Source organism: Nyctibius grandis, chromosome 1 (genome assembly GCF_013368605.1).
Source record: "Nyctibius grandis isolate bNycGra1 chromosome 1, bNycGra1.pri, whole genome shotgun sequence".
NCBI lineage: Eukaryota > Metazoa > Chordata > Aves > Nyctibiiformes > Nyctibiidae > Nyctibius > Nyctibius grandis.
In genome coordinates, this window is record NC_090658.1 from 129,871,035 (window position 1) to 129,942,245 (window position 71,211).

General features: G+C 48.4%; 1 protein-coding gene across 2 annotated transcripts; it reads right to left on the reverse strand.

The window, feature by feature from the left end:
• Positions 1–13,104: 13,104 nt before the first annotated feature.
• Positions 13,105–51,077, reverse strand: BLK (BLK proto-oncogene, Src family tyrosine kinase). 2 transcript variants are annotated; one of them, XM_068410743.1, is made up of 13 exons: positions 50,998–51,077; positions 43,374–43,476; positions 41,186–41,234; positions 35,270–35,363; positions 34,136–34,234; positions 32,812–32,915; positions 25,551–25,700; positions 24,892–25,044; positions 23,805–23,984; positions 23,172–23,248; positions 17,158–17,308; positions 13,695–13,826; positions 13,105–13,313 (listed from the first exon to the last, which is right to left on the reverse strand). In XM_068410743.1, the coding sequence occupies exons 1-13, from the start codon at positions 51,075–51,077 to the stop codon at positions 13,105–13,107; spliced, it is 1,581 nt and encodes a 526-aa protein (XP_068266844.1). The 2 variants fall into 2 exon arrangements, with proteins under 2 accessions (XP_068266844.1, XP_068266920.1); XM_068410819.1 differs by lacking the exon at positions 50,998–51,077 and having other exon boundaries at positions 41,186–41,251; positions 43,391–43,475.
• Positions 51,078–71,211: the final 20,134 nt, after the last annotated feature.

Here is a 71,211-nt window from a genome sequence, read left to right on the forward strand (position 1 = left end):
GGCAGAAATACCTCAACCGATTAAATCACCCTTTTTAAATAGCCTGAGCAGTTAATGTCAGCTCTCCCTGCCAAAGAGTTTCTTGCCTACCCATATCTGTCCAGCAGCGTGACGGCCAACCTCTCTTGCTCTTGACTTGTGCTGAGACAAGGCAGCTCACCAGCCAGACAGATATGTAGACATCCCCTGAAGCAACAAGAGGAGGTGTGAGAGAATAGAAAGAAGCATTGCTGGGAGATCAGACATTGCATTTCACCAAAACGTTGTTGTTTCCTTGCTGAGTGTGGACTAAGTGTTGTGTTAAGACCCTTAGAGGACTGCTTAGTTGCAGTGTACCTGAGGGCTGTAGGTGAGCTTGGAGCTTCACTGGGCTGGAGCTGTTGTAGATGGATATAGGGAACTCTAAAATCTAGCCTCCTCCTTGGTGCCTCTGAGGAAAGACTCGGAGGGACTTGGGGAGCTACCTGAAGACTGTTGGTGAGGAGCACAGGGCATAAGGCTTAGGGGAAAACAACGCTATCTGGAAAGCCACAGGGCAGTGAGGTGTTTTTAGGGGCTCAGATGTATCTTGGTGATCCACCAAGGTCCTGCGATATCTCTGAGACATTGTGGTGCTTCCTGGTGCCTCGAATTTTCTTCTCAAGGACATGGGTCAAAGTGGCTGTCCTGCTCATGCACGGCTGAGTTCCCAACAGCTCTGAGGCTCCTGTTCATGTAGGGAGGAGGAAGGAGGTGACTGCCCTGCTGAGCCCTCAGGACCTTGCAGATGTTGCATCCCACGGGAAAGGCTGAAAGAAAAGAAGCAGGAGAAGGTGACACAACCACCTCTGGGCTAGCTGGGGTCAGCAGATGACCAGGGAAGGAGAGGCCCTTCTCTGGCTAAGAACTGGCTTTCTCTTCAGGATGGAGAAATCCTCTTTTCTTTTCCCCCCGCAAGTGTTGGTGAAGGGTGAGCTGGCTGGACTGCAATAGAGGCTGAGACATTATCCTGTGCATAGTGTGTGCAGGTTCAAGTGCACTTCTGCATCTCATCTCCAGGTATTGCAGGGCCTTAATGTTTCCTTGTCCGGGGTAATGGCTTTAAACTGAAAGAGGGGAGATTTAGATTAGATATGAGGAAGAAATTGTTTCCTGTGAGGGTGGTGAGACACTGGAACAGGTTGCCCAGAGAAGCTGTGGCTGCCCCCTCCCTGGCAGTGTTCAAGGCCAGGTTGGATGGGGCTTGGAGCAACCTGGTCTAGTGGAAGGTGTCCCTGCCCGTGGCAGGCCGGTTGTAACTAGATGATCTTTAAGGTCCCTTCCAACCCAAACCATTCTGTGATTCCATGATCCAGGTTCAGGCCATTAGCCCTAACAGGCAAGTGTGGCTGTGAACCAGCGGAAATCCTTTCCACAAGATGTCACAGGGGCCCAGATGACAGTGGGTTTACAATCCATGTGGAAACAGAGTGGATGTTTATATGGATAGCAAGAAAATCCAATGTTATAACAGCAAGACCTTAAATAATGAACCAAGGCTTTGTAAGGGATACAAACTGTTATGTCCGAGGGGAGGAGGTAAATGGGGTCTAGAAGAAATATCCCATGGGAGCTGCTCATCCTGCTGCTGAGGTATCTGGCACCTTCCTTCAATGCAATTGCTCCGCTCCTCAGTGAAGCGTCACCCTGGAGCCAGCAGCTCCGAGAGGGGACTCCGGACTAGAGCATCCTGCACCCAAGCCCGGCTGTTGCATGCTTGTCTGCAAGCACAGCCCTTGCCTGTCCTTCCTGCTCCCAGGCAGAAGTCAAGGTCCCCGCGGCAGGAGAGCCTGACGCAGGCAGCTCCCCGCCGTGACGCTCCCGCGCCCGGGTACAGAACATTCCCAGGGGAGGCGAGGGGTGGGCAGCGGGGCCAGGGCACAGATGCACGCTGACTGTTACCTTGAGCACCGGGGAACGGCTCCGGAGTGAGCGGGGATACGGTTGGCTTGTTTTGCACCCCTACGCCAAGCAAGAGGAGGAGGAGGAGGAGCAGGGCTGCCAGCAGGGATTGCATGGGAGACTGCGTTGGAAACACCCGGCACAGCTGGGCTCTGTCCCGTGGCCTTCACCTCGCTGCTTTGCTAGGGGAAAAAGAAAGGGGGGGACTTGGCTAGGGAGCCCTTTGGTTTCTCCTGCCTTCATGTTTCGGTCTCTTCCCAGGTGGAGGCAAACAGGAGCACAGGGGGTACATTCACTCTCTGGTCCCACAGGCAAGCAGACCAGAAAGGATTGGATCCATCCTATTAAGCCCTCTTCACCTTCAGAAAACGACGGCCACATTCAAAATTACTATTGGGAATGGTCCCTGGTCCATGATAACCCTCAAACCATGCCTGGGACTCATCTGGGCCAGTGTTAGCCAGGCCAAGTGCCTGTGCCAGACTAAGCGGGATGGGCAATTTGGAGCTGAAGGTTCAAAGGGTTCTTTCCGTGTTTCAACGTGAGACAGAGCAACATGGTGTTCCCCAAATACCTTTAGGGTTGCAGGTCATATCTTGGGGCTAGGACGTTACAGGTACATGCTGAAGGTTTACAGTCTTCCACTGTCCTGCTCTTTCTAGACCAAATACATAAGAGAGAAACCAAGACAATGGTTTAGAAGCACCTCTAAGTGCTTCTCTAGCAGCACACACACAAAGCTGTGCACGTAGAGCACACACACACATCAGTGCTCCCACCCCTTCAGCCTTCCCCGACTCCCCAGCCCACCGTAGCTGACACTCAGCCACAAGCTGAGCCTCTCTTAGCAGTTTTGGCTCCGAGCATGCCCCTCCCTCAGGCTCCCAATGATGTGGGAGTGAAAAGAGGGTAGGGGGTTGGGGGGAAGGGTGTAAATTGCTCACTGAGGATGCTATCACGTCAAGCTCACTGTTTACAAGCTGCTGCCAGGTTATTGAAGATCAGAGAGTCGCTGGGTCTAAACACAGCTACTCCTGGAGTGCAGCATGTCGAAGCTGGCTGATACATGTCCACCCGCTGCCCTTGGGTTGACCTTTAAGACCTCGGAGTTATCAGAGGGAAGCGACCATGCGGTGGGGCTGGAGGACCACCTATGGTGCGACGTGAGCTGTGTGGCGATCTTGCACAGCTCAAGGAGAGGAGATCTAGAGATACAGTCTTCACAGGAGGCTCCTGGCCCATGTAGATCCAGGGCTGGGAACCTATATGAGCATCTAAACAGCCGGGATAAATAATTGCCAGTCCATAGATGGCAGAGGTGCTTTTTCCTAGTCTATCCAGTTGGGCCGATTAACCTCCTCTGTGGTGTTGGCCCGTGGAGCGAGGTGGCTCTGTCCACCAGAGGAAAACCTATGCTGGTGATTTCATACAAAATTGGGCTTAGAGGATATATCTGTACTAGTAAATTCAACACAGCCAGCAATATGATCATCTGCAGTGCTAAATTGTTAGCATGCTCCTAGCATCAGCTTGGCCCAGCTCAACTAGTGTAGACCCAAACAATCCCTGGGCATCGATCTGGAGACAGCACTCAACAGGGACCGTTCACAAAATGTATTTTGGACATGTCCACATTGTTCTGGAGGCTTAGAGAATTTAATATTGTGGATGTGGCCATACCAGGCCAGCTGGCCTCAGGGTCAGAGGATAGGGCAGGTACTTTTTTTGTTTGCCAGCACAGCTGTAATGAGTGGGCTCAAAAGTTTAAGGTACTGCAGAGTCAACACCACCCAGAACATCTCTAGCAGTGTTTGTCCTGTAGAAGAAAGGCCCTCGAGGTCCTTGGTTGAAGGTGGCAAAGGTAAAGGTCATTAGATGAAGATGGCAAAGGCAAGGTGTGGTAGAGAAGGAAGGTTAGAGCAGACACTTGCTGTAGGGCAGGGTCCAATTTCAAGTGCAGAAGGGCTTCTTGTGATATTAATTTCTTAACTCCTGGACAGGACAGGCCAGTTGCTCTGAAGGTCTCATCTGGATAAGAAAATGTAGGGCAAAGGCTCTGTCATTTACCTGTTCAGAGCAGCTGAACATCCCTCTGCTTGCAAGAGCATGTGCCCCAGTCAAGGCTTATCCCTATGGCTTGTAGGTGCTCTATGCTCTGCCTTTGTTCTTCACAAGGGGGATATACCCTTAGCCATGGGCACTGCCCCGTATAGCTCCTTCCTAATAGATCCCTATGGGTGAGCTGAGGTCCTGGTTGAGACCCCTAGCTTGTGGGTCAGGGTACAGCAACAGGCCATGCACGTAGGGCTCAGTTGGAAGAAGGTCTGTTGTTGCTCACATCACATTGCTAGTCCTTAGCAGAGGGTAACCTGGAGGCCAGGCCAGATCTTTCTTGCAAGGGTTTCTTCCCAAATAAAATGTGTGAGCTCAGCTCTGGGCTGGGTTCCTACATGCCACTCTCCACTTGGAAATACACCGAAATTCCTGATCTGGAGTCGTTCCTCTGTTATTTAACAGAGTCCCCAGGCAGACACTCAAACTCCAGGAAAACTCCGAAAGCTGACTGCAGTCCCTTGTTAATGTCACACAGAGAGGGATGGAGGGATGTGAGCATCAAATGCCAGTGGTAGCAGATAGGTCCAGACTAGGTGTCCTCACTCCCAGACAGCAATATGGCTATAGCTCCCATTTCTGGGTAAGTGAGTCCACATGAACTGCCTGAAACCTACATGCACTGAACCTTCCTCAGAGTGTGACTCTCCTTATCATCACACTTATTGCATTTCTCCTTCGAAGACTTCACTGTCAGCTGGTAATTGTATGTCACCTTCCTGTTACTGCCTGCTGGCCCTTGATGGAGAAGTGATGACCACCACAATGCCTAAATCCAGAAGAAATAATGTTTCAGGCCCTTATGAGGCCAAAAGAAAGGCATATTGTTAATACCCGAGTTGAGTATCAACATGAGAGCTAAGCAAGGTATCCCATCCTGAAGCCCGCATTGTCCAGGCTTGGCTGCCAAAATGACTCAGCACCTTGACTTGTTCCCAGGGATCTCCGTTTTGCACCTCACCATGAAAAATTTCCTCAAAAGAGTGGCATCTTTGGGAAGGAAAAGCCAGAATGAAAGCTGCAAGACAAGACCAGAGACTGAAATAAAACAGTTGCTCTCCAAGGCTTTGTAAGGGATTTTGTTGTAGGTAGGCCACGGGGTCACATAGTGGTTCAAGGTACAGAGAGAAGACTTGGAGAAGCATTTTTTTTCCCTACTGTCTCAGTATTTTTGAGATTTTGGGAATGTTTTCATGGTTCTCCTGAGACCCAGTAAGTTTTCCATCCAAATGAGGTGTTTTGGGAAATGTGGGTGAATGAATTGTATTCAGTGTGGGGGTCCTTGCAGTTGGATTATTTGTTGTCTAATAAGATGCATCCTCCAATCTGAAGTTTTTCTGCCTCCAGGGCATTCATAACATCTCTTTCAGCTCCTGTAATAAGGACTGTGTTCATGCTACAGACTTCCCCTCAGAGAAGACATCCATGGACTCTCTCTTCAGCTGCCCATTTTCTTGAAGTTCACAGGAGCGTAGCACCTCTGCGATCTTCACCCTTCTGGACAGGGAATCAGGGCTACAGCAAGAGACACTTTCCTCCCTCACTGAGTGGTCAGAACCCAGGTGATATGGGGTTCAGCAGTGCTGCCAGAAGGACAAAGGTTCAGAGGAACCATGTCCCCAAAGCCCTGCTCTCTAGACCCAGATGATGATGTTCTCCTAGTCCAAGACAGCTTCTCTTAACCTCATCCTTTCCAGCTCTTCCCCTTTGTGTAGGAGATTTGTAGCACAGGATTTTCACCCCAACAGCTGTTCTCCAAGGCACTAACCACTAGGCTGGGCATTTAGCATTCCAAATATCCACCTTTTGCCCCAGGAAGTCCACCAAACCCCTAGCTTTTGTGGTATGAATCTCTCCTATGCCTCTTTTGTGGCTGTTTGTCGATCCCAAGTCTACCTGACAGCTTCAATTCAAGTGAGCATATTTTCTCTGTGAAAAAACTTGGTTTTGTCCAGATATTTTCAGGTGGCATGTAGTGATAAGGAAAGGCTTGAGTGTTACAGCAGTTTTTGTTGGCTTCTTCCTAATCATAGAGATACTTCTATTCTTGAAGAATATCCTCTCTCAAGCAGTGCCACCACAGGGATTTTCATTCACAGATGCCCAGTGCAAAGGTCATTCTTTCCCCCTATTGAAGTGCAGGTGATTTCATTTTTTTCTGCCGTCACTCTGTTGCCCACATTGTCTCATGCACTGATGTTCCAGTTCAGGGTTGAGTTCAGTCTGAAGGAGACGCCCTGACTGGTACATCAGGGAGTCAAGGATGCTCTTCCTCCTTGGGACCAAATTTTGGTGCGTATGTTGCAAGAGGGACAAGCTTTGTGACTGTTACTGCTGCACCATGCCAGGGGTATTTCTCTGGGCTGGGATCAAGACCCTGATTCCCTTTATGAGCTGTGCCCTTTCCTGGTGGACCAGATATCACACCCCTGAGCATCCCCAGCCCAGGGCAGGGGACTGGCCACAGAAAAACTCCCATCAGCCTGCCATGGCTGCCTTTCTGCTATCTCCACCCTGTGGCTTCAGCCTGCTCTGGAAAAAAAGGAAAAAAAGATAAGAAGGCCAGGAAGAGGGATCAGGTGAGGACGAGTTAAATATAGATTTGAAAGGCTGAGGGAACTCTCTTGCTATCACATAGCCAATTATGACCAGTATGACCAGTAAAACATCTGGCTTGGGTACAATGAGGGTGACATCTGGCATTCAGAGGATGGTGGTGGGAACTGGAGGCTCCAGGGAGATGCTCCTTCCTCCTGCTTTGCTGGCCCAGAACTGGAGCTCAGCTTTAAGGCAGAGAGGGTGAGCTGGCTGCAAGTCCTTTGCTTATGACTGCGAAGATGGCAAGCACAGGTTCCCTCACCTCCAAGGGGAGTCAGAGCTGGATCCTCTGACACCAGCTCCCAGGATCATGAGCAGATCAGGGAAGCTGGCTGTCCCTTCTCTCAGATGCTGAATAAGCTGCTAATTTTAACTGGGAGTGACCTTGAACAGATTGGTGGGGAAGGAAACTCTGGAGAAAGGAGGTCTGGAAGCAACCTAGACAAAGAGCACCCATGGCAGGTCACAGCAAAGCCTGTCTCCAGCAGTGGGCAATTGCAGATGCCATGGACAGAACAGGGAAAACATGTGTCAAAAGCCCTGGGAGAGCAGAACAAGAAAATCAGGAATTTAGAGACTTTCCGAGCCAGGGATGGTGTTGTAACACCTGACTCAAATCATTGAGGGGTGGGCAATTGCTCAGAAGCAGCTCCAGCCCTCCTGCCTGCAACTCAGCAGGACTGAAGGGAATCTTTGACACATCCCACAAACCTCTCTGGAGCAGCTATGGGCCCTGACTGTATAGAGAAAATGCTCCCCTTGAGCCTCGTTATCCATGGAGGGCTTTTCTGGCTGCTGGCAGAGATGGGATGTTGCACTGAGCAGCCGGTGGGGATGGAGGGGCCTTTCCTTGGGCAGATTTGCTGGGGACTCTGTTTCCGCTTCACATCAGTAACGTACATCTGCTCTTCGCCACGCACACAACCTGGCTGTGACACATGGCCCCAACCCCTCCTTCGGTTAGGCGGTGCTCAGGGATGGCCAACCACACTTTTCAGACCCAACCTGGATCTTCACCAGCCCTTGAGGATGCTCTGAACCAAGACTTCTTCCTGGAGAAGCAAGCCAGATGAAGTCTCTCTTGTCTGTAAGCACTTGGCTAGGTAGCTGCCTGGTCAGAGAGAGGGCCGTTCTGGAAAAAAAGTGGCCATTGCTCCCTTTGGTGGAGCAGCTTGGAGACCAGAGCTCAGCCTGGCAGGACATTGATGCCCTTGTTTGCCCTGCAGTATTTGCCAGGGGATATTTGCTCTGCCATGTGGGTGAAGGTAAACCAGAGCAAGGCTCTCCACCACCTCCCTTCCTTGGAGGCCCTGCCTCATTTTTTGGTGGCAGTGTGGCAAGCTCCAGGCACCCTGTCCTGCACGGATTGGGTGGGGACATGTGGATCCTCAGGGTGCCAGGCTCTTTATCACCCCGGGAAAGGTCCTGAGCTCATGGCACATGCCGGCGTGCACTGTTGGAGAGGCTGTGCCTGCCAATGCCGCTCCGCTCAGGACCAAACAAAAGCCTAGCAAGGGGTGGCATTGGCAAAGGCTTGTTTCCCAGGTCATGACTTCGGTACATCGCTGCTTTGCTTTTGCTTTACACCAGCCTCCCAAACCCACCTCACAGCTCTAGTGTCCAGCTGCAGCCTGTTAAAGTAGATGCAAACCTGTCTCTGCTGGGCACCTTCCTTGCCAAAAAGGGTACCAGCTCCCCCATTAGCCAGAGATCTGGAAATGTAACGGACTTTTCTTCTTCACCCCTGCGCTGGCTGAGTCCTGCACACATAGGGTTGCGGTATGAGCCAGACTCAGACAGTTTAGGGTGTTAACACAGCATGAGGAGGTTCAGGTTGGACATTAGGAAGCATTTCTTCTCAGAAAGGGTCATTAAACACTGCAACGGGCTGCCCAGGGCGGTTGTGGAGTCACCATCTCTGGAGGTGTTTAAGAAAAGGCTGGACATGACACTTAGTGCCATGGTCTAGTTGACATGGTGGTGTCAAGACAATGGTTGGACTTGATGATCCCAGAGGTCTCTTCCAACCTGATTGATTCTGTGATTCTGTGGGGAGAAAGAAGTGGATAGGGGAGCCTTCCTTGAGAAGCCCTACATCTTTATCCCCTGGGTATGACCATGAGCTCCCTCCTCTTCCTTCTCCCACCTCTGCTCTTCCATCTTGGCTAATCTTGGCTAATCTTGTCCTGCTCTGATTTTAGCCCAGCTTCCTAAAGACTTTCAGGAATGCCTATAGCGTATGCTCTGCTTAATCTTTTGTTGGACACGAGAAAATCCACATTGCTATGAATGCCTGGGTTATGGGAAAAGCATCATCTGTAGCTCACACCTCAGTACACATCAGAGAAGCCACCTGATTTCCTCTGCTTTGTTGAGTTGTCACAGTGCACTGCTATTGCCCAGAGAAGGTTTTACGCTGCAGCTACAGACTTATTTCCACATCTGCTAGGTGGAGGACTGAGAAATACCACAGAAACCTTCCCTCCAGCGCCTCAAACCACTTGAAAACAGGGTGTTAGTGCAGATGAACTCAACACCAACAGAAGATCAGACATTACCTGCACAGAGGAACTTTCAGACAGAGGATGGGGATGAAGTGACAGGACCGAGGCTGCATGGGAAAGTAGTACCAAAGACCGATAACAGACATCTGGGTCTTTATGAGAATTGGAAAGACCATCGCAGTGGTCTTTGGAAAGATCACCTGGCACCTGAGGAAGAAATGAAAGGACTTTCTGGGTTGTTGTGCAAGATACATATTATTAGGTACCCCTTTTAATCTTTGTCTGGGCCATTCAGAGTGTTCATACTCTGTCTACAGCAGGAATTGCCTCTTATCTTGTAAAACACCTTGCACAGCCTGATGCTTGCATAAAATAAACAACATGCCCTTCACACGGTCCTTGTAACTGAGCTGTTTGTGCGAGTGATGGGGTCCCTGCTGCAGATCACTCAAGAATCATAAACGGAAAGGGAGAGCCTGGATTGCTTTTATCACCTTTCTCCCTGCTCTGAGACTGTCCTGTGAGCCTCTGGCTGGAGCTCACCCATGGTGAAGAGACATCCCTTAGGCTGCCAGGTAGGTATGGGGGTGAAGTGGCCCTTGCAGAGCTTGCTGGGGTCATCTGAGACATCCTGGTCCCCTGGAGTACAGTTGCCTCCTGGGCTGGAGGTCATGGGAGACAGCATCCCACTTCTCCCCTCGATTTTTGACTGAGGTCCCTGATGTACATGTCCAGGATGCAGACTGGCTGCAGTCCTTTTCTCTCCAATTGAATCACCTCTGCTGTGGTGGAGCTGTGGGGTCCATTTCACAGTGGTTTGGGTGGCTGTTGAGTAAAACCATGGCTGCTTATGGGGAGAGACCCAAGTTGGTGGCACAGCCCCTAGACCCACTTCCCTAAGCAAAGCAAGAGTTGCCAGTGGCTTCTGCAATGGCTTCGTGGTGGAAGCACATGTGACTGTGGAGCCAGCTGAGTGCCTGCCGCGTCCATTGATCACAGGCGTGGCAGGGTACAAAATTCAACAAATGTTTGTGCAGCATGAATAAAAAAGGTTATAGTGTCCAGTGCAGAGGAGGCACAGCTTACAGTCTCTTTGTTGTGTTCACCATGGGCTCAGCCACGTGTTGCTATTGGCGATAAAAATATCCACTTCCTTTCTAAACTGAGCTACAATACTTGACTCTTTGGCCTTGGGTGATAATGCAATGCACAAGCGCGTAGCAGAAACCCTGTAACTCTTCTTCCTGGTTTGTTCCAGCACAAATGATCCACAGTTTTCAGTTCAATAAAGTATTTACAGCCAAGGCGTCATATATCTTTAATCTGTATTTATTTGCAGGGTGTCATCTCATTAATAGAAATCTCCTAGTTCTGCATGGATTCCTCGTAAATGTGAAAGACCAAGCTGGAGTTCAAGCAGGGGGAAAGACTGTTTCTTCAACTCCGGTGAAATTATTGAACAAATGACTAATAAATACTTCTTGTTTAAAACTGGCTTTCTATAGTTGTAGCACATACACCTTGTCCCTTGGAACCATGAAACAAGTGGACCAAGCTTGTTCCATCTTAAAGTAGTGCTAGGACCTATTAGCACTGCGTTCATGGGGCCCAGGAACCAGGTTGTGAAGATGGAGATGAATGGATGAGGGTTGCTGATGATTTGATGAAGAGATCTGTCTAACCATGTCCAGGCCCTGGCCACATGGCTGCTCCCCAGCTGTTCATGCTGAATTGGAGGGTGGCTTCTGATGGCTTACAGAAATGCTTGGGAGGAAACTTCATCTTTTTCCACAAGGAGTGAAGCTGCCCACAGGTCTGCTGTGGAAAGCAGTTGCAGATCAGATGTGTTATGGGTGGCATAAGATCTCTGAGACACCAGAGGTTGATTCATGTCCAGGTTTGGACACTTTGGGGATGTCCAGGGGGAATCCCACCTCCTGAATACAGGTGTCTGATGCTCTTTTCCACATCCCGAGGTTTCCCATCCAGCTCCAGCTGCTAGAGGAGTGCATGTCTCCCATAGACCCCTATCCACCAGCCCAGTGAAAACATCCTGGACACCCTAGGGTGTCTCCACTAGATCTAGGATTTCTGAGGCTCTATCATCTCAACCAGTTCCCTGCCTCCTGTGGCTGGGACACCTATTTTCTGTTATTAAAGCCTCCTTCCCTCCTGAGGATGCAGGACATTTCCAAGCTGTGCAAACCAGCCATCTCCAGAGACTTCGGCCTTATGTAAATACTAAACCAGTCCCCACATGTTCTTTCTCCCAGTTGTGGGTCTGCAAAGGAAGGATGAACAGCATTCGAAGACGACCAAAGTGCTGTTCATGTTGACACAAGCAATGTTGCCCTGTCAGGAACACCTGGGAAGTGATGCTGGCATCACAGTGGGGGATTTTGTCTCATCACAGGCGACAGACAGGGGCATCATGGCACTGAAGATTGAGGCCTTGGACTGAATGTAGTTGCCGATAGCCCAGTTGTCCCTACAGATTTGTTATGAATTTTCCCACTCCTTTTCCCCTCTAGGGTCTCTTGTAGCAGTGGCATGCACAGCTAACTCTGTGTCACATGTTGGTGATGGTCAAGTATTTTTTCTGGCACACAGGGGACATCTCTGCTGTTTCTTTCTGTAGAATCCTTGTTACACCATGAAAAGCACCCTTTACGGAAGGACTCAAAATCTGGTTCATGAAGTAGAAAACAGCAGACCAAACACTCTGGAGAAATGCTGCTCAGCATCATAACCTAAAGGGGAGACCACCTGGGTCACAGCCTGGTGCTCACTTCTGTGGTCCCAACACCCCTTTAGTGTGCCACCTGTGCCTCGTTTCTCCATCTTCCACTCCCCAACCCAGAGCAACTGCTGATGGGAGAACACCCTGCAGCCTAATGTGGACATCCCCACCTGAGCTGTGGGTCAGAGATGCACCACAGAGCAGGGAAAGGGCATCTGGACCCTCCTGGTGCTGGGCATGGAGCAGGACCTTCCATGGGGCTGGCATGATGCACTGACTCTGCATCAAGAGCTTCTGCAGTGAAAGGCTCAGCAAAGCAGGGAGGGTATTTTGTATTTTTGAGATATTTTAATATATACATTTTTAATTCCCCTCACCAGGTGGGTGTCAGGAGCCACCCAGATCCGCGGGGCAGGAGGGACATCTCGTGGCCACACCACGAACATCTCTCCTGCCTCCGGGCTCCAGGGCCGCAAGCTCCGGCGGTCGGTGGGCTGCACCCCGGGCATCCCCCCTTCCCTCCCGGGTACCACCCCAGCATCACCCCGAGCTGCCCGGGGAGCCCCATGGCCTCTCCCCTTCTCCTGCATGGGCTGGAGGTGCACACGGGGAGCACAGGGGCCCGTTCTTGCTCTGACACCCAAATAAAGAAACGTGAAATGGTCATATCCAGTTCTTTATTATTGACTTGGGGCAGGGGGGTGGCACCACCTGGAGAGATTGCTCCAGAGCTTGGGGGCTTGGCGTGGCCCAAGGACATGCAGACAGGACACGTTCCCACCCTTGCCTTTGGCATGAAGGGGGTTGTAGTATTGCCGGCAGCGGCATCCGAAGGGGAGGAGAGATTGTGCACCCCCCATACCACCACCCCAGCCATGGTCATCTCTTCCCAGGGCTGCAGTTGCAGGGCTGAGGGGTTTTTCTTTCTCCGTGTGGGTCACAAAGGAGTCTGCTGTCCTTTGTGGCAGAGGCGGTGTCTGCAAAGTGGGTACAGACCTCTAAGGCAGATGGGGAAGGAGCTGTGCCAGCTCTCAGCCACCTCTTTATTATCCATGATAACCACAGAGCTGGCAGCATCCACCTCCCTCATGTCCCTCCTTGTTCACTATCTCCAAATGCATCGTGGTGGCACACAGGAGAAAGGGAAAGGCTTGAAACGAGCCATCGCCGGGCTGTGTGGGATGGTGGCTTTCCTCCAGACCTGTCCTCAGGTGCTGGTGGCACCATGGCTTACTGCAGAGGCTCTGGCTCATACTGCTTCTCCGTGGCAGTGTAAAAGTCCTCGAGGACTGATTGCAGGTACTCAAAGGTCGGGCGTTCCTCAGGCTTGTTTCGCCAGCATTTCAGGATGACGTTGTAGAGTTCACCAGGGCACATGTCTGGGCAGGGCATGCGGTAGCCCCGCTCCAGGTTGCGAATCACCTCGGGGTTGGTCATCCCTGGAGGGAAACACAGCTCAACAGGAGATATTCATCACCCTGGGGGTGAAACTCAGTGCTCCCCATAGCTCACATCCAGGTAGGGCTGGAGGGGCATAAGGGACCACAATGCTGGGCCATATCTGGCCACCAAGCCTTCTTCAGGGTTGTGCTCCCCACTCCATCCCTCTGCCCCTTCGCCAATTCCCCTCTGTAAGTTTTTCCTAGCACAGGGGTAACTGAGGCTCATGGGAGCCTAGAGGAGGAAACCCAGCATGAAGAAACAGGGCTGTGTGTCTAGGCACATGTGTGCACACTTGCACATGTGTCTCCAAAGCATAAAGCAGCACTAGATGCTTTGAAGTTGATGTGCTCTCATGCCATGTTCGCAGCACGCCGTACCTGGGTAAGGGATCCTGCCGTAGGTTATGATTTCTGTCAGGAGGATCCCGAAGGACCACACGTCAGATTTGATGGTGAAAACTCCAAAGTTAATGGCCTCCGGCGCTGTCCATTTGATGGGGAATTTGGCACCTGTCCAGAGGAAGCAAAGGGAAATAGCACGTGGAGGTACAGCGACTCCCTCTGCTCCCACAGGCATGGGCAAGGGGTTCCCCAAAAACTGCATCAGGGGCCTGCGATGGGACTTACTGATGGTACTGTGGAGTTATGGAGACAAGGCCAGAGGAAGGTAATCGCTACCTACCTCCTGCTTTTATAAAAAGGTCATTTCTACCTGGCACCTCTTTGCCTTTCTTCGTTCTTTTTCCAGTGCAATCAATCAAGGCCATTTTGTCTTAAAAGACTTTTTCATCTGTATATGCTTATAAACATCCATAGATACTGATATATGGAGGCCAAATTATCAAAAAACTTCATGCCTTAGGTAACCGATAATATGCATATTAAAAAAACTTTAGAGAAGAGAAGGCTCCAGGGAGACCTTCTAGCAGCCTTCCAGTACCTGGAGGGCCTACAGGAAAGCAGGAGAGGGGCTTTTTACAAGGGCATGGAGTGACAGGACGAGGGGGAATGGTTTTAAACTGAAAGAGGGGAGATATAGATGAGATCTTAGGAAGAAATTCTTTCCTGTGAGGGTGGTGAGACACTGGTCCAGGTTGCCCAGAGAAGCTGTGGCTGCCCCCTCCCTGGCAGTGTTCAAGGCCAGGTTGGATGGGGCTTGGAGCAACCTGGTCTGGTGGAAGGTGTCCCTGCCCGTGGCAGGGGGGTTGGAACTAGATGGTCTTTAAGGTCCCTTCCAACCCAAACCAGTCTGTGATTCCGTGGTTCTATGATAAACTATTTTACTGATGAAGTTAGTAGTCTTTTTACACCTTTGCACCTCTTGTGTGTTTAGCAATGGGATCTCAGGGATGGAGCCAGGAATGGTAGCATGGGCCAGCGCCGTGCACACCACGGGTGCGATTCTGGGAGCGAGCAGTTCCTGTCACAGCCCTTGGGCATCAAGAAGCTCTCGTGAGAGACCCATTGCTCTTTATGTAGCAACCTGCCATGGGAAATCAGTCGGTTTCTGTAGACCAAACTATCTGTCTGTGCTATTTAAAATCAATGTCTCAAGTAGCTTTATTAGAGGACGACAAAGGTAGGATTTTATTCTGTATAAAATCACTCACTGGAAGGGGCTGTTTTTAGCAAAAGTGCATCAACGGTACAGCAAATATAAATTCTCCAGTTCTTAAAGCTGCATATGTATATTAAAACAAAAAAAAATTCCCATTTTATTTTGTCCACCAAGATCTTGTTTCACACGCTGAGGACAGCAGTGACTATAAGATTGCAATTTCAGTTTAGCTAAGGCCAAAAAAAAAAAACCAAAAACCCCAAAACACCTTGATAAGTAGGAACTGAATGTGTTAAAGACTGCAGAGGAAACTACATTTTTATTTGTATATATCCTTTCACGACTGAAAGCCCAACTGCAGTGTATAAAATAAGTGTCTTTGTTCTTGCACATCATATTCTGACCGGGTAGACTGTCGAGGCTCGGAAATGCAGCCTATGAAGTGAAAATTTCAGAATCACAGAACCACAGAATCAACCAGGTTGGAAGAGACCTCTGGGATCATCGAGTCCAACCGTTGCCCTGACACCACCATGTCAACTAGACCATGGCACTAAGTGCCATGTCCAGTCTTTTCTTAAACACCTCCAGAGATGGTGACTCCACCACCTCCCTGGGCAGCCCCTTCCAATGGCTAATGACCCTTGCTCAGAAGAAATGCTTCCTAATGTCCAACCTGAACCTCCTCTGGCAAAGCTTGAGGCTATGTCTTCTTGTCCTATCGCTAGTTGCCTTAGAGAAGAGGCCGACTCCCACTTCACTGCAACCTCAAACTTGTCAAACTAAATAGAAGGGCAGTTGTTATTTCAGATTAAAGCTAGCTGGAAAAGTGCTGATAAGAACTATTTTCCACTGAAAATGTAGCTCCTTCGGGTATATTAACAGATTTGTACTGATTTCACCAAAACTTCTCTTAAGGATAAAAACTGCCTTAAAAAATTGTGGTGATCTCACAGCACCGCTTCAGGACATTTCACAAATTACATTTGCGAGCTTTTACTACTTTGAAATAGTTTTACATGTTGAAATGAGTATAATTTGTATCATAAAGTATTTTGGGACAGCAAATTGAAAGAAGGGTTTCCTACCTTATAACAACAACAACAACAAATCTATTCAATTTCCTTTCCCCAGAGTATTTTTATGGGGAATTTTAGCTTCATCCCAACTCCAGAAGCAGACAGATTTCCAAAATTTGAAAATCTTCTGGTAGGTGGCACTCATGCCAGACCTTATTGTTTTATTTCACAGAATCAGTCAGGCTGGAAGAGACCTCCGGGATCATCGAGTCCAACCATTGCCCTGACACCACCATGTCAACTAGACCATCCATCCTTTCTGCTTGTTTCCCTGGTGCTCTATAAATACTCTTTGAAATCTGAGTGACATGATCTCGTAATTGACCTCAAAGTACAGAGAAAAAACTGCCACCAGAGGAATTTGACTTAACCCTGTCAAATGGCCATAGACAGACCTTGGCATCAACCAAACCAGTTGTCACCTCTCATGGCCATGCTCTCCTGTCCAACACCAGTTCAGATACTCAGCCTCAGCAAGGGACTTAGCTTTCCAGGTGGAATCATAAGGAGATTTAACATTAATGTGGGGGATGTTGGGTTTTGTATGGGTTTTTTGGGGGTTTTTTGTTTTGTTTTAGATGCTCAAGGTACTCTGTTCCCATAAGAAACCCCTAGCAAGTTGCAAACCCTGTCCCATATTTTGGAAGTTGCCTCTCTATTATTGAAGGAACCTGATCTGATCTGGGCTTGGTCTGCCTGGGACAACTGGAAACTGCCTTTAGGTTCAGACTCGTGGCTCCAGCTCCCCTCTGCAGTCCCGTGGCGTGCGGTGACTGAATTACACTGCTATTTCCTTCCCTTTGGACTGACTCACTGTGAACACGTAGGCGCAGGCAGCAGGTTTCATTAGTAGAGGTCAAATTTCCCCAGTAACACAACCTGAGATTCAGCAGGACCCCCACACACAGTGCCAAAAGAATTTCTTCCCATTTCCCTCTGTAAACCTCACTTACTCTTTATTGTCTCCAAGTCCTGCTGTCTCTCCTGGGTACCCCATTTTTGGCTCTCTTGCTTGCTCTGCCCTGCTGCCTGGGTGCTGACAACGGCAGCAATGGTGGCTCTGGTCTCACGCCATCGGCAGTGGTGTCCCGTGACTGGTCCCAGCCCCGCCCTTGGACACCCCGTATCTTGGCACGTCTGTGTGGCAGGAGGATTGGAGATAATGGAAATGTGTTGGTGAGGCAATGCTGGGAATGACACCCACCTTCCTGTGCCAAGTATTCGTTCTCGATGATCCTGGCCAGGCCAAAATCAGCAATTTTGCAGCAGAGCGTCTCTGAGACGAGGATGTTGGCGGCTCTCAAGTCGCGGTGGATGGAGTTCATTCGCTCGATGTACGCCATTCCCTCTGCCACCTAGGAGAGGAGGAAGAGTCCATCAGTCACCTCCACAAGACAATAAGCTAGCTTGCCTGCATCTTACACAACTTTATAAATGCGCACCATGCATATAGGGTTGCTCACATGCCTCCATGTGCATGGACATGCATACATGCTCCATGAATGGATGGATGGATGGACAGATCAACAGACAGATAAACAGGTAGACAGATACAAATGTGCATAAATAGATACTGCCCATGTACGTGTGCGTATGTGCAGCTCTACCAGCAGGCATCCAGCCTCCAAAAGCTTTAAGCAGCCAAGTCAAGCAGAACTGAAGCATCACTCTCTGTTTTGCTCAGAAGTTATAGCTGTGGGTCGTGTCTGCAGCGAGATGAAGAAAGTTGAAGCAAACCTGAAGCCACATCACTGGATTCCCAGTTTCTGCCACAAGACTCTCCTTTCTAGTTGGGAATTTAATCACAAACACTCCAGATTTAAAAAGTGAATTAAAAAAATTAAAAAACCTCAAAGAACTTGTCCGTCCCTCAGTCACAGTAGCAAAGTCCAAATCTAGGACAACCAGATGTTCTTCAGCAACCACCTCTGTTCTCCCTCACTGGTCTGCTTTGGGATGGGAAGGAGACCTCTGGAGATCCCTCCATGATAAAACTGAGACTGATGTTTTCTTTTCCTGTTGCTGGATCCAGACTAGGACCCAGGACACAACATAGTTCCCTTCTGATACCTACAAGATACATTAGAGCAGAAGACCCAGATATCCATAGAAATAAGACTGGGATAAAGAGTATATCCCTGGACAAATCCCTTGTCCTTGGCACACGATGCTTTCTTCAACCACCTCCAAAATTTACTTTGGGAGGTTCTTGCTCCCAAGATCATCTTTCACTGATTAGCTCCTTGGAGCAAGGAGCAGTGCCTGGTGTGTAATGAGCCCCTGTAAATGATGGCAGCCATCTTTTATTGCTGAGTGCTGGGGGACATAGAAAAAAAGAGATTGCAAAGTTGCTCTATCAATCAGTCGAGTCTCAGATTTAGGTTAGGCATTTCTCAGGAGGGAGTGGATGCACGCAACCCCTGCTAACCCCTGGTAGTACCTATTAAAGCTTTTATGCGCTTGTGGGTGAGGGCAGAGCAATTTTCCACTCCATACAGATTCATATCAGCATCTCGACTTACATGTGGTTTTAAACAGGATACTAACACATACTTTCCAATGCTGCGTTTCTAACCTGTGTCAACACCCCTTCAGCGCAAGTGCTGTTTGCTGCAGTGGAAAATGGAAGAACTGATGTAATTTCCTGTCCTGATGTTAATGAGATAGTACCCAGCGATGGGCTCGTTCCAGCCCAGCGTGCTTTCGAGCATGTACCCTCGAGACTGACCACAGGATCAAGTGCATCAGCTCAGAGTTTTCTAATTTTAACTCCGACGGATGCTACTGGATCCAAAATTGCGCTCAAGAGGTTTGTGTGTCTGTTGGGCCGTGATGTCATCCCAACACCGCAGATGAACAGATTGCAAAATAGCTTGAGAGACTGCCCTTTTCCTCCTCCCCAGAGCTACCCAGTGAGTGTTTGAATCCCTGCCCTGGGGAGGTGGTGCCAGGGCGGGAGTGGGAGTGATGAAAACTGTCTTTCCGATTGACGCCCATGTCTTGAAGGATGGGTAAACTCCTTCCTACCTCACGTGCTGCAGGTGGCTTCTGTGGGGTATTACATTGCTGGGGTGTGTGGGCTTGGGCTGTGTTTGACTACCCTGGTCCTGGAAGCAGTGTGCGGTACAGGACTCTGCAAAGAGCATGGAGGAATGCGAGAAGGATGTGCAGGGTGGGTGAGTGCTTCCAGGTGCCCATGGAGAGGTGGCACCCACGTACACTTGCGCAACCCCAGTGATGGTGCCCACTGTGGGGACCGTTTGACCATTGTAGTGGATGGGCTTTTGGCCAGCTCAGGCCGTGCCATGTGATTGTATTCAAGACTTTGACCCTGAACTCAGAGAGGAGGTTTGGGTGCATGAGTTGCCCTGGGATGGGTTTCTCCCAAGGGTTCCTGCAGCCAGTGTGTTGTCAGACATATACCACCCTCACACCTGGGACAGACAAGATCACTGACCTCTTCCCAGATGCTTCCACATATCTGCCTGGAAATGCTTCGTTATTCCACATGCTCAATGCAAAAAAAAATGTTGTTTTAAATAAATGCATGAATACTCACAGCTTCTGCTGGCCCTGCCTCAAAGCTGGGTATAATGTTGACCAAGCTTTGCTCTGGGTCACCCCTGTGACTATAGCTGAGTGCAGATTGCTCTGGCTACGGCACTATCCTCTTGCATAGAAAAGCATCAAGCCAATTTCTGGAGTAATGCTCCCACCAAACCCAAGGGCTCTGTAATATGGATGAATTTGGACCATTTTGGTTATCGTCAGGAATTTAAAACAAACCACAGGTTATACCTTTCAAGAGACAGAATGAAAGAATGAAAAAGGGAGGGAAGGAAGTGGGGAGGTAAAGAGAGAAGGAGGAAAGGAAGGAAGAAATTAAAGATACTACACAGGGAGGACGCGGTTGGCCCCATAACCTCTCACACACAACAAAGATAAAGCTGCAGATACAGATGATTTATCAGTATTGAAGAGGGAAGCACTGAAACATGTTCAAAATAAAAATTACAGATGGGGACAGTGTTTTAAAGTACTTAAATATTTTCCTCCTGGTTAAAGCAAGAAGGAAAATCTTTCGCTATCATATAATATTTGCTCAAATAGCTAGCAGAATCGCAACCCTGAACTTCAGGAGGGCCAACTTTGGCCTTTTCAAGCAATTGCTGGGGGAAATCCCATGGGACAGGGTACTAGAAGGTAAGGGGGCCCAAGATAGTTGGTTAGCATTCAAGGACTGCTTCTTCCGAGCTCAAGATCAGAGCATCCCAACAGGTAGGAAGTCAAGGAAGGGTACCAGGAGACCTGCATGGTTGAACAGGGAACTGCTGGGCAAACTCAAGTGGAAGAAGAGGGTGTACAGATCGTGGAAGGAGGGGCTGGCCACTTGGGAGGAATATAAGTCTGTTGTCAGAGGATGTAGGGAGGCAACTAGGAAAGCTAAGGCCTCCTTGGAATTAAACCTTGCAAGAGAGGTCAAGGACAACAGAAAGGGCTTCTTCAAATACATTGCAGGTAAAGCCAACACTAGAGGCAATGTAGGCCCACTGATGAATGAGGTGGGGGTCCTGGAGACAGAGGATAAAAAGAAGGCGGAGTTACTGAATGCCTTCTTTGTCTCTGTCTATACTGTTGGAGGCTGTCCTGAGGAGCCCCGGACCCCTGAGGCCTCAGAAGAAGTCAGGATAGAGGAGGAATCTGTCTTGATAGATGAGGGCTGGGTCAGGGACCAATTAAGCAACCTGGACGTCCATAAATCCATGGGCCCTGATGGGATGCACCCGCGGGTGCTGAGGGAGCTGGCGGAAGTCATTGCTAGGCCACTCTCCATCATCTTTGCTAAGTCGTGGGCAACGGGAGAGGTGCCTGAGGACTGGAGGAAAGCGAATGTCACTCCAGTCTTCAAAAAGGGCAGGAAGGAGGACCCGGGTAACTATAGACCGGTCAGCCTCACCTCCATCCCCGGAAAGGTGATGGAGCAACTTGTTCTTGGTGCTGTCTCTAGGCACATCAAGGATAGGGGGATCATTAGGGGCACTCAGCATGGCTTCACCAAGGGGAAGTCTTGCTCAACCAACTTGATAGCCTTTTATGAGGATGTTACCCGGTGGATAGATGATGGTAAAGCTGTGGATGTGGTCTATCTTGATTTCAGTAAAGCGTTTGACACAGTCTCCCACAGCATCCTCGCAGCTAAACGGGGGAAGTGTGGTCTGGATGATCGGGTAGTGAGGTGGATTGTAAACTGGCTGAAGGAAAGAAGCCAGAGAGTAGTGGTCAGCGGGACAGAGTCCAGTTGGAGGTCTGTGTCTAGCGGAGTTCCGCAAGGGTCGGTTCTGGGACCAGTTCTATTCAATATATTCATTAATGACTTGGATGAGGGAATAGAGTGCGCTGTCAGCAAGTTCGCTGATGACACCAAACTGGGAGGAGTGGCTGATGTGCCGGAAGGCTGCGCAGCCATTCAGAGGGACCTAGACAGGCTGGAGAGTTGGGCGGGGAGAAATTTAATGAAATATAACAAGGGCAAGTGTAGAGTCCTGCATCTGGGCAAGAACAACCCCATGTACCAGTACAAGTTGGGGGCAGACCTGTTGGAGAGCAGCGTAGGGGAAAGGGACCTGGGGGTCCTAGTGGACAACAGGATGACCAGGAGCCAGCAGTGTGCCCTTGTGGCCAAGAAGGCCAATGGCATCCTGGGGTGGATTAGAAGGGGTGTGGTTAGCAGGTCAAGAGAGGTTCTCCTCCCCCTCTACTCTGCCCTGGTGAGGCCGCATCTGGAGTATTGTGTCCAGTTCTGGGCCCCTCAGTTCAGGAAGGACAGGGAACTGCTAGAGAGAGTCCAGTGCAGAGCCACGAAGATGATTAAGGGAGTGGAACATCTCCCTTATGAGGAGAGGCTGAGGGAGCTGGGTCTCTTTAGCTTAGAGAAGAGGAGACTGAGGGGTGACCTCATTAATGTTTATAAATATGTAAAGGGCAAGTGTCAAGAGGATGAAGCCAGGCTCTTCTCAGTGACATCCCTTGACAGGACAAGGGGCAATGGGTGCAAGCTGGAACACAGGAGGTTCCACATAAATATGAGGAAAAACTTCTTTACTGTAAGGGTGACTGAACACTGGAACAGGCTGCCCAGAGAGGTTGTGGAGTCTCCTTCTCTGGAGACATTCAAAACCCGCCTGGATGCGTTCCTGTGTGATATGGTCTAGGCAATCCTGCCCCGGCAGGGGGATTGGACTAGATGATCTTTCGAGGTCCCTTCCAATCCCTAACATTCTGTGATTCTGTGTGATTCTGTGATTCTGTGAAATATTAAGATTCTCCAGTTTTTAATACATTATAAAACATCTCTGTGGCCAGCCTTTACACGGTGTTTGCTCAGGCTCACTTTGACCCAGAGAGGCTGAGTGATCTCATGGGTAAATCCCAGACCTGCACATCAATACAGCTGTATTCAGCTGTGGCAATGATGCTTCATGGCTTTTTTCCAATATTTCCAAAATTAGCCTAACTCTGCTCTGGGTGACCCAAACTCTGTCTGTCTAGGACCAAAGTGGAGTGATTTCACCAATCTCATCCTTCATGTACAACTTGTTGCCAAGAGGTTGCCACTCTGGATCTCGGTTTCCCTGACTTTGACCTGTCTGAGTTTAGATGCATTTCTGGACTAAAATGTTATGGTGCAGCTGCAACTGCTAACATTTACAGCCTGGGGATGCTTAGAGGGAAAAAAAACCCTACAAATGCAAAAGCTTGTTCTCAAAAGGAGCAATATTCCCACATTTGATGGTCAGAACATCCTTTGTGCTTAATCATCAGAAGGGAAGAACTGCTGAAAGCCAGCATGTCTCTACACTGAAAGTCTCTTTGTTGAGACTCTTCTGGTAGAAAGACAAACACAATTATTTCCTGCTCAGCAAGCCAGAAAAAAACAAAACAAAAAAAAAAACAAACCCGAAAACCAAAAAACAAGCCCCAGTTCTCTAGCACTGCGCTAAGTTTCCCAGAGGCTGACCTAAGGACAGCAGAGCACTGCTGAGCTGACATGCACATGAGCACAAGAGGGCTGAGAGAGAAACCCTAAGAGAGCACACCAGGAGGTGCTGTTTTTCTCCGTGAAGTCGATGCTCTGACAGACTTCAGACTTGCAAGAATTTCACTGAGGCAATAACAAATCACGGGCTTGAGTCCGTTTCCTAGAGGCTGTTCACTAACCTGAGCAGACATATCAATGAGTTTGGGGAGATTCAGTTGGCTTCCTTCCTCCGTCTTCAAGTAATCCAGCAAACACCCTGCAAAAGAGACTGCTGTAACTCTTTTGAATAAGTTTATACCTTTTCTTTCCCTGATGCTTCTCTGAATAATGCAACAAGTCTGCTTGCCTCCTAAAGAAAATTTGGGCAACCACAGTGGGTGTCCCCTGGAGCATCTTTTGTCAGGAAAGTTCCCAAATGCAGCCCATTTTGCCCCTCTATTTTGCAGACACTCTTCGCTCAGAGCCTTATAGAAAAGAGGGTCAAAAGAAAGGACAATTTCACCATGAGGAGAGTAAAAATCTGAAACAACCTTCTAGTAGGAACAGTGGAGATGAGAACTTTAAATACCCTTCAAATGGAGCATCACCATCTTGTGAAGTAGCTTGTGAAATATGAGACCACAAGAGGCAGGATTTCATCACCCAGAAAGTCCGTTCTAGTACTGGAAACAAACTTCTGGATCACTTAGTCCTTCTGCTTACAGATTTGGTATAATGCCCCCCTCCCCACCCTCCTTATGATGAGATTGCCAGCTGGCTTGTTGACCTGATTTAGCAGAAACCCAACAAAAAAGCTCCATGAGGCTCTTTACCATTGGCCATGTACTCTGTCACAATATAGATTGGCTGCTTGGTGACTACTGCATAGAGCCGAACCAGTTTGTTATGCTGGAGCCTCTTCATCAAGTTTGCCTCTGCCAAGAAGGCATCAGGATCCATGCTGCCCTCCTTCATGGTCTTCACAGCCACCTTGATGTTGTTCTTGTAATAGCCTGCAGAGAGATAATGATGCATTGAGGAATTTTGGCCTCTCTATGGGCTTTATCAGGCCATGCAACGAGGAGCAGAAGAGCTTGTGGAACAGCTTTCAGTCTCCCAACAAGAAACAAATGGAAAATCTCACTGCCAGTAAGCTCTCAGAAATGAGCAGGTATGAGAGGAGAAGGGAGAGAGACGGCACAACTGTCAGTCCATGTGGCTTCATCAGGGATCTTCCCTGCTCTGGGTGGTGGATGCCCATGCAATGAGCGCATCCTCATGCAGTCCTCCCAGCCCTGCAAGATTCTTTCTGGGTGAAACCCCCATGGCCTCCCACCATCTGAGTTCTCAAACAATCCAAACACCATCAAGAAAGCCAGGAGTCTGCAGTCAGGACGTTGACTCAGTCTGGTCCTGTCCACAATCTCAATCGTCAAGGCAACAGGCAACCACAAAGAGGACAGCAAAGGAAGCTGAGCTCACCCCACTTCCCCTTCCACTGATTAGCAGTGGGCAGGAAAGCATGAGGGATTCAGATCTGGGTTAGAAAGTGGAACAGGGAAGCCGAAAAAGTGGGATAGTGTCACAGGTACCCTGCTGTGTGTAACTTAGGAACGTACAGCCATGCTCAGGATTCCCAGGAACAACAAAAGCATGTTTCAAGGAGATGAGTATATAGTTACTTCAACATTTCTCACATGCATGTAGCCTGTGAAACACATGCTCAACCACTGATCTGTGCAAACACAACCCCTCTGGTCCTTCCCAGGAGTAAGGCATCTACTGCTGTTTGTGTACCCATAAATATGTGTTCATACTTTAGTATCCTCACTCCCAGACTAGTCTTGTCTTAGAGAAAGAGGGCTTTCCATCTCCTCTGTTTATTTATTTCTTTCCTGGAATGGGGGGAATTATACTTACCCATCCACACTTCCCCAAACTGCCCACTGCCAAGTTTCTTCACAAGCTTCAGAGACTCCCGTGGGATCTCCCATTCGTCCTGTGCCCAGGGTCTCTGGGGAACCAGGGATATACAGGGAGCTGTGAGCCGCTGGCACAGGCCATCCCCCTTCTCTGTGTGAGGACAAAGCACAGGACAGCTCAATGGGATGGGCTGAACTTCCAGCCCCATACTCCTCCATATACACATGCCAGGAAAAATTTAGCCCATGAGAAACCCCCACAACCACTCAAATTTTTCAGCCACAGGGATCAAGGCACCCAGAATGGACCCAATGAAAGGAAGAAGCTCAGAGGGAGCCACAGAGGAGAAAATTCTCCTGCCCAGCAAGCCCAAACCCTGCTTCCCAAGCATCCTGCCTGCATATCTTTTCAGCATTCATCTCTTTCCCTTCCTGGTGGGAGAAACTCCCTGGTTATAGGGCTGTAGGCAGAGCTCACCCTCACAATGCTCTAGGATGAAAGATGGAACGTGAGTGCCCAAGTTCTGCTTGGAGAAGCACACCTGACCCATGAGAGTGGATGGAGTGATGGTGACGGCTAGTAAGCCCATCTTCCCTCTGCCCACATGCCCACCCTCTGCTAGGAGACAAACCCATTACAGAAGGCAATCAGCTTACGGCTGTAATGATGGATTAGCTCTGGCAGGCTGGAGAAAGTCATTCTGGGGGAGATGTAGTACCCCCCGCCATCTAAGGAGCGGATTCTGTAGTGTTTGATGATGTCCCCGTGAGCAGAATCGCTGTCTCTCACGGACAAGGAATAGGCACCTGGAGAATGAGCAGAAGAAGGAACTGTGAGGACAAGCAGCACCCTACTCAGGGACCAGCTACCTCCTCTTTCCTCAGCTGCCTACAGCTGCAGACACCTTCCCCAGCCCTTGCTGATGCCTCCTCAGGGCAAGTCCCACCAGACTGCAAAGCTACAAACTTCCCTCTCTCCAAGGCAAGTGAAGAGGATAAACGTTCATCAGAGCTTAATTGCGCCTGTCAAGGCTTGGTTAACACCTGCCTATGCCGTGGCCAACAGCCCCAAGGAAGCAATATGTCAATCAATAGCGTGTCTCCAGCCAGAGCAATCAGGCACTCCTTAGGTCACGATGGTCTTCGCAGAGCTCCACATCTCCCGTCTGAGCTCTCTTAACCCCACCATCTCATCTGGACAAAACAAGTGACTGCAGTCTCACCAGTTTGTACAAACACGGGACTGGCAAGGAGCTGAACCACCCCACCAGCACAACCAGAATTTCAGTTAGTGGGAGAGACAAGGCCAAGAGATATGTGTCCCTTGTCAGCATTATTCAAGGTCCCCATGTCCCTCTTATCCCCTATAACCCTTGTGCCAAGGTCAGTGGTTCAGTTGGGAGGTACAGAAGGAGGTAGAGAAAGGGGATTCAGGAGAATTGTCTTGTTCAGCCATAAACTTTTGACTGTGGCTAAACCACATCTAGATTCACGTCTAGATTCAGGTGCCTTCTGACCTCAAGGGAGCCACTCAACAATCTACCACCCCAACCTGCTATTCTTTCCCTACAATGGGTTTATAATCTAAACCACGAGGTTACGTTTTGCACACAAAAACATCACTAGATGTTGCTACAGAGCAGCAACTTCCAGTCTATGTCGGTGTTAATTTCAATACAACTTAGCAATGTTTTTTTTTCCCTTTGTCTGGATCATATTTCCGGAGTAAGTTGTTACAAGCCTGCTGGGCTGTAAAAAGCCTAACACGTCACCCGGGTTGATAGGCTGCCTTTTTTAATGTCTGAAAAGGCAAAGCTATATATGTTACAAAGTATGTATCTGTCATGTAGGATCATAAGCAGAAGTGGTGCCTTCCACAGTGACTCCAAAACCCTAATCCTGCATGTGAGGGGAAAGTTTACTAACATATAACACTCACTAGCTGGTGTTTCTCCATCGCAGCACCAGCAGTTCCCTACACTGTGGCTGGAAACCATTTCCATTTTTAAAAAGTAGCAAAAGAAAACCACCTCTGTGGATATTTGCTCTTTTGAAGTGATTATAAGTCTTTACAAGCAGGATTTGGGAAAGTCTAAAATTTTTCTAAGTGCTAGCACTTGTTTTGGGGGGGGACTCCCTTTCTGCAGAGACCAGACTATGAGATATGGTAGCATAATGTTCATGGAAGACCTGCTGGTTTAAATGCAGAGCCAGGGAACTTCAAGACTGGAAGCACACAGCCTTGGCGTGGTGGGCTCTTTCTCAACAGAGGATGCTCTTCTGAAATTCTCCTTCTCCATGAATGTCAAGCAGAAGACAGACTTGGGAAGCCCTTTAGGCTCTATCACTCCTGCAGCTGAACCTCTAAGAAACAGCCCTCCAGCATCTTCAACAGGGCAACAAAAAACTCAAGGGAAGGGCAAAGGAATGGTTCATTTTTTCAGTCCATGTCTCACTTACCAAAGGTCCCTGGCAGGTGCAGAGAGGTGTTACTAGGGCTTGTGTCCACAGTGCTTGGCACAAGTCCTGCTAGAGTGGATTAGCCACATTCACACTCCCTAGTACTTGGCTCCAGACCTCCTCTGGCTCCTTTGTACTACCTTAGTGGCCCTAAATAGCAATTATCATTAACATTATTATTATTATAATCATCATTATCATTATTATCATGACCTTCTATTATTGTTGTTGATGAAGATGATGTTATTTTAATTCCAAAGTGATTGAAATAATGTGGAGGCCAGGCTGCAGCCCATCAGAGTTGGGCTTATATGGCACGAGTCGCAGAGGGTGCTTTGCATGCCCGGGACATGGCTTAGGGTATGTGTAGGATTTTTACAAAGCAAAGCCTGCTAGAGGAAGGAGCCAAACGTAGTGTGAATCCAGTTGCACTGACGACAGACAGCCTTGCAGAAGGGAGCACAGGAATTAATGACTAACATGTGTGCCAGTGGGTGCCTGCGGGCTGAGAGTCAGCAGAGGAGACCTGATCTGTTTGTCAACGTGGTTGCACCCAAAATGCCTGCTCTCCTGCAGGACCTCTTCTCCAGACCCCGCTGACCCTTTAAACCCTCCTGCATCTTTCAAACCAGTGATACGCATCATGCAGCAGTGACAGGGGCTCTGGGCATCCTCCAGGCCAACCTACCAACTGCCTGCTACCAGCATTAATACATATCCTGTCATTAGAGCTAATGACTGTATTTCACCCCAAGTCAGAGTTTAGTTTGCTGGAGTGAGTGTGATAGAGCTCTCCCTGTCATTCACCATGGCCAGTTACTGTCCCCCTGGGAGCTGCAGTGTAAAGGCAAAGTACTAGGGCTGAAAAGCTTCAATTCTCTCTTCTCCCGGTGACAGCAGCAAATGAAAAATTGTTAAGTGGAGCCGAACAGATGGCAGAACTCCTAATCTCCCCCGATGATGGCCAAAAGGAGTTCCTGCTCCTCAGCCACAAGAGACATTCACCTGTCCTACAGTCCTGCATCGCATCCTGAAGCAGACCTGGGCTGACACACAGAGGTCCACCGGCTCAGAGAAGTGTGAGACCAACTGAATCTTGCCCTGGGCAGCTCTGGGTGTCAGACCCTCCTGTTCTGGGTCTGGGATCCTCAGACCATCCTAGAAGGGCTCTCAGGTCCTTTCTGTTCAAACGGTGGCAAGTTTTGTATGGGAAAGAGCAACAGAAGGTGCAAAGGTTGGGATTCAACTTCACATCATATCTAGGGTTGATTCAGTCATCTAAACATGGGTGTCTGGTACCACTTGAGATGCTCTGGGACATCTACATGGGGCTGGTAGATACAGTGCAAAACCATACCTTCTGGTGAAGCACCTGGAGATGACTCTAAGACGTCCAGGGTTTGGTGACCAAATCAAACCCTACTGGGTACAGTGCGAGCTCAGGCAGCTGCCACATGTGATATCTACATTTTGCTGCCTGCATCTCAGACCGAGTCCCACTTTCACATGGCACATGTGGCATCTCCTGTTTCTACAGGTCTCATCAGGCTCCTAATTCCTTCCCAATGGGAAACCCAGGAGCTCAGCTGGATACAGTGGCTGAGCTCTGCAAGGTCCCTCCTGCCAGGAGCACAGACGCAGCAGTCTTGCTATGAGCCAGGAGTTCGTGACTCGGCACAGCTGTGCGGCTGCGTTCCCGCAGGTTTCAGAACTATTATTACTTCGAGGGAAGATTTGTTTATTTCCAGCAGCTTTGGCAAGGCTAGCTCTCTGCTGATGATTTCAATGCCGGTCTGCTTCCCACACTGTCTTGACAAGGACCTGTCTTCCCGGGTTGTTGCTGCAAAAAGTTGGCTGAAAGTGAAGCCCACAGGTTTGCAGAGTTTCCGTGTCTTTAACCATGAGCAAAATGAGACACTGCTTAGGATGGGCTGTGAATAGGTGCTGCTCTTAGGCAGGGTGCAGAATGCATCCAGCCGTGGCTGAGACAACCCAGTATGAGACAACCACCCTCCAGTGCATGCAGCTAAGGGGGCTACTGCCCTTAGCTTGACTCAGCACTCAGCCCTGAAGGTCAAATGTTGCTGATGATGTGCAAAGTGAATGAAAATGTACGTCGTGGAAGAGGAAAACAGGAAGATTCTGTGCGGTCTTATGGGTGGAATTAATTCTATGGCATTGCTCTGGACAACTGGACAAGGTCCTGCATGTGGGTCGGGGCAATCCCAAGCACAAATCCAGGCTGGGTGGAGAATGGATTGAGAGCAGCCCTGAGGAGAAGGACTTGGGGGTGATGGTTGACGAGAAGCTCACCATGAACAGGCAATGTGCGCTGGCAGCCCAGAAGGCCAACCGTGTCCTGGGCTGCATCCCCAGCAGCGTGGCCAGCAGGGCGAGGGAGGGGATTCTGCCCCTCTGCTCCGCTCTCATGAGACCCCCCTGCAGTGCTGCGTCCAGCTCTGGGGTCGCAAAAATAAGAAGGACATGGAGCTGTTGGAACAAGTCCAGAGGAGGCCACGAAGATGCTCAGAGGGCTGGAGCACCTCTCCTATGAAGACAGGCTGGGAAAGTTGGGGTTGTTCAGCCTGGAGAAGAGAAGGCTCCGGGGAGACCTTCTAGCACCTTCCAGTACCTGAAGGGGCTACAGGAAAGCTGGAGAGGGACTTTTCACAAGGGTATGGAGTGACAGGACGAGGGGGAACAGCTTTAAACTGAAAGAGGGGAGATTTAGATTAGATATGAGGAAGAAATTCTTTGCTGTGAGAGTGGTGAGACACTGGTCCAGGTTGCCCAGAGAAGCTGTGGCTGCCCCCTCCCTGGCAGTGTTCAAGGCCAGGTTGCATGGGGCTTGGAGCAGCCTGGTCTAGTGGAAGGTGTCCCTGCCTGTGGCAGGGGGGTTGGAACTAGATGATCTTTAAGGTCCCTTCCAACCCAAACCATTCTGTGATTCTATGATCTGGTGGTGGGTCACAGGGTACTTTACATTAGCAAACTCAGCTTCATGGCACATTTGGAGATGAGGGGCTTTCTCTTTTCCTCTTCTCTTTAGACAGGAGGAAGCTGTGGTTAAGACAGATCAAATGATGTCACCATGGCCATTCAGTCTAAGGTACAGGGTATTCAGGCAGAAGCTGAACACATAAGATGATTCAGATAAGGATGAGATGTTTGAAGGAATAACAGCCATATTTTGAGACAGAATACCAAATATCAGAAAAGGCACAGGTGAGACTCACATTTCAGAGCAGAAGCTGATCTCTGACCATTTGGGACTGACATGGGACTTCCATGGAGTGGAACACACCACATCTGCTAATGCAGAATATCACACACCTCCAGCTAAGTCTGCTTCTAGCCAGCAGAGACAGGACATTAAAGACTGCATCTAGCCTGGTTATTTCTCCTTGAATCTCAGGTCTTCACTACCTCTGTCCAAGCCTTGTGTGACCTAGACCCAACCACACCCCAGAGAATTGCAACGAATGATTTCATCCTGTGTTTGCAGCTCATGACCAGCATAAGTAGGGGGCAACTGTCCTGAGCAAGTGTAGGGAAAGGTCCGATCCCATCCACATGTGTCACCTAGAGATACCACAAAGGCTAGGATCATGTGTGGACAGAGGGCCTCACCCCTTCACACACCTTCAAATACAACGCATGAGTTTCTTCAATGTTTTCTGACCTAAATGTTCCCTAAAAATTCTGAAAACTGCAAATCTGCACGGAAAGCAGCCCTCCTACTTGACATCAACTCAGCAGGGACATGTGGAGGTGAGCCCAGGCATGGGGCAGGGAAGTCAAAGCAGGCTGCTGTAATGCTAACACAGCACCCCTGCCTGATGGATAGAGGAAGAGGGCTACAGGAAGATGAGCATCTTGTTGCCCCACTTAGCACACTAGATATCACACCAGTTCAAGACCAGTGCTCCAGTTTGACCCTATTTGTCAAATCCTGCTGTTGGAGGTGGCTGAAATGGTCAGATCTGCAACACAGCCAGGGCTCAGACTACATCTGTGAGTAAACTACACCATGTCAGAACCTGCTTTCTAGTCCTGGAGTCATGTCCACACCATGAAACTCTCTCAGCCTCCAAAACAAGGTGACTGCACTGGAATTGGCTATTGGGAATGGTGCATGGTTGACACCAGGATAAAACCTGTACAGAGACTGTGCGGATGACCCAGCTGTTGCATTCAGGCTCTGACAGTATTTAATTTACTGATAATGATGTAGCCATGGAGGAAGGGACAGATACTGCCTTGGAGACCTCCTATGTGAATGGGGGAAAACAGAGACAAGAAACGAAGAAGGAGAAGCTACTGTAGGCAAGAGCTAGTTGTAAAATGGAGGATCCAGTTTCTCTGTTCCCACTCTATTTGTTTGGCCAGGGCCTTGTAGAAGCATTTGGGAAGCAAGTCAAGGAAAAGAAGGTCCCATATTACTTCAGATGTATGCTCCAAATCTCTACTGATCTATTAGGAAGACACAAACCACACTTTCCCATGTGGCAAGGAAAGACTCCTGTATCCATTTCACAGGAAAGAAACCAAAGTACAGCAAGAAGTTCAGGAAAGTACTTTCCTGAACTACTGTAAGGACCTGGTCAAGAGCAGAACCATAGGACCACGATGAGCATCATTTCCTCCATGCTGTAAACACACCTGCTAGCCCAGAGGATGCAAGGAGAGAAAAGTAGGAAAGAAACAATATGAAATTCCCATGGGACAACCTAAACTAGTTTCCAGACTGTCTACAAATTAACAGCACAGAACAAAGAAATTGCAATTACATGGTTAGGTATTATGGTTAATAACTATATCCACTGCCCAAGAGAAGTGACCACAATGCTTTGCCCTTTCCATCCTCATTGGGTCATGTCTTCAAAAGCCAGACATGTTCATAGGGAAGGAAAATGGATGAAGTCTAACTTTTCTGCTCCAGTCAGTCTCCTTCCAAAAGTCCTGGTTTGCATTGATCCCCCCTGCTACAGACTATCAGGAAAAACGTGTTTCCTCTTGGAAAATGTTTCACAAAAAGACTTTTTCCAAAATCTTGCAAGTTTCTGCTGCAAGCAGCAGAAATGCTTCTTCAAGAGTGCGTAAAAAAATCTCCATTTGCCAAAAAAGTAACATTTCCTTGGGAAGAAAAGGAAAAGAAACACCCTACACATTGTTTTGGAAAGTCTTTTCTGCTTATCTGTGTTCCTGCATCTCTGCCATGAACTATGGTGACAAGAGCCACCCTTACCACAGCCTGCGCTACACATACAAGTAGCATCATGAGCAAATCTTTGCCCTCCAAATCCCCAGCTCACTTCTACAGCCCCGATGAGCCTAGCAAGTGCTATTTTGCCCAGCCAGATCCAAGAAACACTGACACAGCTGAACATTGCACTTCAGGTCTGAAAGGTCTTCCAAGTTGTGGAAATAATGAGGAGCTACCCTTGTGAGATCTCACCTTTGTTGGTTTCACTTTCTCTGACGAGGAAAGAGCCAACTTTGTTACCAGAAGACAACAGCAGCCGTTCAGCATCTTTTCTGCTCAGAGTTTTAAAATACCACCTGGGAGACAGAACAGGCAAAATCGTTGTTTGAAAAGGAAAAGCTCTAAAAAAAAAGCAAATTCTTTCAGTCAGTTCGGGTTTTTTAGCATTACACTCTGAAACCATGGGTTATTTTTATCAGCAAATAGTTTTTTATCTGCTGGAAAGTGCCAGTAATAGACTGTTTTCAGTAGTTTATCACCAGATTTCCGTCACTTCAGGCTTGTTTCACAGCCTAGCAATTTGGCCAGAGCAGAGAGTAGATGATGTGCACAGTACCCCTTACATGAGAGAGGTGCAGGCTCAGCCAGAGCACAGCCTCTGAGGCACGCAGGGCTCGCCTGGCAAGTGAGTAAGCCCGGAGCAGTGCCCAGGCAGGCTGTGTGTGAAGCAGATACGTGGGCTGGAGGCTGAGCATAAGGTGCCCATAGCCATTTAAATGTACCCTTTGGATACAAAGAGCATTTATGTCTCAACCACATTTCTGTGCACTGTTAAATATTTGCTGAATTCAGCGATGGCTGGGTGCCTCCAAGAGGAGATCGCAAGCAGGGCTGATCATTTATAGCTGAATGCCATAGAGGAGAATAAGTCATGGAAACAATTTCATCTGCTGCTTGTGTAATAAACCCTTTTGGCTCAGGTCTTTCTTACCATCCCCTTTGCAGGGAGCCAAACATGAGGGCTGTGTCTGGGCTAATTAATCAAACAGCGCCAGGCTGTATGTCTGGGCACTGACACTCAGTTTTCTGCCCTGTTAAATTGTTGGCGTGGTCCCTGGCACATCTGAGACCAGGATCAATGCACCCTTCCCGAGTGATCTTCAGTCCCAGTTTGCATATAGACACCGTCTTGGAGGCTGAGGAAGTTTAATACAATGCATGTGGGTGGACTGGCCCAGTGGGGCCAGAGAATGGTCCCTGGCACTGCTGATTTACCAGTCCAAACACAATGTTTGTGTTCTTTCCCCAGAATCTTTGTTCTCCACAGTAGATGCAATCAGTGGTATAGGAGTCTGCCCACTTTCCCCATAGCAACATCATCCTTCCTGCTCCACACATACATGGTGCTTAAAATTTCTCCTGAACTTTTGGGCCTGATTGCTGGGCAAGACGAAAGACCTCTTGCCATCCAGCCCAGCAGTGACTTCTTCCTGTTGTCAAGTAAAGCTGTTCCCGTAGCTTGTTGGGACACTGGGCATTGCATCAGCGTTCACCATTCATAAGCTTGCACACTTACTTTTCCTCTTCCAGACTGTCTACTTGTGCAACGAAGTTACTGGGGATGTAGCCTTTCCTCCCGCTGGTGAGGGATTTTGCCAGCCACCAGTCCCCCTCGCTGCAAAGCAAGCAGAAGAGAAAGCATGAGTGAGTGGAGAAGGTTTCATGACAAGCTCAGGCTGCAGGGATGTCATGGTTTCTGGGGTTTTGAGCACTGCAAATAGGCCATCTCTCTTTATATCCACTCTACAGGTCCCTCTCGATTTTTTAGGACCACCACCAAGTTGAAGGTTGTTGGCCTCTGAGGGACTTCTGGAGGTGACAGTCTCTTTCCGTGAACACAGAGGAAGCATAGAGTGACCACAGACCCAAACCTCTGCTACATGCCCCAAATGAGAGGAAGGAAATCTGGGACACTGTGGGTTTATTTTGTCACTTGCATAGGCTCCTTCTTTCTGCCCCTTCCTTTGCCAGGCACCCCACTGCTTTTGCTCTCCCATCACTGACTCACCCACCAGCCGTGACCAAAAACCACCCCCACCCAGCAGTTTCCCATGGCCCATGGGTCCCAACCCATGGCATCTGGGTGAGAAATGTCACCTCTGGAGGCCATCTCACAGAGAGGTCAAGGATGGAGCAGCCCTACAAGGTCAAAGGACCAGGGGACCCAAGCCCACCTCTGCCCTGTAATGGACTGGGCACATGGACTGTCAGCCTCTTCTCTCATGAGTTTTAGAAGAAGACGAAATGAAACCGTGCACCTCTCTGGCTCGATTATGTCCTTTCCTCTGACTACGCCCAACCCACATCCTTTGCAAAAGCACAATCAGCACAAAATAGGAAACAGGAGCTCGTTTATTGTTGCTATTTATGCTGCTTCTGCGTCCACACACACCGGCAGTGAAGAAGGTCCCAGTAGTATCCAGGCAAGGACACTACCTGACCCCAAAGTATCCGTAACCCAAGGAAAGCATGGAAGCTCACCTTCTCCACCATGCAGAGAGAAGAGGGCACCCAGAGTCACACTCTGGAGCAAAGCTATAACACAGGCTCAGCTCTGGTGAGCTGCAAATTGATGTCTGACCCCAAGGTCCCCCCTTTCCCAGCCTCACCATCCTCATCTTTGAACCCCCTCTGGCAGCAGGTCACTTACTTGGAGAGGACTTGGAGTTTCTCCCCCTTGACCAGCTGTAGGTCACGGTCACTTGAGGCAGGAAAATCATATAGTGCAATCACAACAAAGTTATCTGGAAGAAGAAGCAGCACCATTGAATCCAGCCAATCCCCTGCCAGGGGAGTAATGCACACCCAGGTGTATGGCAGAGGGTTTCACCCCCATGCACACAGGAGCTGTCAACCCCCCCAGCCCCAAAACCCAAGCTTTCCACCAACTCAGCTTTCCTGCCAACCACAACCTGGGCTCGGGGGCTAACGCTGATTCACCAAAGTGTTTCCTGTGTATGTGTTTGTAAAGCACTCCAGACCCCACAATCCACAAAACTCAGTGTGTCAACAAGAAAAAAGGGTTTGTGTGGAATAAGAAGGGTCATAAATAACCTGTCGGTGTTTGTCCTGAGTTTTACATGGTGGTAAATGAAAGCTGCTGTAACAACATTTCCCAAGGTGGCTCTGAGATGTGACTCAAAAAGATGAGGCTTTCTTGGTTGAAAAAGGTATAAAGTCATCTCAGTTTCTGTTATTTGAGCTCATTGCTAGGATTTAACTCTCCCTCCAGATGCTCTCAACTCAGCCTGTGTCTTACCGTCCCTTTTACACACTATTCCTTGCAGATGTGCCACCATGTTTAAGTCACGCTGCTGCTTTCGACCCAGCACCTCTATAGCGCCTGGCTGCTCTGCTCAGCTGAAATTCCCAGGGGAGCAGTGGAGGCTCCAGGATCCCCTTCCCTCTCCCTGGCCTCAATGCACTTTAGATGCTCCAGACCACAAAACCCGTGCTCTGTGTCTCCCATTTCACTTGCAAACCACCTGGACTGAGGCTGTGAGCAAGTCTGCATCCCCATCCCCTATCCTACCATGTTGCTTTTACTCCAGCTGTGTTGGTGGAGCCTAAATTTTGGCATGGCAAAATGAACTTTCACTCTGTGGTGCGTGTGAGCTGGGCTGTGCGTGGCAAAGCTGCCACCTGGTACGTGTGCTGCAAGGCTGCTAACCCAACCCGGGGCAGATCTCTGCGGGCTGGGGCTGAATCGCTACCTTTGCATGCCCAGATTGTGCCAGTGCTGCTCTTGGAGAGGTTGTGCAACAGCTCATAAGTGTTCTGCAGGCTCGCAGCTACTGAAGCAGAAATGAGCAGCTATTTTGGGGCAGATCAAACTTTATAAAGAGGATCAGCACATGCACACAAACGCAAAAATCAAACAAAAGCACAATGGTGAAAAAGAAAAGGAAAAAAAAAAGAAGAAAAAGGAAAAGGAAATGGAAAAGGAAAGGGAAAAGGAAAGGAAAAATAAAAATAAAAATAAAAATAAAATAAAGAAAAATAGAAATAGAAAAAGAAAAAGAAAAAGAAAAAGAAAAAGAAAAAGAAAAAGAAAAAGAAAAAGAAAAAGAAAAAGAAAAAGAAAAAGAAAAAGAAAAAGAAAAAGAAAAAGAAAAAGAAAAAGAAAGAAAGAAGAAGGAGACCATTTGCCGTAGAAAGGTTTTAGCTTGCACACAGCCTAATTAATGCACTGAGAGCAATGGATGATCTATAAATAGCATTTTTCAAAACAGACTGTCAAGCCATAGTCTCTGTGTGACCTTTTCAAATAACGCCACCAGCAAGAGAGCCGGACTGGCCCTTTGTCATCACAAGATAACGTGTCTCTGGGACAACTTGGGGTTTGTGCCTGTGCAAGGCCTGGCTGCTGCTCTGCTGGCAATTTATTGGAGAGGAAGGAGGAGAAAGTGTCAGCATGGGGGGAAATGTAGCTTTGTAAACCAAAGCCCTGAGCAGTTCCCTCCAGGTGTGCGAGGAGGAACTTGGAGATCCATGAGACGTTTCAGCAGAGCCTCACTCTCTCCTGCATATGGGTGAAGGATGATCAGTCACAAGGGAGAAGGCTTTGAAGTCTTAAAATAACTTTCACAGTTGGGGGCTTCCCCTTGAGGGATCTGAAAGCATTTGGCATTAGCAATGCACCCAAACTCTTGTTGCCTCCTTGAGAAAGTTGTTATCATGCACCTTCACTGACATGAAAGGTTTCTGGGCATGTGCCTCCTGCAAGGTGTCCACAACGAATATGTTCATCCACGTGCACTGTCCTGCTCCTCTTGGGAGTAAAATAATGCAATGGTTGCACTTTCACTTTGAAAAATAAATGCAAATGTGTAAACATCTTCAAGCACGGAGTGGCTGTGTGTTCCAGAAAATAAAATGAAAAATGTAGTTTTGATCTTGAAGCAACAGGCATAAGTACAAATAAACTAAACCGAAAACAAAAAGGAGAGAGAGAGAAAGAAAAAGAGTAAATATAGCAAGGACAAAAAGGTTTTATATGCTGAAAAAATATTACAATCACCTCTTATCCCCTTCTCAGCATACGTGTTGAGAAATACTGCACACTTAAGTGAGCCAGAAGAAAAGCTCTCTCTGCTCAAGCCAGAGAGACTTGCCGTCTCATGATGAAAGTGACTCTGCCCGTCTCTGAGTCTGTCATCCCACTGAGAAACAGCGTCGATAATATTTTCTTGGCCTATTTGATCAACTTGGGTCATGAGTGACTCCACAGCACCCGGCACAGCGAAGCTGTCGGGGCTGCTAGGACTGACTGCTTTACAGATAACGCTAGCAGCCCGGAGACTTTGATTGCGAGCCAAATACATCTTGGCTCAGAGCTGCTGTCAGGAAAGTCAGATACCAGCTCGGTTTGCATAGGCTGAGTGCCAGTTTGATGGCTTAATAGAAATGATTCAACCAGTCTTCCCACCGCTGCCCCATCATGAATGGAAGGTCTTTGCAGCCATCCCACAGCTATGGAGCCAGGCTGAGACCGTGCCAGGGTCCCCCAGAGGACCATAGATTGGCTTGGAGCTGTGCTAGGATGGTTGTGGGGTAAATGATAACTCACAGCACATGTGTTGGCCAGCTGGGTGCACTCAGCTATGAGTTATAGCTGTGGAAAATGGGTCCAGCTTCCCGTTTCGGCATGGCACGGGCTGGTTCACCAAGGTAAACGTGTGCCAGAAAAACATGTCTTCAAAACATGCCTTCAAAACATACAGCTGCTGGTGGCACGCAGGCCTCATTCCTACTATCACCAAGATGAACACAACTGGATCCCGTTCGTGGAGATGCAGAACACTGAGCTGGGACTGTTGCGTCTGCCAGCTGGTCAACAAGCCCAGGTATGACAGCATGGGAGATGTCTCCTTGGACATGCAGGCTTGCACTGCCAAATACCTTTCTGTCTTGTGTTTTGACACAGTGAATGTTTTTGCAGATAATTTCTACTTTCCTTATAAAATCACATCAGACCCAAACTCATAACTTTTTTATTAGAAAATCTGAACACACTGGGCAATTCCCTCTAATCTTCCTTCCTCCTCTTACTTTTGATTGGCAATGCCCTTTTTTGATGAGAAGTTTTAATTTTTCATTGAAAAGCCAACCTTTTCAGTAGAAGCAAACCCTCCTCTTTCCAATTAAGCTCAAAACCACATTTCTGACAGCATTCCTTTCAAACTCAAATCCATCCTGAGTGAACAACCGTAAAAATAACTAAGGGCTTTGATGCTAATCTTGAGACGGCTCAAAAGACATCGATTTCCAGAGCATGCTTAGCTCCCACCTCTGAAAGTCAGTCCTATTCATAGTGTGGTTAGCCAAAAGCAAGTGAAAAGAGCTGTAAGAATTTGCAGTTCCTCAATTAAAGAAACGACCTTGCAGAGAGATCGATTCTTTGTGCAGTTACAGGTTGTTATAATGCCTGAGGAAAAACACCCAAACCAACCAGCTCTCTCCATCAGTGGTACTTAAATCCAGCTGTGAGCAGCTGGCAGGGCAAGGGCAGGGGTTATTCTACCTATCTGCTGTGTTTTATGTATCCAATGCAAGTGAATAGCAGCAGCTGTAGCAATGGAGCTGTTGTGTTTGGGAACCATCATCATGGGCCAAGACTTTGCTGTGCTGGGAGCTTTAGAGGTGCAGAATTAAAGGTAAGTTTTGACCCCGTAGAGATATAGAGCCAAGCTTAAAGACATCATGAGTGCTTAGGAAACCACGGTAAAATGGATGGGAGACTCGCACAATGGAAGAGCACATCCCAATTGAAAAGTGGATTGGCGATGCTGCCAACGCTGCAGTCAAATCCAGGGGTATATACTCCTTGCCTGCCTTTGTGTTACTTCCTATTAAGCTAAATAATGTCGGGAGGAATTAGGCTTTTGTTAACAATAAAAAAATAAATTATTTATGAGGCAGCAGTGAGGAAGCTGGAAACTGTGAAACAAATTGCACAACGCTGAGATCAGAAAAAAAATTTAAAAATCAGAACACAAGGAATGCAAAAAAAATTTAAAAATAATGAAAGAAAAAGGTTTTGATTTTAAATCACATGCCACGCTTCTGTAGTCAATAATTTTGCCTGATTGAACTTGAAGTGCTCCCTCAGGATATAATTAGGCTCTTTGATTTTTTTATATGATTGAACTGTCTGGATTTTGTGCTTTCTGTATCAATTCACTTGAATTGCCTTTCATGAGGATCTCTCAGATATCTCAAATATCTTGCATGGTTCCTATCAGCCCGTTTTGCCATACAGGACTGAGTCAGACACAGCATCATTTTGGGAAACTCAGGCACCAGTAGAGAAAAAGAAGTTCCCCAGACTGTCAGTGTGAATATTCCTCCAAAACTGGAACTGAACCTAAAAAAACAAAATATTTTTGAGAGCTGAAAATGGCTAACATGGTACTTAAGTCACTTTTTAGCATCTTTCCACTTCTGCCTTCTGGCACGAAGCAGAAGTAAAAGCCGCCTCCCTGAAGATAGCTTCTGTTGTGCTTCCCACCAGAGTGAGAAGGTTGATAAAAACCCCATAAAAAAAAACTGGCAATGTCTGCTCGGTTGTGGCGGTAGGAGGGCACGGACACGTGGAAATGTGCTGTGAAATCAATTTTGCAAAAGAGAGCGTGGTTTCTGGAAAAATGGTACTTCCATGGAAATGCACCCCGATTGACATGGCTGAAGAGCTATACCTCCCACAAATGTGATCCTCATAACAAACGTCAGTTCTGAAGAGAATTTTGATGTTGCAGGAGTTCCTCTATCTGCACCACGGCAGAGACCCTCCATCACCATCCCTAAGACCTAGCTCTGTCGTTCCACCCATCCTATTTATTTCTCACCCCACTTTTTCCTTTCCTCATGCCCCATCTCCCCTAGTCCTACACTTTCACCCACGTGAGGAAATTTTGTGTGTTGCCAACTGGTTTCTTACAAGGTTCCTCTATTTTTTGTCATTAATCTGTGAAACTTCTTTGGCAGAAATATATACAAGTTGCTGTCAGAGGCTGGGCAGAGGTAGCAGAGGGCTTCCTGCTGAAAGGTAATCATCTTCCAAACGCCATCTGTGACCCAGAGATAATTGCAGAGGTGGATGAAGCCAACAGTCTCCAAGCAAGGGCTCTGTGCATCCTTATTTTATACTCTTTCCTTTCTTCTCATTCCCTTTGTAGTCTCTCTGGGCTCTCTGATGCCTGCTATTTCCTCTGAAATTTTCAGCTGGCTGGATATAGCATCCACAAGTTGTCATGCTGCAGACAGGGCAGCAGACGGAGAAATCTCATGCAGTTGATGTCTCAGATCTCATTTTGCTCAACCAACGAAGAAGGAGTGCTTTTCCCTTGTAATTTCTTTGATGAGCAGGGGAAACTGGCAGCTACAAACAGTGATGTCAACTGAATCTTCCGAAACACACTGATAAACCCCCCTGCCTGGCACTGCTAAAGATATAGAAACCGCACGCCTGCGACACGACAGCTTGTTCTCAAGACCTGCTGTTGGGAGACCACCGCCTTGCAAAACCCCACGGGAAGGTGAAGAAAAATTGAGCTAAGAATCTTACCTTGTACAGAGGCTTGGTTTAGATGAGGGAAGTTGATAAATTGTCTGCCCTTTGGTAGAAAAAGAAACAAAAAAGAAGACACCTATTAGTTTACTGTTTTTGCAGGAAGACCTGCTCTCAGCTTCACAGGTGAGAGGGAGCCTGATCCAGAGCCTACTGTAGTCAGTCAACAGCCCCTGCATCTGGCTCTGTATGTGTCTTGATGGCTTTAGCACATTTTGCCATCGTGTGTTCATAGCTGTCTTAACTGTCAGCTTGAATAATCCTTGGCTCCCCTCTGAATGAAAGCATAAATCTGCTACCCACTCATTTAGACCCAGGTCTACCTAACTCTTGTTCACTGATGCCAGATTTCGGATCAATGGGGGATGAGACATGAATGGTCCCATCGAGAAATGACAATTGCATTATTATCTGAAGCAGAAAACCCGGGATACTCTTTGCCATAATCGTCCCAAGGCTCATGGAATATCCTTTGCTCAGGGATATATTAAAATATTAAGGCAGTGACTATATTAGCAAATTAAACTGCAGCAAGGTACTGCAACTCATCTAGGCACGCTTTTAAAACATTGACATGGTCCCTAGTTTGGTTTGGCCCAGACCCTGAGAGTGGCCAGTTGGCCACAGACCGCTCCTAATCCGCAGCCAAGATGCAACCACCTTGTTTTGTGGGCTAAGAGTTTAATATTATGGAAATGGCCCAGTGGGGTGTGTTGGCCTCTACCTAACTTCGAACGCCAGTCCTGTGGTCAGTCCAAGGTATGGTACCTAGTGACTAAACTGTGTGTTTGACCACTACCAGGTATTTTTATACACGTGCAAAAGGAGTGAACTGCAGACACTGAATTAAAAACATCTAGTGCTTTCTGTCCATGCCACCCTTTGACTCCTATTTAGCAGCAGTGTGGGGTGGGAGAGTTGCTCACGCGCTGCCCTTTCTAGCTTAACTGAAAGAAATATGGACTTCCCCTGACATGTGAAAGCTTAGTGCCTGTGGCAAGAAAAATGAGTGTCAGAAGGTGATTGATGATACTGTATTTACACTGATAGCAGCTCCTCTCCAGTGAGCTGGAGAGAAGGATATTTAGGAAAAGAACATCTTTTTGGTCAATCTGACATGTGCTGTCACGAAAACTGTACTTCATAACCATGGCATAACTCAGAAATGAAATTAAAGGAGCAAAAAACATCTCCACCTGTCACCAAAAGCAATGATAGGCAATTCCTCCCCCCTCCCAGAGCTCAAGACCGGAGATGGTTTTCACATGACAGTCACACCTAAAATTTCTCTTGTGCTGGCTGCTGGATGCAGTGCTGACAAGGGCAAGAAAGGAGAAAAAAATTTCATGTCCTCTGTACAGCAACAGACAGATAGATTAAGTGATTTCCCAAGTTTAAACAAGGATTCTGTCATTTGAGGTCTCCTAAATCCTATCCCAGTGTCTTCTGATCTGTGTCCATGCAAGCAGAGGCTGTATGAATTCAAAGGGAGCAGCAGATGCTCAGTGTTCCTGATTATCAGCCCACCCCAACACAGATTAGCTGTAGACCCTCTTTAGTGAACCCGTTGTCCTCCCTGATGGTAAAGTTTCCATTGCGGTTTGCAACTTTGAATCTCAGCTTGAATCTGACCCATCTTTGTGCCGTTTGCAAGTCAGCAACATCAGTTTGGGTTGCAGAGTGCCGAGGGCAGCAGCCCTGTTTAAAAGATATGGCCATCAGCTTGGATGACTTGTGTCCAAGTGGTGCAGTGCACACAGGACGACAGCCTCTGCACCTTTTCTCCCTTGCCCTTATTCTGCTGTCCAGTCCAGCCCAATCAAATAATTATGCCAGGCTCACCACGACATAGCCTTTCAGAGCACCACCATCACTAGCCCACTCAGACAATTCACAGCCATAACATATCCTCAAAGTGAAAATGGCATCCTTTAAGACAGAGAAAAAACTCAGAGCAAGAAAGTGTTGATCGAACTATTCACCCCACATTAAGAAGCTTGTAGGGGGAAGTCAGGCATAAACATTTGTTTTCTGCTCTTTGAATAACATTTCCCAATTGGTTGACCAAATTTTAGGAAATAGAAGTACTCAAGTTCCCGCTGGCACACACAAGTATTGCCTACATTATTGCAGGTACTAACTGAGCTGTGGAGGACCCCAAATGGACACGAAACTGCAGGCTTACCTTGGATGGGGCAGGAGGAGATTTACTCTTGTTTTTTGGGTTGCCTCCAGAAGTGTGTTTCTCATTCGACGTCAGCTGATTTTTGCTCCCGAGCAACCCCATCCTGAAAGGAAGACCAGAAATGACTTTTTAATGAGACTGCTTTTGGGAAAAGGGGAAGGCCCTGAATGACAAAACAGTCTTCTCATTCATGAAGAACATCATGAAGATGAGAATGCAAGGCAATGGTACAGTGGAGAGAGTAGTCTAAAAACATCCCGTCTACAGTCCTCCTACTACCTTGGACCCCATGAACCCCATAGTTTCTGTTCCCACACAACGCTTAGTTTGTCCACAAAGGTATGAGACCTGATGGGACACTTTGAAGGACTACAAGCAGCTCAGGGAGTCAAACATGGTGTAGCTTGCATCCATCCTGCTTGTAAAGTGTGGGCCTAAGGCTTGACTCAGTTGTCCATGTGCAATGCCCTAGTACTGTTTGGTGTGCCCTGGCATGTCACAAGGAGAGAGTCTCCTGTACATCCTGGATTTTGTTTCCCAGCTCCATGTGTATATCTCAGACCTCCTGGACACCTCGAGAAGCACTAGACACAAATGAATCAAACCCTTTCCATGGGCTATCCTCTAGTCCACACTAGGGTTTCTACAATTGTGCTTGAGGGCTAGTTTAACTTGCCACCTAGAAATATAATTTTAGCTCTGATCAATAATTCTAGCATCATACTGAGTCTGGGTAGCCAAAATAACAAAATCATTGCAAAATCAGCCTGTTCAGCCCCCTGAAAAAGTGGGGAGCAGTTGAGGCCAGCATTGCTGAAGTGCTGTTGTCACAGGTATGTAAGGTTTCTACACCATCCAGCACCAAAGTCTGCCCCAGCCCCTGCTTTGAATCAAAGGCTTTGAAAGGTATGGGCTACATGTCCAAAAAAATCCACCCCAAACCCCCGAACACTTGCAGCTAAGCAAAGACAAGTTGGCTCCTGTTCTTGCTAGAATACCTCAAGGTCTGCAATGAACATGGAGGATCAGGGACTGCAGGTCCAGGGACCGATGTGGATAGTCAGTTCCCCCAAATGTTGATCTGGTGCTATGTCGTAATAATCAGACTCCAACAGATGTGTTCAAAAAAGCCTCCAGCAAACCAGAGTTGCAGGAAAAATATTCCAGTAATAGCTACTTTTTTTTTGCTTTCTAGCACGTATCTAATATTTCAAAATCTAGGACTCTGAAATGAGGTTTCTAACAGAGCCATCCCAATAATTCAAGGTGTTATTTTTTTGAAATATCTTCTCCCTTCTGCTTCATTTTTATTTTCACTGATAAAGTGAGCAAAATGGAAGGAACTGGTGAAATATTTCAGGATAGCCTAATACACATTCTTTCCCCCAGTCAAAAGTTTTTCAGCATCCGAAATTCTCTCAGCTCTTCTGTGACATGAGTTTACAGATGGCCCATCCATCTGTAGCCAGGTCTCAGCACTGCTCTGGGCACTGCCAACACAGTTGGAGGGGAAGTTTCACCCACTGAATCAGCCATGGCATTTCCTGCAGCGAGTTCATTTAATTTGGGAGCCTCCCCTCCAGGTTGCAACCAGGGTTTGCTTTGCTCAGAAGTTTGGTTGTCATGCAATGGCACATGATTTGCTAAGTGAGCTTTTCCTGCTCTTCCACTTGCAAATTGCTGGAAGACAACTTTGTGCTGGAATTTCTGATTCTGAATAGTGTTATTTGCCAGGATAGTAAGTGAGAGTAGCTGGAGTTCCCTTTTCACCCAGGGAACTGCAAGGTATCATTTTAAGTCAAGGCTGGATGACGACAAGTTTTAGGTATCGCTCATTACCAACCATGAAAGGCACAGAGTCTACCTGTGCATTGAACATCTATCTCATTTGAGCATCTTGGGGTCTTTGATAAGGTTTGCCTCTGGATGGGAGATACAGACGTAGCAATTGCTGTCTTTTCTACAGAGTTAGGGGATGTGAGATATGGCACGAGTCAGCAATATGCTTCAACCGCCAGTCGTGTCACCAGGATGATCCTACGAGAGCATTGATGGGCCATCTGCAGGATGGTGGGTGCACATTTTGGGGTTTCAAGTTGCTCTCAGTGACAGCACTGATGAGGCAGAGTGGGAAAGGGCACGAAGGAAGGTCAACCTCAGCAGGTCCCATCAGGGGCTTGTGGACATCCCATCTCCTCTGACAGGGTTTTAGAGGAGCAGGGACCATGCTCTAACCTGTGCATCTCCCCACGGTGCTCCTGTGTCCAGGGGGACATTGCAACCCTTTCTGCACCACGCTGAGACTGGAAGCATCTCTCTGCATGTTTGCACAAGCTGAGCTTTCTCCCCGGACACGTGTCAAAGACACATCCGTGCAAAGCGGCACAGAGAAGTGAATAGCGTGTCCCACCACGGTTGGGAAACGGAACCACCGAAAAGCCTCCCACAAAGGTCACTCGCTCCCACCCACGCACAGAAGGCGTTAGCACAACTCTGGGTATTCACAGTCCCTACGAAATCCACCCTCCGCTCTCTCCAGGTCGCCTCTGCAGCATTCAGCAGCCAACACAACCATCCTTCATGCCAGCAGGTGCTGTACAAAATCCCAAAATAAAGTCGCAGACAAATGCTGTCAGATGCAGAGAGCTGCTGGTCAGCTCCCAGCCCACAGGTGGTGGAGTTTTCATTTTTTAATAACTAATTATTTTTTCCAAAAAAAAAGGTGGCTGAGTTGAATGTACATTGTTCCGCAGTGTTTCTGCTTCTGATTAATGTTTTTTAAAATTAACTTCATGAAAATATTTTCAGAAAAATAACTGAGTTCTCACAGTCATTTTTTGTTGGATTTTAGGTTTTTTCCTAGTGGAAAAGAGCACTGGGGAGAAAACAGTAACTCAGAAAAGCATCAAATTTCATTTTGTGAATTTACATTTTTTCATATGTCAGAATGTCTGTTTATTTTTAATAACTGAGAGTGGGGAAACTCATTTCCTCAAACTTACTTAAGTTCAAAAAAAAGAATTCTGAAACAAGTTCTTTTTAAAGCAACCAGAAATCAAAATGGAACAAAAAAATTTTAAGGCAACGCAAAATTTTTCCGTATGATGGAAAAGTTTCAGCAAAAAATAGTCCAGTTTAGCTGCTGATAAGTTTTGAGTAAAAATATTTGATGCAGAAGTCTTCCTGGGAGAGTCAAGCAAGCTTTTGCTGAAGAAGTCAATAGACATCAGGGCAGTGAGCTCTGTGTAACATCCGGCCCTGAACGCGTGTGGGACAGACATGCAGGTCACAGGAGTATTAGATGCTTGTATAGGACCCCTAAAACATGCTGTGTGTCCTGTGTTGTAGGACAACAGAAGGTAATTTCAGTAACCTTCAGAGGGGCAGCTGAGGTGATGTTTTGGCTAGGGAGAGCTGGATGCAGGTACAGATGTTCCCACGTCAATGAGCCAAGGGGAGGTCTTCTGAAGATCCCACCAAAAGGCCCTGCTCTAGCAGTGCTTTTACTGGCATTTGGATGACATCTTCGTGGTGGAGAGGAGAGAATGTGACTAAACCTGTTGTCCGGAACAGGTTGCCCAGAGATGTCCTCTCCCTGGCAGTGTTCAAGGCCAGGCTGGGTGGGGCTTTGAGCAACCTGGTCTAGTGGAAGGTGTCCTGGCCCATGGCAGGGGGGTTGGAACTAGATGATCTTTAAGGTCCCTTCCAACCCAAACCATTCTGTGATTCTGTGATTCTATGAAATGTCCTGTCACTGCCCCATCTTCAAAGAGGATTGGAGAACATACCCTACAGGAGCAACACATCAAGCTGAATCTGGGACTCCAGGGGGTCCAGGTCCAAGACCCAGTAGAGGCAGACACAAATCTTTGCTGACCACAGGGTTTGGAGACCTGCCTTGCACCTGTGTTTGGACTGTTTTGAATGCTCAGGTTGGGCTAAAGCAAACAGGACAGTGTCCAATTGGACATGCTGAATGCACTTATCCTTTTGTTGAAGCAGATCAGAGGGTAGGACGGAGGTACCTGGGTTAAGCCAGGCGTTGCAAGCGTGGGCTTATTGCCCATCTCGTCTTTACGGTAAGCAGCCCTGCACCATGGGCACACCATCTACTGCGGTTAGCTGGTTTCAGCTACCAGAGCAAGAGAGCTCAGAAGTTGTTTCTGATGTGAATGCAGCAATGTCTTCTGCAACAGGGATGTGGATGACACAGACAAATGGCCTTGGGATTGCATGGGCGGGCAAGGGGAAAAAACAAGACAGAATCTAGCAGAAAAGCAGAAGTCTCAGCTCATTATTTGCCTCACCCCCATGAAACTGTGCCATGAAAAAATAGGTTAAGACTCGAGCAAGCCAATAGTGTTTCACTGTGAGGGCAGCTCCAAAAAAACCCCACGCCCAGTGAAATCACAAAATGACCCCCCTTTCCATTCAGATTCTAGGGTGGGTCCAACAAAGTGTTTTTATAGTTTACCAAGATTAGATATTTCACTTCATTTTAAAACTTCAGAATCTTTTTTAAGAAAACATATTTTAAAAGGAAATGGCATCAAAACTCTAAAAAGCTACTTTGAAAATGCAGATATAAATAAGTATGAGGGTTTTAAATGATGAATTTCTCTTCATGTGTCCTCCACCTACCATAAAGGATTGCTGAAATCCACTCACTTTGGATACAATAATTTAATTATTCCAGATTTGCATTTTTGCATCAGCGAGGAGCAAAAAAGTTCAGTAGAAAAAAAATTTCCACCAGTTCTAGACACATGCCAGACACATTAAATTCTCCAGAAGCTTTCTTTTCCCTCAATAAAATAGCTCTTCATTGCATTTCCCGACCTGACACCCTTGGATTGCTTTGCAAGACACGAAACTGGAGAATTACTGAAGATCTTGGTGAGATCAGCTACTTAAATATGAATGAAGATATGATGCCAACATGTTTTCTACTGTGACCATTCTCTGCTTTTGCTGGTTTTGGCCAAGTTCTTTTTATCTTTTTTTTTTTTTTAACGATTAGCAGCTTGCTACTAGGCGGTGGTTAGAAGACAGCTACAAATAAGTGTGCTATGCTATAAACAGCACTGACCATGCAGAAGGTCTGTCTCAGAGGCAGAAGGTGGAGGCTATGGCCACCATCCTCTAGAAGGACACAGTGGTTGAGGTCTTGTTGAAGACCCCTTCCTGCAAGTGGGAGGGCAGTGAGATCTCCTGTGATGATACACACAGCGCTGGGTCTCCAGCTATCTTCGTGGGGACTCTCATAGACAAAAGCTGCTGCTCAGTAAGACTAGGCTGTCTGAGGAGGAATTACAGCGATGCAGAAAGTCCCCATGAAGAGCTGGAGAGCCCAGAGCAAGAAGCACCATAGTTGTTGCTGAGGAGTGAAGCAGATGTCTGGCTTGCACGTTGCATCCTTGCTGGAAGACTGGCAATATCCTACTGGCAATGTTCAGATCCCATCCAGTCCTGGTCCTTGATGGATAGAGACACCAAGTCACACTTGTGCTTGCATTGAGGTCTCTTACAAACACTCTGGCCTGTGTAAAAGGTCTTTGAGGGAGAATGAAGGGCAACCCCCAGGAGCAGCCAGGCTCTCCAGCTAATGCTGGTGAGGTGCTAACGTTGGTGCTGTGCTGCTGCAGGTCCCAGTCTCGAGCACAGCCGGTGTGGCCAAACTGGTCTCAACAATGTCTGTCTCCTGCCAGCCCAGGGCAGCTGGAGGACAAATCCAGAGGAGCTCTGTGTACCTGTGATTTACCCCTTGGTGAGGGTTATGCATTTCAGAAATGAGATTGGAGCCCACTGGCTTATTTTGGGATGTCTTACTCACTGCAATCAAATCCTAGCCAGTTTACCGTTTCCATTGCAACTTAGGTCTGCCCTGAACCTGCCGTCTGACTTAGGCCATGCTTTGCAGGTGAATGTGGCCCAAGCAAATAAACCAAGCAGAAAATCTGTCTGTTTCAGGCCTTTCTGAAGAAGCTGGGATGCTCTTTGGGCGAAGGCTGTGTGCAAGGCTGGAGGGCGGGAGCACACAGATTTCCAGGACCTTGAGTTTAAGCAGATGCAAAAGGTTTCTTGACAGGGGTGGGGAAAAAAAAAAAAGAGATAATAAAAGCTTCTTGCTCTCTCCAGAAGTAGAAAACAGCCGCCTGCTGCTAGAGTGGTCATTCGCTAATCAAAACATCTGTCTGGAGGAAAAACGGCTGCTTACATTGAGCATTGCGCCCAGCTGGAACCTGGCAGATACTCAGCTGAGCTGCAAGAGGCTGTGAGCCAAGAAGTAGAGCCAGGGCTCGGAGTCCTGGGGAGGGGAAGAGCAGGAGGGCAGACTGCTTACCCCACCTCCCTTAAACATGCTTTCCTCATGAGCTCACCCCAGCCAGGTGGGATGTCTGCTGAGGATGGCTCTGCAGGACTTGGGGTCCTGCAGCACAGGGCGGTGGGATGCACTGGAGGGGGGAAGGAGGAGGATGGGACCAGGATAAGCAGGCACTTCTCTTTGGGTACCTGGAGCATCTCTCGGGTTCTTCAGGTGTGAGAGGTTTTATCATGAAACTGCATTTCTCAATGGCAATTTCTGCTGTGGCTGGAATTTCAACCCAAATTTCAACTCAAATCTATCTGCTGCCCAACGCTGGTGTGGGCCAGACTTGTGGATGGGCTGTGGGCAAGTTGGAGCACAGCAGGGAGAAATCCTTTCTGCAGGCCACCCCTATCTGACGTCTAAGTCCTATGGAAGTGGCCACAGGCCATGCTCGCTTGGCCAGAATCCCTGATGCTCTGTTTTGCAGCACTTTGAGGGCACATCATGGTGGCCTGTAGGGATGTGAGGAGGTGCTGGCCCTCACAGCCCTGGGAACATGAGGAGATGGATGGCGTGTTCCTCCACACCTCTACATGTGTCCACCATATTTCTGCCCTGGAAAAGGCCCTTCCTGGAGGCCGTGCATCCTGGCAGCTGCCTTTTCCTGACAAGAGGACAGCATTTTGTAGGAACAGTTAGCCATGTCCCAAAAGGATCAATGAAGCTGGTGGCAGGCTGGTGCTGAGGCACTCAGTGCTGTCAGAGACCCCTCCTTGGATCAGATCTCATTGGGAATGATGCTCCCTCCCACTGTACTCAGATGAGGCAAAGGGCTGTAAGCAAAGATGTACATCTCCAGTTCCCCACCTGATCACCTCCAATCACTTGGAAAGCCATGTCAGAAAGAGCTACTGGGTGCAGAGTCCTTCCCCCACTTGCCACAGCTGTGTCCAGCTCCAGACAGCTTTCCCCCACACATATACTCCTTCTCCCCTCCCCAAGCCCTGGGGGGACAGGAGAGGATTGGAATAACAGGGCGTGCACGCCGGGCACTTATTTGTCCTCCTGTCCTCTTGCAGTAAACCAAGGGAACAGCATCCCTGCAAACCATCCCTCAGGGCTGGGTCTTAGCAGCCGCTGGGTAGTGCCCCATCGTCTCCCTACCCCACAGATCTTGGGGAAGGGAAATGGGGGGGGGAGGTAGGGTATCATGTGAAGGAGGGATGGGAGAGAGGAAGAGGACAGAGAAAAACCTGCTGGGCTTCTCCCCACCCTCAGGGGAATGTGGACGGGGGTGGGATGTTCCCTACTTGCCTGCTTCCTACGCTGCTGCTCCTGGAGACACGATCTGAGGACAGACGAACCACTGGTCCGACCCATGACAGATGCTCCATGGGGCTGAGGGCCTTTGCAGAATTTCTCTGTTAGAGACCTCCGGCTTCCACAGCATCTACACCATCCATGGGACCTACTGCTTTGAATGTTACACCCCCAGATTGCAGGAGCAGCCTGATTTTGCTAATGCTTTTAATGGACTTTCTTTTTTTAATCAGGTCTTTGTGTCAGAACTGACTCTTTTCTTCCCCCCAAGGATTCCTTGCTCTATTTTGAATATAAAAATGATCATCTGGGAGGGGGTGGGAGTTGCACTTCCCAGACAGCCTGGCCAATGAAAATAGCAGTAAGGAAGGCGAGAAACCCAAAGAGAATCCAAACACAAAACCCACCAAAACCCACAGGCTATTAACTGCTGTCATTAAAAACAGCTACAATGACTGTGAATGGGTTGTGTTTCCACCATGCAAACCACCAAATTTTAGGAAACAGCTGAACAAACTGGCTTTGCAATGATCTTTCCTTTCTGTGATTAAAAAAAAGACCTTTTCAGATTAAATACATCTTGTTCCAGCAAGCCCCAAAACTCTATGAACCTACTCAACCGTAGCGTTGAGGAGGCAGCGTGGTCTAACGAATGAAGACCTGGACAGGGACTTGTGGGTGACTCTGAGGAAGTGACTTTCTCATTCTGCCTCAGCGTGTTCGACAGGGAGACTGAAACGCCTCTGTCTTAGGAGCTAAATGTTGTATAAGAAGCAAGATTTGTTTCTACAGACTCCTGAGGCTTCCCATAGGGTGCATAAAGAGCTGGCTTCTCCGAGGTGTTTTCAATATATTTGTTTAAGCTGTTGCAGAGATGAGGCCCCCCCCAAAAACCACTGTGTAAACCTCTGTGGGTAATTGCATGAGATCATTTTTGCACTATACGGGGCAGCAGGAGGGAAGAGACTCTTGGTCTCAGCCACCTCGAGGCTGGAGTGACCTCACATAGTTTGAACTTCAGCTGCTCTCACTGAGAAGGACAAACACAAGCCGACACCCGCCGAGTGTGATGCACAACCTAGAGGTTGACCACACGCTGGTGGTGTTGTTTACAGGAGGAAAGGCTTTGCAGAGAAGTTCTAAGCTGAGGTCAAGGTGAAGGACCTTTACCAGCCATAAGACCCAAGGACAAAACAAGGCTGGCTGAGGACATGATGCTGCATGAGATGGGAGCAGCTGCTCCAGGATGCATGTGCCTGATGCCCCAGCACTGCTCGTGGGGCTGTGAAGTGCCCTCCCTGGTAAAACCCCACGGGACGCTTGACATGGAAATCAACGTTGGCTCTGCAACTGCTCTGTGCTCCTGACAAAGGAATAAAACCCTGTGGAGGGCTGCAAGGCTGTCTGGGCCATAAGCAGGGGTCTGCAAGTGCTCGGGGGTCATGCCATGCCTCTTACTCTAGAGGGTCATAGAATGACAGAATGGTTTGGGTTGGAAGGGACCTTAAAGATCATCTAGTTCCAACCCCCCTGCCATTGGCCTTAAGAGTCAGCACAGGGTGACTCTGAAGACAACCAGAAGAGACACCCACTGCAGCACCCCTTAGCCAGGTCTGCTGCAGAGTCAGGCCTGATGTTTGCATACCAAGGAGACTCAGAAATGAGGAAGCCCTTGCAGATTCATCAAACTTCTCTCTTGCTGGCTCACATTTTGCTGGATCGATTCTCCTCCAGCTAAGGCCAGGGGAGACGGGAGACAGATGGAGATGGTTGGGTTGGGGCTGGGGAAGGAGAGGACAGCTTCAGGGTTAGCTGGAGTGCTTTGAGCTTTAGGGCAGGGGCTCATCCTTTGGCAGAGAGCACATCTGAGGTACCTGACTGCTCTTTGCTAAGCGAGCTTCACTTCCTATTCCTATGAAAAGGGAAGTTGCTTTTTTAGAAAGCTGCTTGTCATCCACCGCTGAGGTAGGAAGGAGGAGCTGCCATGAGGTGCAGCAAAGGCTTAGAAATAAGCTGGCGGCTGCCAAGTCATCTTGGGGAACTGGACGATAGCGTGGCAGCTCCAGACAGAAACCTGCTTCTGATTTGAGACACGCTCCCAACCCTGACAGTGGGGAAACCCAGCAGCTGCAGCCAGGCTGCTGCAAAGACCCTCCCAGCGATGGCCACGGTTCAAGCAGCTCAGAAGCAAGAAGTAAAAACAAAAAGGATTAGATACTGTGTGGTCTGCCTATTGCATCCCAGGGAGGTTTTTTGGTATTTAAAATATCCTGGCTGTGCCTCTGCATGTCACCTGGGGCACATCCCTTCACCTCTGTGCCTCTGTTTTCTCCAGGCTGGGCATCTCGTGGACATGAGACGAGACCCAGAGTCAAGAAGCCCAGTCAGATAGGGCCCTTCTGCAACTTGCTTGCTCAGAAATCATGAAGCGACAGCCCAGGGATGTCCTTCGAAAGCAGCTGGAGGGAGACCACTGAGAAAGCATGTGAAAAAGTGTACTAAAAAGAGAGAGAAAGTCTCTTGTACACAGCTTCTGGGTCACTCCAGATGGGCTCTGTCTGCCCCCGCTTCCCAGACCTGAATGCACAGGCTATAATCTCACCCAGCTGAGTAGGGTATGTCTGGCAGTGGTTTCCACTCTGTTTTCATACATCAGTCCCCAGATGTTCTCCAGTATCTTTGCAGGCCTCTACATGAGTGTGCAATCCCGAGGGTGGCTTTCACTGTCCTCTATAAGACAGGCATGGAGACCAGAGATCCAGCCCATGTGATAAATGCCCATGAGCTCTAAGGCTTGCCCTAAGAAAGACCTCTAGGACCTACCACTCCACAGGACACGGTGAGGGACCAGAAAATGAGGCAGCCTCCCTCCAGATAACCCACAGCCCACCAGGATGACCCCACAGCCCGACACCTACACTGGTGACCCACCGCATAGCCTCCTTCTGCAGCAGTGCCCACTCCCACTGCATTTTATCCAGTTCACACCAAACCAAAAGTGTTCCTGCTAAGGTGTTTGCTGCAGAGGTGACTCTGGCTTTGATCTGAAACCATCAAGAGGGATGAAGGCACCTCTCTTCTTCCAGCTGGCACCAAGGGCTGTTTCCCTATACTGCTGCTGTGAAAGCTGGGCAGCTCATTCCCTCCAGATGTTGTTTTCATGGTCTGGACATGTTTTTCTCTTCCCTGTTAAGAATGAGTAGCCTAATTTACCATCTGAATCTGCCTGTTTCCATTCCTCTAGCAAATTAAAAGCTTATTTAATGCAATGTACCGTTGCTCCTGGAAGATGCTGACGCATTATAACCAACTCACCAGCCTCCATTTTGAGCACTTAGACTTTCCAAGCTCTCTGAGGCAACATGTCTACTAGTAAAATAGACAGTACTGGAGCCCATTCTCTCACCCTTCAAAATTAGGTGGCTGCATCCAAATTCCTTGTTGTCCCCATCCTGTGCTAGCTCCTGGACTGTGCTTAGGAGAGTCTAGACTGGTTGCTCAAGTTGCACTGTCTGCCTGTTGGGTCTCTGCTTTCCAAGAGACAGGCTGTCCCTTTTCCCCTGATTTACTATCCTAACCACATCACCGTGTTTGGGATGACACTCAGACACAGGTGCCTTCCATGGTCCCATGTACCAGACCACCCCGAGCGCAGGGTGCTGATGGACTCCCTCTTGTTTCACTATTGTTTTTTATTGCTGAATCCCATGTGCATTGCAGGGCTCTCTTGAGGAACTAGGATGAAAACGCAGCAGTGGCTTTGGCTGGTGGTAACCAGGGGATATTCTGCTAGTAGGGACGACAAAGAGATTTTGTCTGGCCCCAGTTAGGAAAAGACTTTTTGGAGGGAGAAAGTGATTTTTTTTTTCTTTTCCTTCTTCTCACATATAAATATGAGAACTAAGGAGGAGAAATGCTGATGTTTTAAAACAGACACTTTTCTAGTGACCTCATGGAAGTGTGAATTTCCACTGTCCAGAATCAGTACAACTGCTTGCAGAAAATAGCCACTGGAGAAGCATCTAGCACAGCCCTCCACCCAAAGGCAGGATCAGCCCTCACAAAACCTTACTGGAGGAGTGTGTGGTCCTTGCTCCCAAGAGCCGGCCCATGCTGGACATGATGGTGTTGATTCTTGTCTCCTACCCACACCAGTCCTCCCTGCCAGGCTTCCTCTATACTGCTCACACCGTGCCTATTCGTGGCTACTCGCCACAGCCAAGACCCTGCCTCGATATTATTTCCCTTTTGATGCTAGTAAAGAAAAAAAAAAACACCACCATTTTTTAATCCCTTATTCAAAATTAAAAGATGAGCTTGACTTTCAGAATTAAAAGAATATTCAAACTTCCCTATGGTGCTCGAAGGAGACAGAAACGTGGCGGAACAAAGCCAAACACTGCAGCCAGGTCTATTGCAGAACTCATTATTTACAGCAGAGAAGTGACGGGGCTGATCCACTCTCAGGTTACTTCATCTTTGATCTGGTCTAATTCTGTTGCACGAGAGCCAGAAGAAATCTTATCTTCTCAAGTTTCTTGCTTTGCCAGTGTCCCTACTCTCACCAGCATCAGTACGATGAGTTGATGCCTGTGCAAGCACTGGGTTTAAACAACTAGGATTTCTTCCCACCTGGCTAAGACCTCCCTTGTAAAGAGTCCTACAGACTCAACTCCTGTCTGTGCACAGTTGTTATTCATTGGCAGCCCACTCAGTGGCTTTTACACAGAACGTTTTTTCCCACTTTTCCACCAAAATTTCCAGGGAAAAAAGGTATTCCGATGGAAATCACCACTCTTGAAAAGGTTCTGTCACTAAAACACCATGCGTATTGGCATCTTTCACTGGAAAAAGAATAATTTCCCATGCAAGTTTACTATATTAATGTCTTAAGCAGCTACGGTCTTCTTCCTGTGCTTCTAAAATGGTGAAGGCCAAATACATAAGAGACAGTCGGGAAAAACTCTTGAGGTAAAATTCAAGTTAAAACTTTTAGATCAATTTCTCCATTCACTTAGTATGACCTTAGTTCTTCCTCCTTCCATCACGTATCACAGGTGACAACTTGATTATTCCATAGATCAAATTTAACCTCCATTCAAAGCCCGCTTCCTAAGCATCATCCTTCCATACATGTATTTTGAGATGTTCTGCCCCAAATTTTCATGGTTCCAAGCCATTCACCATCAGTGTCTATTCACATAAATGTGGATGCCATCATGGCTCAGGTGATGGGCAGGCAACCAGCTGGGCTGAAAGAAGTCCTTCAGCTCCTCTGCCCACAGCATTTTGTCAAGGTTTGCCTTTCCCATCCCAGGGCTTTCATGGAGAAGAAGGGTACCTTCTTATGAGGACATCTGGTGTGATGTGATGGTCCTTCACCACTAGCCACCATAATTCAGGGAAGCACAGAGGTCTGAGAAAGGGGGAGGCTGTGAACTGCTGTGTATGAGGATACACCATAATGTAGTAAATTGGGACCCTGGGAACTTGGGCACAGGGCCAATCACCTCTTCTGCCTCTTGGCCGTAAGGACCCTTAAGCAGATGACACAAAATGTTTTTTCACCCAACCTTCATCCACCAAAATTGTTGCGTATGCAGCCAATGGTAAGGTGGTCCAGACATCCTGGACAACTGAGTAACCTTTCACTCTTCTCCCCTCGTTAGGTAGCAAAGGATTCATTTGTAAACCATATGTTTTCTATTTCTGCTCTGTCTCTTAGGTGTCTGACATGCAGGGGTCCTGCAACTGTTTTTTGATCAATAACACATTCAATGATTTCCAGAGGAGCAGAAATGATCGGTGAGATTCAGTCAAATTTGGAGAATAATTTCATAAATAAGTAAATACATAAAGAGAGGGAAATGCAGGAGAGAGATTTTGAAAAGTCCATTTCAATTCAGAAGCCACATATGTCTCACAGGATGGCAGAAATGTAGGACTGTCCCCTATAAGGTCTTCAATCTGGTGGACCTACATTGCATCTGGGAGACTACCTAACTTGTGCTTCAAAGCTTTCAATGATGGAAATTCCCACTGCTCCCCATCAGTCTATCCCAGCCCTCCAATTTCCATAGCCTTAAAATGACTTCATAATGATCAGCACTAATTTCCTTCACTGAAAGTCCTACAACTGCTTGTCCTGCCCATGGTGGACATGAAGTTTATTCCTTACTTCTTCACAGTGGCTCCAGCAAATGAAGCAACATCTCTTGTTGCAAAAATTCCTCATTGATCACACTTTCCACACCTTTGCTCAACTGTGTCCCTCTCCTTCGGACATTTGTAATTGGGTTTGGAAGTTTGAATAGGCAAGCCCACAATGTTTTCCGAATTAAAACTGACCAGCACTAACAAAGGCAAAATTGCTCTGTAAAACCACAGAAACATTGTTTTCCCACTCAGTTGCAACATTTTCTTGGGAAAAAATTATAATTAGAGACCTATTTTTTATTTCAACACAAGGAGCTGCTGTGTTCTGAGTTTTGTTTTTTGGGGGGATTTTTTTGGCTGGCCAATGAAATGAATTCACATGGATTTAACCCTGATATGGAAGACAGACTGCCCTGTGAGAAGCACATGGTTTGTCCAGCATGAAGTCCTGGAGGTCTGGTTTACATTTGTATTGCATATGTTGCTCTTTAGCATTTATTTTTAAGCAATAACCATGACCCTGTATATCCTGTTTCGTACGGGGATGTACTTTCTTTCGAGTTTCACGGTGATGTCCAGCAGTGCAGCCACTTCTTCCACAATGAGAAGCAGGACCCTGAGACTGTAATCTGTTGCCAAGCCCTCTGTCGAGGGGGAATTTTATCCCTTTTTATCCCCTCAGCTACTTCTAATCTTGCAACGTGGTGCCAACCTAACAAGAAAGCTGACTTGCACCACATAAAATGAAGACGTGAATGGAAACTTCGGGGCTGCCAAGGGCTCCAGCAGGATTTAGCCCCAGGTATCTTGCTAAATTCTTGCCATGATTGAACCCCGTGGGCCTGCAGGAAATGACTGACGACAGGGGAGCTCACCCACATGGAGTCAACGCTTGGTTGCCTCCAGAGTCTCATCAACCGTGGAAGAGCAGCGAGGAAACTCCCTTCTTAACATAGAGAGAATGGAAAGAATGAGGGGAAGGAAGGAAGACAAATATTGGTGAAGTAATAGTGTGCCCAAGTGCTCCTACTCTGCTCAACACAGTGCTGTGACCCCTGTGAAATCCGTGGTGACCTGTTTCCACACCTGACTGACATGACAAAAACCCTTGTCTGCACCTAAATACGGCCTCAAGAGCTTTTTGGATTCTGATGTGCCTGTGAAGGTGCTGCTGAGAATTAAAGGCTGAAAGGTCAGTCAAGAGGAAAGTCACAAAGCAGAAATAAAAGAGCTGATATCCTTGTCTGAAACGGACGCACAGCCCAAATTGCGCAGAAGTGGGATGCTCAGCCTGGGATATCGTGGGCCTATTTAACAGGGGCTGGGGAGCAGAGCAGCTCACAGGAGAGCCAGGGTATAAATGCATGCCAGAACACCCCACGCTGATAAAGCAGAACATGGGAAGTCATTAGAAAAGCAGCCAAAGGAAAATCAGTAGCACCTTTGCAAAATTTTCGCTTAAATACGTCTCGGGTCTTTTCTCCTGCATTAGAAAATTCAGCCTTCAGCTTTTTAGCTGTAATCCTCAAGGTGCAGCCGTAGCCTTATTTTGGCAGAATAATACAAGGATGGGCCAGAAGTTCTTTTCACAGATTTTTGTGCATGTTTAATGATAATGCTGCAGGAGATCTGGGAGAAAAAACAAAATGTGGGCAAGAAATCACGAGCTCTGCAGCCCTCAAATCATCTGATATAAAATACTTAAACCTTGACAGAATGACTAATGGAGCATATTAACGAGGGTGCCTTTGCTGTCCTGCAGTTGTCCTTTTTCCTTCTTAATTTCCATCTGCCTTCTCTTCTCCAGCACGTACCAGAGCAGGGACCACGTGTGCATGCTCTGCGTGCAGCAGGAACCCTCGCTGCTGACAGCGTACGCACCTTGTCCTGATGTTGCGTTTTTAAAGCTCCATAATAAATTAAATATCACATCAGCCCTGAAAAAAAAGGCAAGAAATGCCCCTGTTTCACAAGTGGGGTAACTGAAGCACCTTGAAGAGCATTGCCTGGCCAGGCATTGCTGGCCGCGAAGCCCGGAGCAAACACCTGAGGAGGTCTGCGATGCAAATACCCCACAACACTGCAACTTCTCTTCCCTCCCAGAAGCAGCACAGCAAACAAGGTGACTTCTGAGATACCCAGGCTCCAAGTTAGAGAGCTGTGGAATTTTGAGTCTGGCCTAAATTTTAATCAAGAATGAAAGTTATGGATTTAGCGTAGACTCTGCATGTGTGGGGATGGGAAGTGACCAGGGGGAGAAGCAGTACGTCCATGCTTCCTATAGCTCCATTGGAGATCTCCAACTTGCCAGAAGCTTTGCCCACAGCCAGCATTAATCTGCTACTGGTTTTACCAGCTTGAATGGAGGAGCTGGTGAAAACAAAATACTACCTCCAAGGAGATCATCCAACCCATCTGTGGGGCAAAAGAAAGCAAAGATCCTTAGCCCCAAATGTATCTCTCGGCAGAAGAGCAATTAAAGCCTCAACCCTTCTCTGCACCAAACGCAGCATCCATGAGTTCAACTCAGCAAACGCTATAAAGTTGGAACCTGATCATCCAAGCTTCTCTCTCCCCTTAAATTCAGATTTGGGTCCCTGATTTCACTTTCTCCCCTTTTTCTCCTTTCCAAGGAATTCGACTGGAAGAAACATTTTCACCCCTTGCTATTTAAAGAGCTTTCATCTACTTCTATCTTTTTTAAGAAAAAGAGATTGATCTGTGCCCAAGAGACAACCCACAGGGTCAGCGTCTGACTTAAAGCATCAGTCCCACCTAGGAGAGTGTCCTGATTTCAGCACTGAAACACTGCCAGGGGGAAAGAAAGAGATGCACCCTGCCTTGATCCGTGGCAGCAGTATGGCCCATTGAACATCCCACTCCCAGTCTTTAAGGGCTTAATCACCACTGGTCCACAGATGGGCCAAATCTTTAAATACTCTAAGGGGATGCACCCAATGGAGCGCCAGGCAATAAACAAGAAGCGGCAATGAAGCAAAGTTGCTGGAAAATAGTTTGCACTTACCTGTTGAGTCCTATGTGTGGATTAAATCATATCCTGCTTGATCCTGGTTGTCCACTAGAGTTGAAAAATCCCTTGCAGGGTGCGTACTTAAGAACATAAGCTCGTCTTGATAAGTTTTAATCCTTAGAGCACGTAGAAAGAGAAACTCTAATTCTTCTTGGCGTCGTCAGTTGACTGCTGTTAGTGGTTTCCTGTCGACAACAGCTGAATGACAAATCGAACTGGTTTGTTACACTTATAGCAATTAAGGGGTGGTAGTATAACCACACTGCTCCTTTAGCACTAATGTTAGAACGGTGTCTACCTTAGAAGAACCGTTACCCGCAAAGGCTCAGCGGGCTATAAAAAGTACCGTCCCACTACAAATGACTCCCCGAATCGCTCTCATTCAAGCTGATGTGAGGTGAAAGTCATCCCCTGGAGCCACAGTCTGTAAAACTGGTCTGCAAATGTGAGAAGAAATATGGGTCCTTGAGTTTTCTAGATTGACCCATTCACAGCTAAGAGCAGTCTGGGCCAATAGCAGGGGTGGAGATATTTATTGCATGCGCTTAACCTGTGGGAGAGTTTATCTCCAGTCAGGTTCTAGTCTGAACAGCTTCCCCTTTTGCAATCATCTAGGTTACGGTGCTGTAATCTTACTCACTTTCCATTTGAGTTTCTATTTCTGCTTAAAATCTCATCTAAAGAGAGTGGTCGTGTTCCTCCTCAGAGCTGGCTGTCTTTCTGCAATGAGTACGAAACAGCTGATGCCGTTTAGGGCACGGGGGGAAGAGAGGTATGGGAGACAGCTGAGAGTACGTTCTGATATCTCTTTATCACTTGTATGTAAGATCTTGTAAGATCTGCCTTCCCTCTATGTTGTGCAATTAGCTACTTGTTGTGCTGCAAAAATCTTCGCCTGGGCTGAGCACCCAGTGCCCACCTGGAGCTGTTGTGGGCAGAGACCAGCTCAGATCTCACTGTGCTGGGGTACTTAAATGCCTGTTATCCCCAAGGGTCTTTGGGCACTATGCAATACTGTGAAGCTCCATCGTTCTCATTTCCACCCTCATCAGAAGGGTTTCAGACCGACCAACCCACCTGAAGACCAGGAAGATGATGTGTGTCACCTGCTGATCCTGCTGGATTTTGGATAGAGCCTCTGTCACATCAAGACAAGCAGAAAGGCAAGGCAGCCAAAGGTTCATTAAACAGGACAGCAGGGATCCTGCCTGAGGCTGGTTTATCAATCCTTTTTAGAGATGAGGGATGACAACTTTATGTAAGAGAAGGTTGAATCTTGGGTCTCTGTCCTGCAATTTCAGGTAGCATCACTGACTGAGATAACAGCCTCCTGCTGATGGTTGCTTGGGGGATGGAGACAACCTCCAAAGTATGGAACTCTCTGGAACAGTGGTCATCAGGAGCATTGCAAACATTCTGGTTTATGTTCATTCACTAGGCTGAAAAAAAAAATGCAAAGCAGAAGAATCTAACAAGCAACGTTTCACTTGTTTTCATTTTAATGACCCCAAAAGGGGTCAGTTTGATCCAGGAACATGAAAAATCAAACTGCTGGGCTGAAAAAAAGTCAAAAACAATTATTCATCTTCCATTTTTTTGCCATGAGATGAAGCTATTGTCCAGACTCAGTTTGTCAAGCCACCAAGGGTTGAAGTGAAACTGTGTTTTCTGACAACCAGCTACAAATCCAGAAAATTTCACCCAGCTTTTGTCATGGGAGTGAGCAGAAACTGACTCTGACATTGAGTGGGGTGACAAGGACAGGGATGCTGCAGCTTTTCTCTTCATCATTCATTCCTCCCAACCTAAAGCAGGTATCTGAGATGGGCTTTCCTTACCTTTCCCTTCCTTGGCTCAGGAAGCTAAGGAAATGAGTTGAGCATAAACACAGAAATTTTTAACTGAAGTTTGGGGAGATGGTGTCCACCCAAGATGCCTCCACCCTCATGTTTTTTGGTGAAGATGTCTTACTGGGTAGCCAGGTAAGATTGGAAGGGGAATTTTGGGTTCACTAGCAGTTCAGGAAAATAATTTACAACAAATATTTTGTGCGAAAGTGGAACTCAAGTCCTTTTCCCAGCAAAGTAGAGAGGTGGAAAAAAAATGCATATCAGTCCTGAGATTTTAAATCTCAGAAGTAAACTATGGGTTGCTGCAATGAATTGGATTAGCAGGTTTATCAAAGGAAAGTCATTACAAATGACCACTTCAAATCTTTGGGAAAGGTTTTGAGTTCCTTTGGAGATGATTTCTAGTTCTACAGGGCTTGGGAACATTTTTGGAGATGGAGGGAGGAATAATTCGTTAACTCAATACACACTTGAAAAGTTAGTTCTGGAGTTACCAAATTGATTTTTTTTTACCTATGAAAAAACACGTGGGCTGAAAATTCCCACCATGATTTCAGTAGGACTTCAGGCACAATTGTCCTTTGCTTTTGTCTTTGGTGTTGACTCACCTGGGAGAAACCCGTGGAGAAAATATCGCTGATACCCTGAGGCAACACACAATGTAAAAAACATCACAATGTTCCATGATGGTGAAACTTATGAAATCTGGTTTCCTCTCGATGCTTTGGTGTTTAACACCTTAGTGGTGCTCACCATTCAGCTTTTCCTCTTGTGGACTTAGTCTCCTCACTCCTCTGTTCAGCCACCTATTTTCATCTTTGAAACATCTTCTCCTTTACCAAACTCAGCTAGAATTCACCAGAGAGTTTATGAGTTTGTTGGTGGGACGGGTTGATGGATGGACTAACAATACCATTGGTTTGGAAATTCAAAGGAAAACAAAATACCAACCTCTGAAAATATTGAGGAAGAAACCTAATGGCTCACAGGGATGGTGTTTGAATGAGGAGGGTCAAGGTTAAGAACTGTTCCAAATAGTGGTGAAATATTTACAGCCCCTTGCTTTGTTTTTGAAGCACTTCGCATGCCGACACCTTTCCCCTGTCTCCCTACATCACTACTCCATCTACATGCAGGATATATGGTCCAAAAACCAGCTTCCCTCTTGCTTGCACCTGTTTTACGCTGAAACAGCCCCAGCACTTTCTGCCACATTATTCCAGATTCCCAGGAGCCCAATTCCTCCCCATGCCATGTCCCAGTAATTGTCAATTAATCTGCATCACCCTCCAGGCTGGGCCTGAAAGCAGGGATGGACAACCCTTTCCATGGGAAAGGCAACTCCTCAGTTCCAGCATGCACATCATTTTGGCAGGGTGAGGGGTGGATGCTCAGCATCACCTAGAAGCAGAGCAGGGCCAAACACGTGGGTGCAGGGGGCTTGTCCTTGCAGTGGGATATTTCCCCTGTGTTGCTCAGAAACCTTGTGCCATCCCAGCTGGGAAAAAATGTCTCTTAAACAGGCTGACGCAGACTAAACAACAGAGCAATACTGAAAAAGGCCACTTCCAGGTCCCTCAGTGATCCATGGAGATGAGCAGCCAGGTGACCACAACCCTCTGCAGGTCTTCTGTGCTTGCATCGGTTCCCTTGTGGTGGCCAGGGGACAGCATTAGCTGGAGACCTGCTGCCCTCTGTAGGTGCCTCTGCCACATTTCCAGGCTGACTGGCTCTCAGGTGACCCCCCAATGATATCAGAGGACTTTCCTGGTGCAAGTCCCTACACTCGGAATGGAGGCTGCACCTGGCTAGGATAGGATGGTGATGGTTGAGAGCACCACAGGCTCCTCTCCCCATCCCAGCCAGGGCAGTCTGAGCCCCAGGTACTTTGCTTTGGGGGAAAGGCATTTAGTTGGTGACCAACTGAGAAGCAACCATGGGTGCTCCTCCAAGATGCTCCCAGCACGTGATCCCACAGAACAGCCACACTGCCCTGCCAGGAGGTCCAGCTCCTCCATGCTCCGTTGACAGGATACCTACAAGGAGAAATTCCCCAAAGCCAGGAGCCAGGGCAAGAAGCAGATTGTTCAAATCCAAGCTGCATTGAACTGATGCCATTGTGGAAGAGGAATGGCCATTTCTGCCCATTTCTGGTGATACAGAGGCAGCTCAGAAGGTCCAGATGAGATTTAGCTGGCTATAGGGCACATCTACCTCATAGCATTTGTGGTGCTCAGATTAGCACAGGACATTTGGGTTCCCAAGAAAGTCTGGAGGAAATTACCACTACAGCAGGCGATTCCCAGACTGGGCTTTGCAAAACCACATCCCAACAAGGACCCAGGCTTGGGTTCCCAAGGATTCAGGAGTCCACTGGAAAAGGTGCTGTGCCCAGGGGTGCTGTGGGATGTAGCTCCGGGAACTGGTGCCTTCTGCATCTCTGAGTGCAACAGAAAGGCCTCGCTGTATCTGAGCAAAAGAAAAAAGTTCAAGCCAAAGGGACAGACGGTGTTAGTGTTGCACAGGTTTATTTTGACTCATCACACCTAATCTCAGGTGCCCACTGCAGGTGGTTGGAGTTAAAACCTCACCACTAGAAGGGTTTTCATAGAAGGAGAAGAGCAGATCCCCATCACAGTTTTTTTGGGTGAAGACAACTTAAATGAGATCAATTCAGGCCAAAAAAACATTCAAAACCCACAAAGAGACTTCAGAGGGACCTGGCTTCAGCCTTTCACGGATGTCTTATGGCAGCTCATTTCAAATCCATTACACAACTAAATTAAAAATAAACATTTACAGAAGAGGGAGCGTGTGACAGTGTGTGGTCTGTTACTGAGATGAGATAAATGTCCAGCCTCGGTAGTGACACCTCTGCTAGTAAACTAACCCATGCTAGACCTGGTCTCTAGCCCTGAGGCCAGCTGACCCTGTCTGACCACGTCCGTGCAATTAAACGCTCTTGGCTATCAAATCTGTGTGGCTGAATCCAACTTGTCTGTCAGGAAGGGGCCCTGGTGTTGTAAATTCCTGAGCCATGACCTGGGATTGCTCATCCCACATCAAAACCAGACCAGGGACTGTGTTACACCAGGCTCCTGTGCCCATGCCCGTTCCCTGATGCCAACTGGTTCATCAGCATGAACCCAGGTTTTGTTTTGATGAGATGTTGCAGGAAATGTTGAACAACCCGTTTGCTGCTAAGAGCTTAAATGAAGCTGTAGGTCTATGTCAGATGTTTTAGCACGAAGGCAACAGCTCTTCCATCTCTCTGGTCCCTCTCCATTGTCAGCAACCCTGGGAAGGACGGGTACAAGCTGTTGGGTGACTGCCTGCAGCACAGCGAGAGCTGATCACCAGGCTGAGTTTGCATATGCATAGCTGAAATCTGACAAAAAAAGGGTGCTGGCAAAGCAAAAAAAAATATTTAAAAATTACATTTTCATCAGAAATGCAAAAATGCTGGTTTTCACTCTTCAAAGCCTGCATTTTTGCATCTCCCAGGGCGCCCACTCCCCCTGCGCTCGGTGCTGTGCAGACACAGCCTCTAAATTACTGGGGGGGGTCTGGCGCACCCCCAGTCTGGCTGGCATTTGAAGGGAGGTGGGAAATCCCAGCCCCGTGATGTAGTTTGTAAGGCTCTTGCTGGGATGCTGGACTCAGGAAAGGGCTGTAAATCTCTCCATGATGCCTATGGGGGAGAGGAGGGGACAGTTGAGGTTGGAGAAGGAAAGGGTAAAAAAAAAAAAGGAGGCTGTGAGGGGGGTTCTCTCACAAAAGCTGAGTGTGGGAAGGGGCCTGGATGGTTAGGTGTTGATGGCCAACACTTAACCCTTCGTACCACCAGGTTCACAAACACGGCCAGTGGTCCTGAGACACCAGATGTGCAATAGCTGTACATGGGGACGGATGCGTGAGATGCTTTTGAGATCCGTCCCCAGGCTTTGAGGGGTTAACCTTCAGCTCCTGGAGAAGGAACGAAACCCTCTCTGTCCCCTGGCTTTGTTTCTGTCCCCGAGTCAGCCAGCAGCTGGGGCACATGCCTCTATCAGTCCCTCCTTGGAAGCAGTTAAAATGGTTTCCAGCCCCACTGGGGAAGACGTGGGAGCAACAGGCGCTTTCCCAGTACATAAGACAGGCAAAGGCTGTTTTCTGAGCTCGTTTCTGTCCGTGGTTGGATGGTGCCAGCACGGGGGTACCAGCCACGGTGCCCCGAGACACCCACCCCAGGGCTTCCCAGAGATGCTGATGCAGCCTTGCAAAACTCCCCTCCACAGGCATCCTGACCCCTGGGCAAGCCGTGGCATCTGGAAAACGTTACCCCAAACCCCTCCCGAGTGCCAGAGGACCCCAGGCTCCTTGGAGAAGGGCTTGTATCTCTCCGTGGCATGCAACGGGAGAACAGCCGCGGGGACACCAGCCCGGCTCGTGTCGGGAAGAACCACAGGCTCCTTTGGGAGTACATCAGCTCTCCGGGCATCTCCTGCAAGCCCTTTGGGTCCCTGCCCTCAACATCACCCCTTCATCCCTGTTATCCATGCCGAGAGCATCGCTACCCTTCCTCCCATGCTTGGGTGCCGGAGTCGGAGGATGTTTAGGACCCAGGCTGTGCAGCTCCTCCCTTTCAGGTCTCTCCAGGGTTATTGCTTGGTGGGAGGTAGGTTCAGGGCTTGGTGGTATGAATGAAAGAGAGACAGGAAATCTGGACTGAAAAGCTCAAACTGGAATAGCTCGCCTGTCTCCAGGCAACAGGCCTGACGCAACCGCTGGGAGAAAAAAAAGAAGTCCCTTAAATAAAAAAAAAATCACACACACACAGAGATTTCTGAAGCGAGACAGAGAGGAGGATGAAACAGTCTCCTGAAGGTACTGGTGACACTGCTCTGCAAATACCAAGTTGGAGACCCGAGGTGCAAGGAGGGAGCCAAGATGTCCGTGCAATCTTCCCTCTGACTCGGTCCTCGGTAAGTTTGTTGGCTCGGCCGTGCTGGGGCTGGGGGGAAGCATGGCCACCCTGGGGACACCCCGCTGCACCCAGGACGGGAGCTGTCTGAGAGCTGCCTGCTGCAGGAGGGGACCCCCGGCTGTTCTAGCCCTGTGGAAAGGGGTAGCAGCAAGGACCAGGTCCCTGGGGAGCATCGGGGTGGGGGCGATGGGGATCCCATGCACCATGAGGTTCAGCACTGGGCTCTGATGCGATGGCTACGACATGGTGGGGCTGGGGGCTTGCATTGTCCCCCTCCCAACCACCATCTCCTGCCTTGCCAAAATCCCCTGGAGATGGCTGGCACAGTGGCTCCCCATTGATTGGGACGGGCTGTAAATCAGGGCAGGGTTTGAGTCCTCCTTCATGATAAGGCTTGTGGATTTTGCTCTCAGCTGGGAGCAGTGTGGGTGTACTCACCACCTTCAGGGGGGGTTTTCTGCACTGGATGAGGTGTAATGGGGAAGAGTCTGGCCAGGTTTCGGGATGATCACCTGTTGCTCCCTCTGCCCCCTCCCCGAGATTTGCAAGAGCCCTGGAAATGTTTGCTGGCTTGTGCAGCGCAGACATGATGGGATAAAGCGTGGTGGCCTCACAGGGCGTAGCTACCCTTTGATTTTTGAAGCAGGCACTGTGTGCTGAGCAGAGCAGGTTTCCACCTGCTCAGGTCTGGCCCTCACAGCTCAAATTAACACTGAGAGGGAAAAAAAAAAAATCACCCAGAACTTCTTCAGAGCCCTTTATAACAGCTTGGGGCTAATTGCTAAAATAATACTGTCAGCCCACACCCCTCCCAGCACACGCGCTTGTGCAACCCCTGCCAGCGCACCCCGGTGCGATGCACACCCCTGCACCCCCACCGCCCAGCTCCTACAGCCTGCACCCTCTCTACACCACCCAGACCCTCACCTCTCCCACACTCGGCACCCGCGCAGGGCTAAGGACACCCCTCCCTATTTTCCTGTGATGCTCCCCATATTATCCAACACCGCTCTGCCCTTCGGAGCTTTTCTACATCAGGGACCTCAGTGGAGGGGGGTGTAAAATGGATGAAAACCAAGCGCCTTGTTTCCAGTGAGGAGCTGGGTCTGGCTGGTGCCTTTGTCTGCTCATCCCCTGCATCCTACGGGCTCCCCACTTTTCTGTGGGAACAAGCCTGTTTTGGCTGCTATGGGTTCTCTCCCTGCCAGCCATCATTTCAGCACGCCAGGGCTGTCGCTGGTATTTGCATCTCAGGTCTCCTCCGCTTTGCAATGCCCGTTGCAGTGGTACGTCTTCGTTGGGGGGGATCCATACAACACAAAAAATAAAGCAGAATGGGAGGGATCCGGCTTCTCCCGGGCTCTGGGCTTGCAACAGCTCCACAGCCATTAGGTGTTTGCAAAATATAGCAGAGACACTGCAGGAAAAAATATAATAATCAGCCTCGGAGTCATGTAGCTTTTTGGGGGAAGGGTGTGGGGGTCTGTTTGCAACCAGCTCACCTTAAATAATATTAAACAACCAAGTGCAGCTCAGCATTGGGAGAAGGCAGGTCTGAGTACAGCTCTTGTATGATCATTGCTCGGGCAACCACCAAGGCGGGTAATTGGATGGGACAGGGAGCATGTAAAGGGGATTAGGGGATCGCCAGGGGGGCTGACCCCGCTCCCCCGATCGCTTTAACTTGGAGCCTCGGGGTCTCGAGTGGGAGCTGGCCCTGGCGCTTGTCTCTGCGGGGGGTGAGCTCAGTGCTGGGCAGAATGAAGCCCAGCAAAGCTGGAAGGAGGGTGGGGTTTTTTTTTCCCCTGAAAAACATACCCTTCTGCCTTCCATGCTGCATTTAGGGAAAAATAACTCCCTGTGCCAGTCTCCTGGGAAGAGAGCATTTCTCAGCCTGACCTGGCTCATGCCCAAGGAGCCCCAGACCTTCTCATTACAGGCACAGAGGTCCCTGCTTGCTCTGTCTGCTCTTTCCTTGCTGAAACACGGCTGTGCTTGGGGTGGCAACAGGGAAAATAAGAGAAGGAACTAGCTCTGCCAAGCCACAGGTGAGGGTAGATCTTGGGATGGGTTAGGCATGTCACCTCCAGAATTACGTCCCAAGACCTGCCAGGACGCTGGGGCAGTGCATGGAGAAGAAACCCTTGCCCATAATCCATGACTCCCTTTGCGTCTCAAGAGACCTTACCAGAAGATGATGAGGGTGGATGGAGTGTCTTCACCAAGAGTTTATAAACTTGCCTTTGCTGCTGCTGCTTAAACTCTTTCCCTCTAAGAGTAATTATACCTGGTTTTGGCTGATGGGCTGAGAGCATTGACCCCCTCCAGCTTCCCAATTTGCAAATGCTTCCAACTCACTGGAAGACTGCTTTGCGGGAATGCCAAACATCTGGCAATGCCCATCTTCATGCAGGATTTCCAGCCAACTGCTGGAAATCTGCTGATTGATGGAAGCTGAGCTGGTCTGAAAACGGAGCTGCCAGGGTCCATCTAAAGCAGGCAGCAATCTCTGTCCTGCTTCCTTGCAAGGAGCTTGCTCAATTTGGTGCAGGGGAGGCAGGAGGGGTGAGATGTAGCTAGAGAGGAAGGGACAGATATATTTATTGAAGCAGGTTCTGACACTACTGGTGATGTTGGAGATCAGTATAGCAGAAATGCCTTAGGGCAGGGAGTGCAAACTGGTGCCCTGCTATCTCTGCACTTCTGCTCCGCTCCTCTTGTCAGGCTGGTGAATTGGCTGCAGTCACACACTGCTCTCCCCTCCTCCATTCATTGCACTGTTTGGGGGTCTGCCTGGGGGTCGTTTGGGCAGAAGGATGTGCCAGGGTGAACCCTTACCCTGCTCCTGGCCGTACATGAATGGAAAGCCCCACTTCTTCCCTCTTTCCCCCATGTATCTGTGAATGCCATGTTCACATCCAGAATCAACCACAGAATCACAGAATGAACCAGGTTGGAAGAGACCTCTGGGATCATCGAGTCCAACCGTTGAGGGTTGAATCAATCCGAAGGGTTGAAGGGTTGAAGCAGGAGGAGCTGGTTCCCTGCTGCTGACCTTAGCATCCAAGCTGTCTGGGAGGTCTTCTGGGGGTTTGTTCATGGCAGAAAATGGACAGGAATATCCAGGTGCACTCAGGATCCCATTAAGCCAGGTCCTGTACCCATATCTCAGCCCACTGCATAGGGCGACTCTGTGACCACCTATGGCAAGAAATGGCAAGGTCATTGCATTCTGGATCAAACTGGGGACAGAAACTGGGCTCCTCCCCGGGCTTTTGTCATGTATTAGGCTGGAAGTTGGGTCTGTGTGTGTGTAATGAAGGTACAGAGTTAATGTAGGCAGCTCTGCAAGGAGGCATGAAGGTAGAACCACCAGACCTGGACTTGTGCTTGTGCTTATGATGCCCAGCTTGGTTACTGTGGTGCCTTCATCTTGCCCCTGGAAGAAGGGCCAAGCTCACAGCCCACATGAATGTGGCCAGGAGGCCCCCATGGGCACTATGTCCAGTGGGCACTGAGGGCTGGGGGCTCTGCCAAGGCTTCTCCATTCATGCATGGACAGACCCACTTCCATAATGGTTGGACTTGATGATCTTGAAGGTCCTTTCCAACCAAGATGATTCTGTGATTCTATGATCCTGCCCCAACCATGCTGAGCAGGCAGAGAGTGTCAGACCCTGACGGCACTGATTTCAGCAGGGACCTCTGCCCTGGAAGGAGTCCTGGTGTCAGGATTGGGCTCATCTTCAGGCTGCTGGTGTCTTTTCCTTTTAGGGGGAGGGAGGATGAAGGTCACTTCAGGACAGGCAAGAAAGGCATTTGGGAACCAGATCAGCTTTCTGCAGGAGCAGATTTCAGGTGCTACAGAAAGGATCACGTGGCCAAATACTGGATAATATAACCCGAGCAGATCAGCTCTCCTCTGAGCCGGTGGGATGACCAGGGGAGCAGTTTGCTCTCAGTCTCTGTAGGGCCCCTGTGCAGAGCAGTGTGCTGCAGCTGTGCTGCTTGGTGGGGCTGTGGCAGGGGACCCCAGGGCAAGGAAGAGCCTGAGCTCACCAAAGCCCACACAGCACAGCAGCTCCTCTCCTGAGTGAGGTCATTTTGGCATGAGGAAAGGAGTCATTCATGTGCAGCCTCCCTGAAAGGGAACAGCTGGCTCCAGGGAGCCATAGCGTTGACCCGGATGGCTCTCTCCTCCCTTC

Coding starts and splice junctions, on each gene's coding strand:
- BLK (XM_068410743.1), bottom strand. CDS start 51,077: ATGGAGCATCTGTCATGGGTCGGACCAGTGGTTCGTCTGTCCTCAGAT. Junction 43,477..50,997: donor AGCAGCAGCGTAGGAAGCAG/GCAAGTAGGGAA, acceptor TCTTCCTTTCAG/GATGGGGTTGCTCGGGAGCA. Junction 25,701..32,811: donor AGAAAGTGAAACCAACAAAG/GTGAGATCTCAC, acceptor CTCATTCTCCAG/GTGCCTATTCCTTGTCCGTG.